The sequence below is a fragment of the Chenopodium album genome, chromosome 25 (genome assembly GCF_948465745.1).
Source record: "Chenopodium album chromosome 25, dcCheAlbu1.1, whole genome shotgun sequence".
Classification (NCBI taxonomy): domain Eukaryota; kingdom Viridiplantae; phylum Streptophyta; class Magnoliopsida; order Caryophyllales; family Amaranthaceae; genus Chenopodium; species Chenopodium album.
This window is the reverse complement of record NC_137858.1, coordinates 18594043-18660943: the sequence shown is the minus strand read 5'-3', so window position 1 is coordinate 18660943 and position 66901 is coordinate 18594043. Positions and strand designations below refer to the sequence as shown.

The 66901-nt window shown below is 36.7% G+C and overlaps 5 protein-coding genes across 6 annotated transcripts in view; 1 reads left to right on the top strand and 4 right to left on the bottom strand.

The window, feature by feature from the left end:
- The first annotated feature begins 16453 nt into the window (after nt 1-16453).
- Nucleotides 16454-22798, top strand: LOC145613385 (deSI-like protein At4g17486). The gene is made up of 4 exons (XM_081668483.1): nt 16454-16748; nt 20097-20354; nt 21812-22099; nt 22197-22798. The coding sequence occupies exons 2-4, from the start codon at nt 20144-20146 to the stop codon at nt 22439-22441; spliced, it is 744 nt and encodes a 247-aa protein (XP_081524609.1). The 5' UTR covers nt 16454-16748; nt 20097-20143; the 3' UTR covers nt 22442-22798.
- A 1189-nt stretch (nt 22799-23987) lies between these two features.
- On the bottom strand, nt 23988-34540 carry LOC145613481 (lysophospholipid acyltransferase LPEAT1-like). Of its 2 annotated transcripts, XM_081668597.1 has the most exons (9): nt 33850-34540; nt 31867-31986; nt 31708-31745; nt 30726-30790; nt 30566-30634; nt 28006-28139; nt 27785-27925; nt 24958-25021; nt 23988-24660 (listed from the first exon to the last, which is right to left on the bottom strand). In XM_081668597.1, exons 1-9 carry the CDS (start codon nt 34399-34401, stop codon nt 24641-24643), a joined length of 1203 nt encoding a protein of 400 aa, XP_081524723.1. In that variant the 5' UTR covers nt 34402-34540; the 3' UTR covers nt 23988-24640. The 2 variants fall into 2 exon arrangements, with proteins under 2 accessions (XP_081524723.1, XP_081524722.1); XM_081668596.1 differs by lacking the exon at nt 23988-24660 and having other exon boundaries at nt 24727-25021.
- A 6114-nt stretch (nt 34541-40654) lies between these two features.
- On the bottom strand, nt 40655-41434 carry LOC145613836 (uncharacterized). The gene has a single exon (XM_081668881.1). The coding sequence runs from the start codon at nt 41432-41434 to the stop codon at nt 40655-40657; it is 780 nt and encodes a 259-aa protein (XP_081525007.1).
- A 16289-nt stretch (nt 41435-57723) lies between these two features.
- On the bottom strand, nt 57724-58791 carry LOC145613835 (uncharacterized). The gene is made up of 2 exons (XM_081668880.1): nt 58491-58791; nt 57724-58385 (listed from the first exon to the last, which is right to left on the bottom strand). The coding sequence occupies exons 1-2, from the start codon at nt 58789-58791 to the stop codon at nt 57724-57726; spliced, it is 963 nt and encodes a 320-aa protein (XP_081525006.1).
- A 6852-nt stretch (nt 58792-65643) lies between these two features.
- The window catches only part of LOC145613410 (proteasome subunit alpha type-1-B-like), a 5347-nt gene continuing 4089 nt past the window's right edge, over nt 65644-66901 (bottom strand). Inside the window, exon 2 of the mRNA XM_081668507.1 lies at nt 65644-66373. Coding sequence (XP_081524633.1) covers nt 65900-66373 — 474 coding nt within the window. The 3' untranslated portion in view covers nt 65644-65899. The remainder of the gene's footprint in view (nt 66374-66901) is intronic.

The following is a 66901-nucleotide window of genomic DNA, read 5'->3' as shown; positions in this document are numbered from 1 at the left end:
TCGGCTGTGAAGTATGAGAGCGCGCCCGCGAATAATTAGAATCAAGTTGAAGCTCTGATGAGGTTCGAATGATGGCAGGGCTGCTCGGATTAATTGATGTTGGTGGCGGAGCAGGGAAGGCAGCGAGCTGCTGTACAATTGGAATTGCGCGGCTGGTTGGTGAGGTGGAGGAACTGCGGGGCTGCTGCTTGGTGTGGGTGGCAGTGAGCTGGCAGAGCAGGGGAGATGCGAGCTGCTGTTAGTGGCTGATTTTGGGTGTTAATTGCGGTTGTTGTTGGAGCAGAAGAAATGCGTGATTGGTGGCTGACTGGAGGTGCGTGATATTGTGGTTATTGTGGCTGTTGGGTGGTGTGAAGGGTTGCTGCAGTGAGGTGCGAAGGGTGGCTGCAGTGAGGTGCGAAGGCGGTGGAGATTGGAGGTAATTGTGCCTGTTGTGTTGTGGGGGTTGATTGGAGTTGCGTGTGGCGGAACAGGGGAATGAAGGGAGTTACGTGAGTTTGTGAGGTTGTTGGTGGGCACGAGCATCACCCTCATAGCAAAGCTAGTGATAAACACTAAAGTGTGCAGTCCCAAAAAACTTCCACAGTGGGTTCAACACTACCCGGCTTGACAGCGCGGCTTTGCGAGTGCAAGGAATTGAACTTGGCACATTCACCTACAAAACTCAATTGAAATCGAGCAGAAAAATGAAGTAAAGTGAACTTAAAACCAACAAACAAAATTAAAAGAAATAAAATGAAAATGAAAAGAATAAAAGAAAGAAATGTTTAAAAAAACTACCCCTAGAACGTGGTCCAATCCCATGATGACACGTGACCCAATAAATGTGTGACACGTGTCACCATAGGAAGATGACACGTACAATGAATAAGAGAGCAGCTGAAATCAGCTATGTCATAAAGGCCTCCTTACATCAGGAGGCCCAAAATACTAGGAATGCCGCTAAACGGCGCCCCTAGAGGACACATGTCCTTCACTGATTGCGCAGCCAATCAATGGCCCTAAATTTTAGGTCACTTACCCTAAGGGGCACAATTCCCCACCCCTATAAATACCCCAATCATTGATGATGGGAGTGGTGGATTGTGACATATCCTTACAAAGAGCACTAAAAGCTCCAACTTCTCTTTACTTTCTCTCTCTACATTTATTCCGTTTCCAGTCACTAACTTGATCGTCGAAGGCGGATCTTCGATCACCGGAGATTTGTGTTTTGTAGGTGTCCGTGTCCCGTTGCCCTAGAAGAACGTGACCAGTATCCCGAGGGATTCCAAAAAAACCCCGAAACATTTGGCGCCGTCTGTAGGGATACTCGTCCATTAATGGCAATGGATGGTCAGACACGAGGTGCCAACCCTGGCCCTGGCCAAGACGGCCATGTAGAAGATATCGCCACAACGATATACTTGAGTGATCCTCTGACCGCTTCGTTCCATGAGGCGGAGGATCCTCCGGTAACTACTGATTCACTCTTGCTCGCTTTGAACAAGATCCAAAAGGAGATGGAGAGTAAACGGCCGTCTTCTTCTAGGCAGCCGCCTAGGAGAGAAGGAGAAGTCCAGAAAAAGAAACCCCAAAGCAAAGCGACTAATGCTGAAGACGCGGGAAACACCCCGTACCGCCGGCATGAGCGTTCGCTGAGGGTGCCAAGGGCAGATTTGACCCGGATCCTTGACAAAATGCAGTCGGTTGGGGGGCAGGCCAGAAGAACTCAGAAAGAGATTACTGAGCCGTCTCAACGTTGGAAGGATTCTTGAGATTACCTTTGGCACAAGCAGCGTGAATGAATAGCCTATTCGAACACGGCCTCTACACCATCAATGCCGAATGATTTCTCAAACCATACCTCTTCAAATCATACCAGCACGGCTAGAACCAGCAAAAGTCAAGCCCATCGGAATCAAACTCCAGTCCCAGTTGCCCCAGTGCAGCCATTTCAATATCAAGTTCCTCAGAATTTTAATTCTTTTCTGCCGACTAACCCTTCTAGCATGCAACGCTTGCGGCTGCTAGCTGCTGCTAGCTATGGTGCGCTAGCACGCACCAGCCAGCCATGCCTGGCTCGGCTTGGTGCGCATGCTAGCCACCTATGCTAGGACATCTTGCCCCTAGCATTCGGATGCTCGGGGCACTCCGATACTAGGGGTATTTTGGGAATATGGTCGATTTATTATTATTTTGCGTGTCTCGTCACTTACTATTTTTAACTCGACTTCCGACGCTCGATTTCGACGCTCTAAGCTCGAATTACCGACGTCTAAATATTTAACACTCGGGCGACGAATTAATTTCTTCCGAATTAATTCGTCGAGTCGGTTCGTTAATTTGCTTGGGTGTGACCCGAAGGGTTCAGTCAAGATTAAGCTGTAATATTAATTACACATTGTAGGGAATATTTCAAGCATTACGATAACCCCAAACTTGAACCCCACTGTGATCATACACTAAAGTACGGTGGCGTTCCAAAGGGAAAGAAAAAGAGCAAAAAGAATCGCCAACAAGTTTTAGGAACTTGTAAACCCAAAAGACAATCCAAAGGACCGTCAACTACTCCATAAGGTCTTGAACCAAACAGGGTCCGGGGATGAGGGTACGAATCCAATCTACAAAAGAAAGGACCCGCCCTATAAAATAGGCCTCTACTTTGTTCTGCTCGTATTCATGTGCGCTTTTCGAATAACATACAAACATTATATTAAACCTACCCTGTTTAATCTATGTTGGTTGAATATTAATGCACAAATAATACTATTATTGGCGATCACTTGAGTTAAAATCACATTAGCCTAAACCAAATTATTAATTATCTTATTAAGCGTGATTTCAAGTACAAATTCCCTTTAACAAGCATAAAAGGTGTGATCAAGCAATAACAATAAATATATCAAGCAACATAATAATAAATCATAAAACAATAATGATAACAGCATGATAAGGCATAAAAAAGCTTGATAATAATAGCAAGATCCTAGGCATGATACTAACAAGATTAACAACAAACCCTAGCATGTCACTAAACAATAAAGATCAAAGCTTTAAACCTAACATGGTACTAACATGATAACATAATATTAGAAATAATAAGAGGCAACCTAAACATGATACTAGAAAGCATTAAATAACATCCTAACATGATACTAGGAATTAATCAATAATAAGCATGCAATCTACATTGTTAATAAAATAGGGAGTAAGCTAATCTACTTACTTTGAAGCCTCGTACCTCTTTCTAATAACAAAATACACAAGTTAGTAAACTTCAATGAAAATAATAAAGAATTATTAAAGAATTAAATTGAAATCAAGTTAAATAAAGTTTAGACTAGTTTTGGACCAAACCCTCAGAAATTATCAACCTTTCACGTCTAGGGCGAAGGCAACTTCGAACTTGGCTAAGAGAATCTAAGTCTTGTGAATGCGGAATATTGTATTTGTAAAAAGGTAGTTTAGAAAGAGAGAGAAAAATAAGAATTAAGTAATTCTTGAGAGGGAATAGAGAGAATTGAGAAAGAGTTGATGATTGTGAATGATCTTTGAAAACAAGAATTCGGACCCTATTTATAAGAAAAATAGTCCGGAAAAACATAGAATTTGATAAGGAATAAAACTACACGCTGTCGCCAGGAATCGACTCTGTCGCGACGCGACAATGTCTGTCGCGAGGCGACAGGGTCTGTCGCGAGGCGACAGGGTCTGTCGCGCGGCGACAGACTTGTCGTTTGGCGACAACCTGTATTAGCGCGTTTTTCTTCACGCGGAATCCGATCTTTAATCAACTTGATCTACGGAATCCGTACAGAAGATAAAATATATATTTAAGATAACAAAACGATATTTTATTCCAAATAAAAAGTCTATTTTAAAATAATTAATTATTAAATCTAATAATATTAGAATCAAAAAGAATCTTCTAGAAACTTCCAGAAAACTATAATTAATCCTAATAATTTTAGGAATAATAATTAATATTGGACCCTCCTCTAGATCATTGGGCCGAATTTAAATAATTAACCAGGCCCAGTTTAGTATTTTGGCCATAACTTCCTCATTATTCATCGGAATTGGGCTTATAATATATCGTTGGAAAGGTCTTTTCAAACCCCATCCAAATACACTATTATTGGACCCTTATCATGGACCAAAATAAACTGAATTGGACGTTTTCATAAAATAGAGTGGGTTTTCGAAAACAGAAAGAAGGATTTAATAAAAACTAACCCGCAACACTTGACTTTTCAACCACTTTCACCTTATTCGATTATGGTTCGACGTGAAAGGTATTCATCACTGGGTTTGGTTTTGGGGAGACACAAATGGGTGTCTACACACATTAATATTACTAATCGGAAGCGGCCTCCACCCAGGCATTCCGATCACTTGACTTTACTGAATATATTAGCTTTCAATCTCCCACTTGTCCTTCTAGACAAGTGAGCATTCAGTATATAGCCCCCTTCCTATGTCTCTTCATGTCTCTTCATGAACTACAGGGTAAGATCATTCGTCATCCCAATTACGTCCAGAAGTATTTCTGGAAATCCGCGTTCGACTGTCAATAAGCAGATGATTTCTAAAATCCATCTGAGCACGGCCATGCATTTTCACATTCTCGCTCTTCAAGAGGCCTTGCAAACAACAAGACATGTTCCTTATTGTTAATAGGGGGACATTCCCAGTCTTGTAATGTAGCTTCTCTTACTAAGAGAACTTAGCCGCCCGATAGTCGTCGTTTTGATCCTCAATTATGGCAGACGTTTGAGCGACATCAAAACAGACTAATTACTCAAACAAGAGACCTCACATTACTCATGGTCGAGGAAAAGAGTTCCGATAGCTATAATGAGAAAAATACTTATGACGATTTTGAATCTCTTAAAGTATTCTCATAGGTCGATCCAATATGGTTCTAAACCAATACCTGTGTAAGTGATTTATATCCTCATAACACAAGAAACGGTGCTATAAATCATACTATACATTAATCTCGTCCATAAAATAAATGACCTTGATTAGGGATAATTCTTGATTAAAATATTCAATGTTCACTTAATAAGTGTTTTTTTATCCAAGACATTGTCTTGATACCCTATTTTGAGTATTCTTTAAAATCGAATGGACTCATTATTTAATTCTAAACCACAATTAAATAGAGACGGAGTGATTTAAATTGCATGAAAATTTAATTACTCCAAAACTGAATGGTTTATCATAGTGCTTTACATTAACATTGTCCAAAATTTAACTAAAACACTAGAATAAGGAAATCAAAGCCAGTCTCCGATGTGCTTGATTCCCATTGCCTCAACGTGTTTGTTGTGCTTCACTTGAGTCAAAGGTTTAGTGAGTGGATCAGCTACATTGTCATCTGTTCCAACCTTACAAATTTTGATTTCACCTTCCGATTTCCATTCTCTAATCATATGAAATCGCCTCTTGACATGTTTGACCTTCTGATGTTCTCGTGGCTCTCTAGCCTGAGCAATAGCCCCGTTGTTGTCACAATAGAGGTCTATTGGACCCTTGATGTAAGGTACAACACCAAGTTCCCCAATGAACTTGCGAATCCAAACTGCCTCCTCAGCTGCCTCAGATGCTGCTAAGTATTCGGCTTCAGTTGTAGAATCAGCAGTTGTGCTTTGCTTAGCACTCTTCCAAATAAACGCTCCTCCATTGAGACAAAATATGTATCCAGATTGTGACTTGGAGTCGTCTCTATCTGTCTAGAAGCTTACATCGGTATATCCCTCAACAACCAATTCATCTTTGCCACCATAGACCAGGAATTTATCCTTGTTCTTTTTCAGGTACTTCAGGAAATTCTTGGCCGCAGTCCAATGCGCCTCTCCTGGGTCTGATTGGTACCGGTTCGTAGCGCTCAAGGCATACGATACATCTGGCCTAGTACATATCATGGCATACATGATCGATCCAATAACCGAAGCATATGGAATCTGACTCATCCATTCCCCCTCATCAGGTGTATTTGGACACTGCTTCTTGCTTAGGGCTATGCCATGTGACATGGGTAGGTGGCCTCTCTTGGATCCTTCCATGTTGAATCGAGCTAGTACCTTATCAATATAAGTACTTTGACTCAATCCTATCATCCTCTTTGATCTATCCCTATAGATCTTGATGCCTAGTATCTACTGAGCCTCTTCCAAGTCGTTCATTGAAAAACATTTCCCTAGCCAAGTCTTTACAGATTCCAACAATGGAATGCTATTTTCAATGAGCAAAATGTCGTTGACATATAAGACTAGGAAGGCGATGTCACTCCCACTGACCTTCTTGTAAGCACAAAACTCATCTGGATTCTTGATAAAACCAAACTTACTAATGTCTTCATCAAATCGCAAATTCCAACTTCTGCTTACTTGCTTTAATCCATAAATGGACTTCTTAAAATTGCATACCTTTCTAGCATTGTTTTGGTCGACAAAACCTTCAGGCTGTGTCATGTACATAGTTTCTTCCAAAATTCCATTAAGGAAGGCGGTTTGACGTCCATCTGCCATATTTCATAATTGTAATATGCAGCAATCGCTAGAAGAATCCGAACGGACTTAAGCATTACAACAAGAGAAAAGGTTTCATCATAATCAACTCCGTGAATTTGCCTGTAACCTTTTGCTACCAGTCTAGCTTTGTAAGTGAATACATCTCCATCTTTGTCGATTTTCATCTTGAAAATCCATTTACATCCGATAGGTGTGTAACCTTCGGGTAAATCAACCAAGTCCTATACTTCATTTTCAAACATGGAGTCCATTTCGGATTTCATGGCCTCTTGCCATTTAGCAGAGTCGGGGCTCGTCATAGCTTGCTTGTAGGTTGTCGGCTCATCTCCATCTACTACTAGGATGTCCTGATCTTCTATTAATACAACACCGAGATATCTGTCAGGTTGAGATCTTGGTCGAGTTGACCTACGTAGGGTAATGGACTGAGCATTTGCGTTGTCGGTTTGACTTTCCATATTTTGACTTTGACCAATATCAACATATGCTTCATGAGCACTTTGATTGTCAATTTGTCCTTGTTGCTCGTCCTCTCGAACTTCATCGAGTTTGATTTTCCTCCCACTTGTCATTTTGAAAAGATGCTACTTCTCCAAAAAGACACCATCACGAGCAACAAACACTTTGTTCTCGGATTTTTTGTAGAAGTAACCCACAAAGAAAACCTTGTCAGATTTTGGATGAAGTTTGTCAGACATGAGTATCTTGACATATGCTTCGCATCCCCAAATCTTGAGAAAAGACAACCTTGGAGGTCTATTCGTCCATAATTCATATGGAGTCTTTTCCACAACTTTTGAGGGAGCACGATTCAGTGTAAGTGCCGCAGTTAAAAGTGCATGTCCCCAGAAAGAGATTGGAAGATCACTAAGACCCATAGTCGATCGTACCATGTCTAACAAGGTTCGATTTCTCCTTTCGGATACTCCGTTCCATTGAGGGGTTCCTGGAGGTGTCAATTCTGAAGATATTCCATGTTCTTTCAGTTGGTCATCGAATTCTTGAGTCAAATATTCGCCACCTCGATCCGATCGAAGCGCTTTGATTTTCTTGCCAAGTTGGTTTTCAACTTCTCTCTGAAATTCTTTGAATTTATCAAATGATTCAGATTTGTGCGACATTAGATAGACATATCCATATCTACTATAGTCGTCCGTGAAGGTTATGAAATACCGATAACCATTCCTTGCGGGTGTACTCATTGGCCCACACACATCGGTGTGTATTAGGCCCAATAAGTAACCGGCCCTTTCTCCTAACGTGGAGAATGGTTGCTTTATCATCTTGCCTAGTAAACATCCTTTGCAATTCTCAAATGTAACCAAATCAAATGAGTCTAGAATGCCTTCTTGTAGAAGCTTCTTGATGCGTTTGATGTTGATGTGGCCAAGGCGACAATGCCACAAGTAGGTTTGACTAGACAGTGTAGTCTTAGCTTTGGTATCAAACATTTTGTCTAAAACACGTTAAAGTGTCACTCCATATATATATATATATATATATATATATATATATATATATATATATATATATATATATATATATATATATATATATGTGTGTGTATATATATATACTAGGTTGGATCCCGTGCCATGCACGGTAATTTTAATATTTATCATTATTTTAATACAATTATTTTACTATAAAAAATAATATCAAATTGCAAAATAGGATGAAAGTTCTGAAATTACAATTTTTTTGAATCGGAAGATATGCATGCACGACTAATAAAAATAACCATGGATTACATTACAAAGTTATAGATAATATTACAATATTGTATTATATGACTTTGTTCCCGTCATAAAATGAATAAATATATAAATCTTTGTTGAGTGTGTAAAAATGAATGTACTTGCCAAATAGAAAAGAAATATTAATTAAAGTAAGTATTAAATTAAATACTTCTCTAAGAACTTGTCAAAAAAAAAAAAAATACTTCTCTAGGAAGCTTTGAAAAAAAAAAAAAAAAAAAAAAAACCTTTTGGAGGGAAAATTTTTAACCAGGTTATGACAAGTGTCATTTCTGGTTTCGCCTTTAGTATAGGTATATTGATATGTGTATATATATATATTCAAGACATCAAAACAAAAGTCTTTGTTCAATGATGAAAACAACGTCCAACGTCGGAAATCAAAGTATGGTGCATAAAACTAAACAAGTTCTATTTCTTTAGACAAAACATGAGATTACAAGTTTTCTTGGATAGATCATCTTCATCTTCCACTTGTGTACTCATTTCCACTTGATACAACACCGCTCACTTGGTTCCTGAAAAGGAGTGTATTGTGAGTCAATTTTCCGGTATCTAATACCTTTTAAAATTGCTTATATTCAAGTGTATAAGATGATACTTGAGGTTGAGGCTACTTTTCCTTTTGCCTCGTCATCCAAATACATGCCGCATTCTCTTTTGTAGTGTCCGAGGTTAATTACCACAATAGAAGCAGCGCACCTTCCTCTTGTCTTTGAACTCCTTCTTCCTAGGTCTAAGGGCAAAATTAGCCTTCTTGCAAGAATAGGTCTTTTGGAGTTCTTGGATGACTTCCTTTAAGGACAGTGTATCCCGATTGACGGTGAGTCGCATTTTAAGCCCCACATATCCCGAGTGAAGAGAGCTAAGAAGCATGTGAGCTGCTTGCTCGTCTTCCACTGGTTTTCCAGTTAGCTCCAGATGGTTGAATAGCCTTGTCATGTTAATTACATGAGCTTGAAGTGGCATTCCGGGCCTAAGTCTCGCATTGTAGACTTTTCCCCACACCTCTTGTCTTTCTTTCGAGAGACAACCATCTTGCGGTGGCTTGATCCTCATTTTGGAAAGTGACCTAGTCACATCCTCCACGAGACCATCATAATTGCCTCTAGCACTCTTGGTGACCCTCAAATTGACTACATCCTCAAGAGCTTTCAGCATCATGTTCGGAAAATAGCTGGAGAAAATCTCCTTCTATTGAACCGGGATGGAGTTTGCCATGAGTTTCGAAACTCTCTTGCAATCCATGCTCCATTCTTCATGAGCTTCATCACTCAAGATCCCTTTCGAGCAAAAACTGGGGATCAGAGTGTCCAAAATATGCTCTAGATAGCAATTTCTGAGTGTCTTTCGGAGATCATCTTCCCATTCCTTAAAGTTCACCAAATTGAGCGAAAATGGCAACTTTTCGGGAAGTTCCGGGTACATAAGGTTGTTGTCATTAGTTGAAGACATGATTCTATAATTAAAAGAATTTGAAATGAAAAACCATTCAAAAAATACTTTAAATAAGATTGAATTTATTTAATGCAATTTCAATACTTGTTTAACGTCTTATTTACACGTAAAATTACCCCATTTTGTGAAAATAAGGCGATTCCAAGATCCAAGCGATCAATGAGTAATTAGGCATGCTTTGGCTTGTCCTAACACTTGTTATCTCAAGGTAAGCATTTCCTTGCTAATGGCTCCAAGCCATTCTTGGTTAGATAATCGTCGCATCTAATGCATCTTGACGATATATCTCTTTTGCAACGGTATGTGAGGACTCCTCACTCATACCGATGAGTTCAACCAACACCTACATGCACAACCGGTGTGCCTTAACTCCTTGGAGAAGCGATGGTACCTCGCTTTGGCGTAGCCCACCATCTCCCTCTTCCGGGTAGTAAGTGTCGTTTTGGAAAGGCAAGTTTTACTTAATATTATTAGGGACCTAGGATTTCTATGTTGGTTGATTTAAGTGAACTTAACTAATCATCACAACATATTGAAAGCCTACACATGCATCTAATCATATCATTCACATATATAAAAGCATAAAATATAAAGCGAAAATATTAGATGCATATTGGCAACTAGCATGACCCCTTGAAATCTTCAAGTCTTCAAAAGGTCTTTACTTGCAATTTCAAGGCTTCGTCTTCCAAGAAACTTCGTCTTCAAGACTTAACCAAACTATGCAAATACTAGTATCTACGATTAGGACTAATCTAAAAATTAAGGTACAAAAATACTAAACGGTGTGTAGACCGTATTTAGATTTACAAAAATACATCACGGTACGTAGTCCGTATTTTCTATCCTAATCGGGTCCCACTAGTTGTCATTTCATAAAACCAGTGAGAGAATATACATTCCATTCATCCATTCACTATTTTTGAATGGCCCATGCATCAAACAAGTAAAATTGCATTAAACAAACACGCGCACTAGTAACTAATCTAGGTGGTTAATCCGATTAACACGCCTAATTAAAACTAGTCAAAGTTGTTTAACCGATTATGTAATTGACGTAATTAATAGTTGAAGCTCCCACTAAATTTCGCATCCATCTTAATTAATCCAATTAATTAAGCCGGTAAAACCTAAACTTGTCAAAATAAATTTTGCCAATGCCGCTCAAAACCGAGGCCTAGCCTCCAAAATTTTAATTAAAATAAACAAAATTAATTTAAATAAATAAAACGGCAAAATTGAAAAAATAATTGCCAAAATACATGTGCTAATTAAGGGGTGGTGCGCATGGCCGTGACACATGCCAAGCGTCACACCCATAGCTTAGAATATAGCATACACTTCGACTCTTCTACGGGGCGAGCTAGGAAGTGTGCCATAGGGCCACACGAGCTTGCTAGCCATGTGCACCATGCCGTATTTACCACGGCTTAGCCCCGGCACATGACAGATGCACCAAGCACCTAAAAACACGATGCACGTGCACCATCAACAGCACCGCAATAGCGCACGCACGCACCAAGCCGTGGCAGCGTGCTGCTGCTACTGTGGCGCTGCTGCTTGCGGCTGTGCGCACAAGCCACGGCAGTGGCTGCACATAGCACCAAGGCAGCACCTTGGCAGCTACATGCGGGCTGCTATGCATCCCGGCTAGCCAAGGGTGCTTCCGCCTTGGTTTTACGTGCCATAGCCTCGGGATTTGATCCCAAATTTTGCGTGACTTTATAATTAATTCTAAATTAATTTTAGAACTAATTTAATGAAAAAAATTGAAAATTTAAACAAGTCTAACTTAAAATAAAATTTTTCTAAGTGCATCTGACCAAAATAATTCTAAGAACCATTCGTAATTAAATTGGTTTAGCTTGGTGCAACAACATAAATATGGCAATTTCTCACTTTTAATTTAATCAATTTAAATTAAACTTGAGATTTTGACAAAGTAAGAGGGAGTTGGAAAAATATGAACTTTAATGTTCAAATGAAAAATCCAACTTCTAACATTTGTGAATCCTTGAAAATTATATCTTCCAATATGAAGATAACCAAATTTCTATCAAAAAGTTTGAAACTTTATGTTTCCAATCAACCAAAATGATTAAAACAACAAAGTTCAACACAAAATTCATGGAATTTAGTGACTTTTAAAATTTCAATCACTTAACATAATTAAAGATTGAATCTTTAGCACTTTGGAAGCCTCAAAAACACAATTTTCACACTAAAATGCAATTAGTTGAAAATAAATCAATCTTTTAAGCATTAAATACTACCAAGTAAGTATGCTTTAAAGAGATTCACAATGCAGATAAATAATGCAAATAATCAAGCACATAATCACCATGTTATGCCATTAATTTCAAGGTAAGAAAAGACTTAAAAATTTTCGTCAAAATGAAAAATCCCTCGAAAAAGGCACTTCTGGTTGGAATTCGGCTAAAATCACAGTCCCGTAGGATGACACTGTTTCCAGAACGCCTTTAAACCCAAAATTCACTATTTTTGAGCGAAAATCTGGGTTCTGGGCCGAAGTTCACATTAAAAACGGGATTAAAATTAATAAAACCGAGCTACTAATCTAATTAGCAACTTAAACCAGAAAAATAAGCCATAAATAACCTTGAAAACATGATAATAAAAATAAACGAGCGGGGCTCCGATACCGCTGTTGGGGTTTGGTGAGTCCGACTCACCGCGGAAACAACCCCGACCCAAGGAACCACTCGCAATTAATAAAACCACAGAGCATAACAAAACCACAAAAGGGTAAAATCGTAATTTACCTTTGAAGCGTGCTTTTCCCTCACACACGGGCTCGTACTTGAAAGCTCTAGCTCCGATAATACGCAAGCCTCCCACGGTAATCCACCCACAAAGGACGAACACCGACTTTTTAGGTCCGCTACCTCGGAGTTAGCGAGGTCCGACCAAAACCCGAGTGTTATTAGAGTTTAAGAGTTTTTGCCAAAATGCAATGCTCCATTGAACTCCCACTCAAGCACTCTTCTCCAAATCCCAAGGTGGGTATCTATAGAGGAGAGTGAGAGTGGGAATTTCTATCCCATCAATGTGGGATCATGAAATTCCACAATTTATTTTAAAGTTAAATTAAAATAAATATGCAAACTAATAATAAATCTACAAGTGGCACTATCATATGTAAAGGGCGGTGAGGACCACATGGAGAGTAGGGGACCATACTTGCTCCCCACTCAATACTCTCCTTGTGCCACATGTCCCTCACACCACTTACTTCCTATATGCTCCCACTTGCTTCCCGTACTACTCGACCCTAAGGCCCAGCCGTAGCGCAGCTGAAAGTCCAGCCCCGCACTTGATGTTGCGGGCTGCTGCTATGGATAGCAAGCCACGCACCCAAGTGCGGGCTGCTGGCCTTGCGTGCGTTGCTAGCTGCTGCTAGCATGCAACGCTTGCGGCTGCTAGCTATGGTATGCTAGCACGCACCAGCCAGCCATGCATGGCTCGGCTTGGTGCGCATGCTAGCCACCTATGCTAGGACATTTTTTCCCCTAGCATTCGGATGCTCGGGGCACTCCGATGCTAGGGGTATTTTGGGAATATGGTCGATTTATTATTATTTTGCGCGTCTCGTCACTTACTATATTTGACTCGACTTCCGACGCTCGGTTTTGACGTTCTAAGCTCGAATTACCGACGTCTAAATATTTAACACTCGGGCGACGAATTAATTTCTTCCGAATTAATTCGTCGAGTCGGTTCGTCAATTTGCTTGGGTGTGACCCGAAGGGTTCAGTCAAGATTAAGCTGTAATATTAATTATACATTAATATTGTTGATCGGAAGCGGCCTCCACCCAGGCATTCCGATCACTTGACCTTACTGAATATATTAGCTTTCTAATAATTCTGAACCCACTATCAGAATAATACACTTGTCCGAAGGATACCATTCCTTTCACAGTGATGATAGATTTCAATCGAAATCCAATGTGATGTTGGAATACAAAGTAGAAATTCCTAAGTTCCTTGCGAAATGGGCAAAGGAAAATTCTTAGTGTATGGAGGTGAATATTATTATAAAATTTAGAAATTGCAAAATTCATGTTTATGAGAATGTCTCATAAACTCTACTTACTAAACCCCTTCCATGACCAAGGTATGAGAGTCATACTAAGGTTCTTGGATTGTAGCAAGTTATGTAAATTAAGTTGTGTATGTTTTGAGAAAACATGTCACATAGGTAATACATTAACTTGCAGAATTATGTTTATCAATTTAAACAAAGTTTTTAATCTTTTTTAATTATGGTTTTTGAAATTAAATAAAATGTCCAAAATAATTATGAATTGATGGGCTCATCAGGTTGATGACCTGGTGAATGAAACCCCACAGGTGAACTAAATTCATACATTATTAAGTTCCTAGTTCAGAATCATTAAACTGGACATAAATGATTTTAATTAATGGACTAGCATGTTAAGATTGATTGGAAAGTGCAGTTTCATGGGCTATAGGAGCGTAGTGATGCTCAGTCAATCACATGGATATGCATAAATGATGCATGATCGAACTATAGACCTACTTTGAAGTTCAAGTATATAGCTTCCGGGTATATTAGTGGATTCCTTTGACATGAGTGGAACATTGATTTCACTGGTTGTGGTGCACTCAAACGTCTACCCGTAACTGGAGATTAAAGGGTGATTTCCGGTTATTTCAAAAGTTGAGTGGGAGCTTTAGTTGCCACAAGATTGGATTGAGTCTACCTATTTAATTAGGAATGTGTCTTGGCCCTTTGAAGAGGGAGAATTCAGAAAATGCATGGCCGTGCTCAAATGGATTACATATATAGTAATCATTTGTTTTATAATTCTAACTCAGATTTCAAGAAAAGATTTGTAGATTAATATGATCACGACATGAGATGCAATCATATCACATCGATACATATTGACTTAAGGAATTTGAATATTGTGCACTTGTTTCAGACAAGTGGGAGATTGAAGGAATTATGTCTTAGATAAGTGCAATTACTAGATATATCAAGGATCACTATTATGGAGATAATAAGTTGGTTCTTTTGGGTCGTCATCATCTGTTGCTAGACTATGAGCGATGATCTTTGGACTAGTCAAATGGTCCAAAGCCTGTTAGAATGGATCCTATGAGGTCACACACAAGGATATTGGATTAAACAAGTTAGAGGCCCATTAATGGGCTTTATGAGCAATTAACTAAGCATGAAATGGATTGGACTAGCATAGTTAGATTAGTATTAGGGTTTGAGCTTTTGACATGGGATCTTATTTAGAGATGAGATATATAAATAAGATCCATTTCTAGGGTTGCATGCAAGCAGTCATAATCAACTTACAGTAGATTGTGAAACAAGGCGACCAATCCCAAAACCCTAATTCCTCTCTCTAGCTCACGGCTCTCTCCCTCTCTCTCCTCCCCTAGACCGTGCGGCCGGCCACCTTGGTGGCACGTGTGGTGGTTAGTGGTTGGTTCGTTGCTCTCTCTTCTCCGTAGAAGGTCAATTGAAGGGTTCAATTGCAACTAACTAGCATTAGTGGAGGTCTTATACTGTGCCCGTGGACTAAGTAGAGGAATCACATTTCAGGTTCTTTATCTCTCATTGTTTTTGCTCGATCGCATGTGGAGTTACGTTTCAAAGGTATAATTACTTGTTCTTTGTGTTATGTATTAGATCTTGGGATTAGGTACTGTATGAATATGATTCATGTTTTTCGACAATTAGTACCTATAAACTCCTACAATGCGCCTCCTCCCAATGACATGAGTTTGTAAATAATATAAAAGGTCATTGTATTTTTTTTTTAAAAAAAAACGGCCAAATGTGACAATTTTTCATTTAATATGAATTAGCATTAAGTTGTTAATTATGATCATTATGGAGTTACAAAATCTCCGGTGAAATATTATGGGCTTAGTTCATATTTTAGATCTAGTCATAATCATTAATCTAATTCATGGTGCCATTACTAGGTTTGGATCAATTTTTCGAATGACACTTTTTCCATCCAAAACTAGTTTGTGGTCCGGGAGAAGCCCAACATTTCGTTTAACTACAAATTAAAAAAAAAAAAAAATAATTACCTTATGTTTGTATAATTTTTTTTTTTTTTCTGAATGAATGTTATAAGTAATAAAATGACATTGTCGTGGAATAAAACAACAAATACAATAGATTAAAAGAAAACTTTGTTTACAGTGAATATTGTCCACTTAATAGGACAATAATGGTAATAAGAGATGGAAATTCCAAAGGATGTAAGGGTTTTAATGTGGTCCAAATAATTATATTGACATGTATTATCCATGTGGCACCTTGTTACATGATGACATAAGAGCAACACATGTCATTAACATGTTGTCCCTTTGAGTTTTAATAATATTATAGATGAGTCATGATTAAGTCGATTCAAACTTAAATTAGTCGTTACCCTCAAAAAAAAAAAAAAAGAAAAAAAAAAAAAAAAAAAAAGAAAAGTCGTATTCTTGTTTTATTTCCTGCTTATTTATAGTTATTTAAACAATTTACAATTCAATCCGAGCTTCATAAATTTCACGTTAAATTTGTTACCGAGTCCATTATATTCAATTACAATTCAAGTTTAAGTCGGGTTAAAATTTAGATCAAATCAGGTCAGGTATGTCAACTAGAGTCATTCATTATTATATCCATTATTATTTCATACAATACTTGCTCCCTCTTGTCCCTCCCTCCGTATTATTAGGCTACAAATCAAAAGACCCACAAACCCAGAAAAGCCTTAATTTTGCAGAGGAAAATAGAGAGAGAAGTAGACCGAGGGGAGGATTACCACACCAACTTCTCGGATTTCGCTTCTTCCTCTGAAATTCCTCAACATTTTTTCTTCATTCTTTGATTGAATTTTCTTCTTAGCTCCAAAAAAATACACCCCACTTCATTTTTTTTTTTGGTTGAAACTTGAGAATATGCAAATGGGTGCTTACTTTCCAGCTTTGTCTTTCTCCTACACACTGTAAGTTTCATTTCTCTTGAATTTCTTTGGTAATTTGTCTGTATTTCCAACTGGGTGCAATTTCAATTGAATTATTTTGAACTATGTTCATTTTTTGTACTATATTAGTAACAGTGCAGTTTATCTTTTGAATCCTGTATTTTATTTGAGGTGGGTAATTTTCAAATTTAGTTTATTCATGCAACTGAGATCTGAACCATCTGTTGCTGATATGAAGCTTGTTGCTTTGATTTCAGCGATTGTTTGACATTTCACTGTTCTTGCATTGTAAATTTGCCTTCAATTTGTGCCTCACGTTGTGATATTTTGTGTGGATGTCAATTATCTTGATTGTTTAGTTGGTTAAAGTCTTGCCAGGGTGGTAACCAAGACCTCGGATCGAATCCTGTCTAAATCATTGCTCTATGTGGCTCCGTTGGCACGGAAAAATATCGTGTCATTTTCATGAAACAGTGGCTTTTAGATTTCAGAACTTCTTATCCTTGGTTGCTTGAAACTGGGGTTTAAGTCAATCGATTAATTTAAGTTTGGAAAAATAGGGTTTTTAATTTTCTTTACTATAAGAGTAATTCTTATTTTTTGTGTTGTTTCATGTTCATTGATTTTGCTACAAAGTATTGCTTGTCCACCCACTTTGTAGGGTCTTTTGATGAACGTGCAGACCATTGTTAGTTGGTGCTGGGATTTTTTTTATTATGAGAGCGGATTTTTCAATTGTTATTTTTTTATATGTTTCTTTGACCTGTCAGAGCCAGTTGGAAATTGCTGAATTTGGTTGAACCTTACTATTTTGAGTTTGACTTATAAAATTGTGTATGTTGTACTATGGTTTTCGTTTTATAGCAAGCTTTAGCCAACTATTTATAACTTATTAAATGAAATAAATATTATATATCTTAATAAAGAAACCTCAGCTAATTATGTATTTTATTGGCTATACTTTTCTTCTTTTAGAAAATGTCAGCATATGGTAAGCCATTTAGATTCTTATGTTGTATAACATCGTTCTATAGAAAAAGAAGGTGTAGTTCTTATTCTAATTGCTGTATTTTGCTGTAATATTGCATGAATGTCATCCGCAATGTCATGTATCCATAGCTAAAGTAAGACATGGTGGCAGCCTCTAAATCGAAAAGACAAGTTTGTTCTGTATGACTACTTGAGGAAATTCAAAACTTGTCATTATCAGCTTAGTGTGTCAGAGTTGCTTGTTCAAATAAAGACTTGGATATGGTCAAACTTGGCCTGTCTTGTCCCAATCGATATCATTGAAACTAGGGTAGTAGATGATTTCTAATAATCTTGGATTGTTGAGATTGGTCGTATATTACAGCTCATGCAACTACAATAATAATCTTGGATTGTTGAGATTGGTTTTATATTACAGCTGATGCAACTACAATATTGTTGGATATCACACTCTGATAACATTGTGGTTTCTTTGATCTATATAGCTTAGACAACTTACTCATGTGAATATTAAGAAAACAGCATAGCTAGTAAGAGTGAAAATAGCCATCTGCATCTTTGGTATCCAAGTTAGGGAACTGTTTTCGGTATAATGTACTGTACTGTATGTGGGTAATTAGTGGTGTGGGATAATTATTTTATTACCCCTTCCCAGTTTTGGTCAAAGCGTGCTTGTCGTCAAACCTGTAAAACTTTTGATTCTGTTTTGACTAAAAAATGTATTGATTTTGCTTTTGCTTATAAATTTTCCATTAAAACTGCATCAAGTTTTCTAACTATGTAGGAAGTATATGTTTAATTAGTTGTTCCATAATGATTGATTAGCACCTTAGTGGCTTAGTTGCAACTTGCAATTCAAGTGGCTGAATCTCTTTCGTTGAGCACCTTGTTTCCTTTTCTTCTCTTAGGCATCATGGTTGAGATTTGTAACAAACCAATCAAGATCGAATCTTTGATCAAACATGCATTCTGCCATTATAACTCTACTTCTTTCCTCTTAGCAGTAGAGCCTGACAACCATACTCTTGTAATCTTGCATCATGTATCATCCCCTCATAACAGTCTTTTATGATTCTTCTTCTCAAGTTCTCATCATCTGATTCAAGCTAGATTATCTTGGTAAATTCAATAAAATTCCGTACGGATATGGAAGTAATTACTTGCAAATATCCCTTTGGCACACTATTTAATGAATAGATTAGGACAAAGGAACAGTTTAATCAGGATGTAGTAAGATATATAATCCCATGTTTCATATATTCTTGGTAAGAGACTGCCTTTGAAACTGGATAAGTAAGATATGCTGGTTTTGGGTGGATGTAGGACAGAAATCTTAGCATAAGGCTTGCTTTTTAGTTAAATTTGTGATTAGGGGTGTGGTTTTTAAAGCAGGATGTGATGGTTTCACTAGCTTCCTTGCTGATTGTGGAAATTCTTCAATTAACCTGTAGTGGGATAGAATGCTTACCCCTTGATTTTTTTTTTTTTTTTTTTTTGTTCTACCCCTATGTCAGAAACTTGTTTAAAGGAAAGTTCTAAATGAGTGTTAGAAAAAAGGTGGATAAAGTAAGAAGGATGGAGTAAAAAAGTGGGTGTGTGAGAAAAAATTGTATATAGTAAAAGTGAATAAGTGGAAAGGGAGTAAATTTTGTGGGGGCATGGAGTTAAGATGGTAGAAGGGCTTGCCAAAAATATGATAAAGTAGAAGCAAGAAGAAAAAAAGGGGTGTGTGTGTGTGTGTGTGTGTTGGGGGGGGGGGGTAGTATGGATACATTTCTCAAAATTGTGCTGGTATCATGATTTCTGGATAAACTCTGTTTCTCTATCAGCCTGATGAAACTTCTCTCATGCACTCATTATGGTTGAGACTGATGCGTGTTAGTAATCTTATTATCAAGAGTGTCTGTTTCTCTGTCACCCTGATGGATCTGTTCTCATGCACATATTATGGATGTGCTAGTATTTCTATTATCAGAGTGCTCCCTGTTACCACCCCCGAGCCTCCCTTATCATCTAGAGTGATAAAATGTTGTAGCATCTAGTACACTAGCAAGTCAGAATTAGCCATTTGATGGGAGCCACATTGTCTTTGTGTTACACTGGTTATTATTTATATGCTGGATCTATTATTGTGTTAAATTATAAAATATGTGGATTTTCATTTTGATGTTGATAGACAACTAGTTGGCTATACCATTGTTTGGCACATTGTGGACGAACATGTAATCATGATTTATGAACTTCCCCCAATATTGTTGAAAAGCTGTTTCTGTTACAAGATGGTAAAAAGAACTGGGAAAACCCCATTAAAAGAAGGTTTCAATTGCCTTTGTCTCTACTGTTCTTTAGATACTGATTTTGATGACTTTATGTATGCAGATCACAACTGTAGGTGGAGAAATTGAGATATCATTGGCATCATAACCATGAAATTAGGAACAAAGAAAGGATGGAAGTCTATAGTGCCTTTACGTTTAAGGGGCAAATCAGCAACAAGATTTTGTTTGTTTTCCAAAGCAAAGTCATCTAGCCCTGATCCAGGAAGTACTCCTGTTTACCTCAATGTTTATGACCTAACTCCCATGAATGGATATCTCTATTGGGCTGGCCTCGGAATTTTTCATTCTGGTGTGGAAGGTATATGCCTACTCTAGTTACATGCATGATTCATATGACTTAAAAAATTATTATTATTATTATTTTGATGGGATGATTCGTATGACTTAAAGCACTCTTATGCCAATGGTAGTTATCATTTCTCATGAACTTTCTAAGGTTGACAAAACGAGTATGCTATAAGAATGATTTTTAGGCCCTTTTTATTCTGTCTGTCTCGTTTTATAGTTCTTTTGTCAAAAAAAAAAAAGAAAAAAAAAAAAATAAACTACGGGTAATTTTTCCATTCTAGAAGACTGCACATTGATTCTTCTATCCACACTCTTTGTCACAGTTTTCATTTGAAACAGTGGTACTTGAAAAAAACAGTAATCGGCAATACCTTTAACTCTTTTTTTAGAAAAAACGTTGATATGGTCTTTTCTATGTAAGTGTCTAAAAAAAAATTCTGGATTAATACTTATATTTAAGAAAATTGCATGGCCAATTCGAACTTGGAATAATTTTATACTTTGCTAACTTGGAAATTGGAATAATTCTAAATTTCATGTTGAATTCTCTATATAATTTCAAGTGCTGTTTCACTCTTTTGAATAGTATTAGAAATTATCCGAAATTATAAATCTCAATCAAAGTTGGGATTACCATAAGATGGTCAAATGTTATGTTTTCCCTTTACAAGGTTAATGCTATTGATTGCACATTTTATTCTCAGTTATTATTTGTTGTTATTATTATTTGTTGTGACTTTTTGTAATTTTCGTGTATCATATGTTATGCTTTGTATTAATTTCTGTCTTGCACACATCTGCTTGTTAACCTTTTCATTTTCCTTTTTTATCTGACATATTTTTTTAAAAAAATATTTGTGCTACTAAAAAAAAGGTTCTCTAGATGATGAATGAGAAATTTTTTTAATGATGTCACATTCTTGTGGAACTGTGGAAGAACTGTTAATTCGTCAACTTACAATGGATGCTTGTAGTTAGGATAGGATACTGCTATAATCAGTTTTTCTATTCTAGCATGGAGACCCTTGAAATCTGTGGTGTGATGCTATTATCTATATACATTATGATAGCAGAGCTGCAGAAAAGCCATATTATCTATATACATAATGATAGCAGAAGTGCAGAAAAGCCTAATATGCAGTAAATATCAGTTGTATCTCTTTGCATGACTAATGTGGGCATATGTTCTACTTGTGTCCCTTTTATGGCCCCTCTATGGGTATGCTTATGTTGCTTATGTATTTTGCATGATTGATTCTCTAGTTTAGCTTTAGTTCCTGGAGTTTGAACAGTTGATTAGATGTATAATAAAAATCTTGCTGGTATGACTTTATATGCTTGTCTATTTCTGATGCATTGCTGGTAGTACTAACTAATTGTTTGTTTTATACGAACTTTGTGTTTTCTCCTGTCCATAACACTTTATAAAAAAAAAAAGAGAATGATTTTACCTTTTCCTCATGACAGTTCATGGTGTAGAATATGCTTTTGGAGCTCATGATTACCCAACTAGTGGTGTTTTCGAAGTTGAACCACGGCAATGCCCTGGTTTTAAGTTTAGAAAATCAATATTAATTGGTACAACGTGCTTAGATGCAAAGGAAGTCAGAGAGTTCATGGAAAGGCATGCTGCAAGCTACAATGGAGACACATACCACTTGATTGTCAAAAACTGTAACCACTTCTGCAAGGATGTGTGCTACAAGTTAACTGGGAAAAAGATCCCCAAATGGGTTAATCGATTAGCCAAGATAGGTATGAATTCCTGGCACACAATGCATACAATGCATGTATTGTAGTGTATATACCCTGCATCTTTCTCACATTTTTCCTTGCGAGATTTTTTCAACAGGTTCAGCGTGTAATTGTGTACTCCCTGAAACACTAAAGATTAATGCTGTCCAAGAAGATGCCAGTTTGGTGACATATGATAGTGATAAGAAAAGACTAAAGAATGCCTTCAGTTGTCTATCATCAATCTCTATGCGTCAAAGGCAATTGTCAGCTTCTTCATTGTTCCTACGTTCACCATTGAAAAGCTGTTTGCCTTCATGTGAACTCAAGAGCTCCAAAAAACGTTCACTAACCGAAAGGTAAAAAGAGCAAGCAAAAAAAAATCCTGTAGGGTTTTCTATAGAGTTCTTCTGAATCATTTAGTTGCATATTTTATGCTAATCTTAGCTCTGTATCTCTGTATCTCTGTAAGATTCTAGGAGAAGATCGTGGGGAAATTCAATGTAAGTTGTTTTGTAATTATGTGATTTTTAAGGTTTCCCCATCTGGTAGTAGTCATCTTTATTTACTGGTTTGTGTTGCATTCCACTACTGTAATCTATTTGCCTGTAACATTACCTCCTGATGGAGTTTTTTATATTGTCTATTCTGGCGGCAACTGTTAGCACCACAAAAAAATTAGTGCTAGCTGCCAGAAGTTTATGGTCTTTTTAATGTCAATCCCCTTGTAGTTAGCTCAATTCTTTTAAATTATAATCTAGATTTCAGTAATCAAGGTAGGTTTTTTACTAGTTGTTACTTAATTAGCAACGTTGGCTACTTTTTGTCATGTTCGATCATATGCATTAGTACTTGATATACACTAGTACTTGATATACATACATTTTGAAAAGGTTCGAAGGTATTCAGTTTAGATGTGTTAATTGTTTGCATGTCAGTTTGATCTTGTTCGTTTTGCAAATTCTAGTTTTTGTTTGCCTTGATTGTTGAAGAGAATGAGATGGTCTGGTTCTCCTACCTCATTTATGATTTACTTTCATAAATATTGGCTGTTCGATAGTTTTATATATTACTTGTATCAGCAACCTCCACCCCCACCCCCAAAGAGCGTAATGACATGACATTCTAAATTTCTAGCAAAAACGTGAAAAATACTACGAGGATACCCTCCAAAAGATCAGTCACAGCCTTAAATCTCTCACCTTGAGGTTACCAATAACTCATGACTCGAGTATTGATGTTAAGACTTGAAATGGAAGGGATGTACCATGCCAAGAACCATTCCAACTCTGGCAGCAACTTGAAAAGCTAAATTAATACTGCAGACTATATGCAGAAGCAATCAACGCTCTTTGAGAGAAGGAAAAGATGAAGACAACAACTTAACACCCTATACTGGGTACTTTTCTAGAAATTTGCTAGACATTTTGCAGTCGTGTAGCCTAGAGACTTGAAACTACTGCGAGAAATGGTATTAACCGTCCATTACCAATATTATACCCTATATTTAGTGACATACCAACATCCTTGGTGCTTAGAACAAGGAGAACCGCAAACTTCTCAGCAATAGACAAGGGCTACCAACATCCTTTATGCTCAGGGTGGAATGAGGCCGTAAAGGATGCATGCAGGTATGAACTTATGACCAATGTGTTAGGGCACAAACGTAACTCAACCGTGTTCACTTCTTCCACACACCTATAACCCAATCAATCACACCTCGTGTGTTAAAGATTGGCTATGGATGAAAACAAATTACCAGCCTCCTACCAAAATGCAGAAAGATTGCTGACAAAGAGGGAAAATAATTGAATTACTGTGAACTTAATTTTACATTCTATATAATATTAGGAGTGAATATGGAAACTCCAAACTAAATCCCAATTACTCAAATCAAATCTTTCTTTCTTACCATCAACTATGAATGACTAATATCGATGAAATATGCATGAGCAAACCTGCAATAATAAATGATGATGGAGGTCTATTTTGCAATTAATTATGACGCCTATTATCTATACATTAAGATTGGTCTGTACGGGTATCAGTATCAGCAACAATGCGAAGTCACTGTAATGTTAGTACAACATATAAGCATGGGAATGCACATGTAGCATATCCCATACCCCCATAATTCCTTGCCAAACAGTTGAATTCTCTCAACATCCAATACCTCGAGTCCATGACGAGGTTACATCACTACCATAGTAGCATCAAATCTTTTGCTACTATGTTAAAACTACCATAACTTCCTGGGTGCTCAGAAAAACCAAAAGCAAAACAACCCTGACAAAAATACAGAGGCTTTTCACTTCATATAGAAGATATGCATCCTGGAATTCCAAACCCTCAGGTGATGGGAGAACTGTGGTTACGAGCGCTGGCTTGCCACCTTTGTTACCAAAGTTGGCAAAGTATAAGCAGAAACCCATGTTTCAGCACTCTCTACTCTTTAGAGGACAAGATGAATGCAATAAGAAGTTAATGTATAATTTTCTCTTTTCCCCCCTATAACTTCTTTAAACAAACACAAGACAATGAACATACAGAGGCGACCCCAAATTATCTTTGACATAAAAAACCTGCAGGAACACGAGAAAGTCGCTTCAGATTTACTGTATTCACAAGTCTTAAGAGGAAAATAAAAATTAAAAACAAGAGTGTCTTTAATAATTTCAATCAAGTTCAGTACATAAATATACACAGCATACACCAGACAGTTTATTAAATTTTTTCGAGTATATATCAAACAGCTGCAATGGCTGTACACTCATAAACATCAATATGTCAGACTAACAGAAGCTAGGAATCAATTGAGGAGGCCATGAGATAGATTCAATCGGTTTTCGGACGGGAAACACTATGCAGGCTATTATTACCATTGAGGGCTGCATGATATATCCGTTTCTCAGGCAATCCAATATCTGATAGTGTCATATTACCCTGCACATGAACATGTAAATATCATAAGAAACCAAAATGATTGGAAAATAAGATACAGAAACTAAACCAGTAAAAGATGCCACAATGCTCACAGATGGTGCTTCAGTTTTAGAAATAATAATATACCATGGTATACAAGATTCAGTTTAAGAATTTTGTTGAATCATATTCACTGATGACATTGTATGTTTGATTTGACCAAAAAAAAAAAAGAAAAAAAAAAAAAACAAAAGAAAAAAAAAACAAAACAAATGAAAACACCATCCAACGCGATGTATCAGAGATAGATAGCTAGAAATACATGTTTAGCGCAAATGAGTTAACCAGAATAACAAATCACTTTGGCAATGTGTAAGGGCCTAGATCAGTTAAGACTTAAGAATTAACTCATCCCACTTGTTGGTAATGAAGGAGCTGAGAAGAAGATCTCTATGAAAATTACAGGTCTGAAAAAAGAAATTTTAGCTACCAGATGGTAAACTAAACAGGTGAAAAAGCTGCCATTTCCTTTATTAATCTTGCTTGGGTGCAGAGCATAACCCAAGACACTACTTCAATTCTGTAATACTCATTAAAGACATTGAGTACTTGCCAGGATATTTTATAATACTTTACAAGAAAGACTAAAATAGCTTTTATAAGAAAACTATTACAGCTGCCTTATATATTCTATATTGGAAAAATTATCCGAAAGGTCCTTTTAAGTGGTCGACTTTGTGAAAAAGGTCTTAATATAAAAATGGTTGTTAAAAAGGTCCTTATACCTATTTATGTTGTAAGAAGGGACCTTTGACCAGATTCCGGCGACTAACTATTTTCTGGCCATTGACCATCACGTGACTTTAAAACCCCCTTTTATTTTGTCATTTTTTCCCTTTTCCTCCAATTCTACCCTAATTCTCTCCCCCTTATTTCTCCTCCCTCTCTCTTCTCTAATCTGATGTGACTTGCAGCAGTCCATTTATGGCAGTGCAATAACTCAATTGGGCAATTTCTGAGCACACATTGAAAAAGAACTGGCGAATTAGACTTTCTTGATTAGGTAAGTCTCTCTCTCTCGCATTGTTTCATTCACTCGATCCTAAAGACGAGGTTGGAATTTGAGGGAAATGGGGGAAAAGGGAGCAAAGACGAAAATAAAGGGATTTTTTTAAAAGCTAAACAAATCAAGAAACTGGATATCATAGAGGTTGAAACTACAGATATAACAGGCCATTTGGAGCAGATGGCTAAAGTAAGTTGCATTATGCCTCAAGCTGAGGTCTGCAACAATTTTGAGCTAACTTGTCACATAGCAGTAATATACTAGTACACAAATTAATGTTGTGAGAGCACTCCGAACAAAACTCTCTTTAAATTAGGCTGACAAAAACATAGGATATTAGAGGTTAATGAGAACCTAAACAGGCTAAACTCAAGAAATTAAAAAGCAACCTAAGTTCATAACAAAAACTCAAAAAGTAATTTCTTACTTTAAATATATTATAATTGTAAGATTTACATAGTTTTAAAAAACCCAAATAGTATACATATTCATTTAAGATATGTCAAATGAAAAGAGTTCCTCAAAAAGTCAAAATGAGAATGCTTTCATGTGTATAATTTTGTAATGCATAGTGCATATGCATATTTTTGAACAAAATGTGCCAAAAAAAAAAAAAAAAAAAAAAAACTCAAATTAGATGTGCAAAAATTTTGAACATTATTTGCAAAATTTTCGCTTTAATTGAAATTTTATCAGCTCAAAAATCAAATTTGCACATTTATTAGAAAAAAAATATGCATATTCAGTGAAACTTTTGCTCATATATCCTTCTCATTTTAAGAACTTTCTCATTGGATTGACATGCAATTTATATACAAAGACTTGTTTTTAAAATATCCCCTTTTACATCCACATCATTTTCTCTACCTTTTAGAAATCGAAATTCTGGAAGAAATGACGAGGCATTGCTAACATGCAGAAGATCATAGTGGAAATATGACAATTGTGGATACAAGATTAATGGAAGATGCATTGTTCTACATCTTGATAACAGGAAGTGGTGGTGGCAACACATGAGAGTGAGTGAGAATGTGGTGGAGCAAAAGTGAGAGATTGAAGATAGGTTGAACAGTCCAAAAAACCCTTTACATTAAAGGGAAATGCTTTACATTATCTTCATTTGGAATCCATGCATAGCATCTTTAGTTATAACTTCATACTCTTTCCTTGTAGCAATAATTACACTGATGTCTGTAGGCCAGTAGCACCATTGACCTTTGTATGGGTTATGGTGGCAGGAGCTTTACACGATATTCAAATGGGGAATCCTAAGAAATTGAGATGATTTGTAATCTCTTCATTAAATTTTGGATATGGTTTTTGAAAAAAACCAGAAAGCAATCTTAAGGAGAAAATTTCTCTTCTGTTTACATCTCAATTATCTTAACTTCCATCACCACAGGTATTCCAAAGGATCGTGTTTAGGCAACCAAAATTTTTCAATTACACGAACATTTTATTGTCAATTTAATCTAATTTGACAATTGCAACCACAACCTAGTTTGGACAGTACTACAATATGCTTATTAGCATAACTAGAAATTAAAATTAAAAAAAAAACTCAGCAAAGGCCAAAAAAAAAATTTCTCATAACTCACATAGACACTAGTAAGTATGGAAAGGTTCAAATCAAGCAGAAACTTAGAATAAATTCCAATTGAGTCATGCCAAATGAACAAAAGTACTAAGCTGCATTAGTAGTCAAAGGGAAACCATACCTCATCACCCATCAACTTCCGTACATTACTGGCATATAATTTGGGATCATCTTTCTCTTCTTTCGAAGGGTAATAGATAGGCAACTTCATCACCTCCATATAGTTCACAAATTGACACAGGAGAAAAACTACATGCCGTACCTGCAGATAAGAGATCCTATTATGAGTTTCATTATATATTTTCAATCAAACAATGAAAAAATGAAAAACATATAACTCACTCCAGATATCGAATCCCAGGCAGGACTAAATCTTTGATATGGATATTTTAGGATCACAGGAAGAACAGGAGCTCCTGCTCTGAAAGCACCAGTTTTGAATGGAAGAAGGAAATTCCCATTTGTAGTTGTCCCCTCTACAAAGAGATAGACCATCAATCAAAAGTATAAGGTACAAAATACAAATAAAAGCAAATGCATCACAAGATACACAGAATGGTGAAGCAGCGCAAATTGGTCATAACAATTGTACTCGTAACATCATAAATTCATGCTAGCCACCATTGAGGATCAGATATGCTTAAGTAACTGTACCATATTCATCAAACCCTGGCCTTGGCCTATCTCATTGGGGATCAGAGTGCAAGAAAAATGGTGTTAAGACTTCACTCAGGTCCTGAGAGAGGACATCCCAAAAATGTTTCACTTACTAATCTCTCCCTTCCCCGAAAATGGAACCAAAAATAAATAAATAAAATTACAAGGCACTAGCCAAAAGTTAACAAGCATTGCAATCTGCAAGTCTTGATGATTATTGATAACACAGAATAATAGAATTAGCTAGGTTTTGGATAAATTTTTGTTATGAAAAATTGAAAACTAATATAGTCCAAATTCAATAAGAAGCAAGATTAAAGGTGAGACCAGCCTTAAAGGAAGAAGAGTTTTCATAATAACAAGTGGAACCTCCACCTTCAGCCTATGACTGGAGGATATAGAGGCACTTGTTATGTGCTATACCTATTTAGATAAGGATGATAACCCAGTATCCAGCTAGTACCTAGAGGTCAATTCTACAGAAAGATGGCCCTTGGGAACCTATGAAAAAGCATGAATAAAATCTATGATCAATCAACGATTTGGACCAGATAAATGGACATCTTAAGATCAAAACCTTCTCTAGAGAAACTTGTCGTGGACAATCCATAAGGGAAAATCTTTTCATAAGAAAGCTGTCTGATACCACATCTATATCGTCACAATAGTTTCCGTCTCCTCCCATCTATATATTCTTTCCTCTTGCAGTTGCATTTCAAGGTTCTCTCTCCTCTTTTTTCTAATGCTCCCCCATATACTTCTTCTAACTTGCTTTGTGGCTAGCTGCTCCTTAATTGTTTTTCCTTCTTTCCCAAAGCGTCCTTGATCATGGTTGATTTCATGGTTCATGACTGCACAGTCTAGCATGCTGATGCTGGCGTTCAACGATAGTGACTTCAAAGCTTTTCCTTTGAAGTTTGGACCAATGATATTGGGAATAATAGTATGATTGGTCAAAATTGGGTTGTCTGAATCTCTCTTCTCTAGATAGGTATAATGAACTGTCTTGGGGGAGGGGTATTACGGGTAGTTTAGTATGTTAGTAGTCATCAAGTGTAGTACATAATAAGGGATAATAGGAAATAAACCAAGAGATGCCATCTGTGCACATGAGACAAATAAACTCAGTCTAGAATCACCCTAGGGATGGAGAATGTATATATAAAAAGGGAAGAGAGGCAGAAATTTGTATTGAAGGGAAACCTTAGAGAGTTATGGCCTAAAGCCATTGTCAGAGAGTGATAGCCTCAAGCTTATTGTGAGAGTAATAGCCTAAAGCAATTAACCTATGATTGTAACCCCTTTTGCCATTTTCAATCAATATTCAAGCTTCCATCTTTATTATTTCTTCTTATTCAAACAATTTACCAAAAATAAAAATAAAAATAAAAATAAAAATAAAAAATAAAATTGTAACCCCTTTTGCCATTTTCAATCAATATTCAAGCTTCCATCTTTATTATTTCTTCTTATTCAAACAATTTACCAAAAAAAAATAAAAATAAAAATAAAAATAAAAAATAAAATAATAATAATAATAATGATAATAATAATAATAATAATAATAATAATAATAAAAATAATAATTAAAAAAAAAAAAAAAAAACAGAGTATCTAGTTTGACCAAAGAATCAATCTTTTTTCTCTCTATTTTCCTGTTATGCGCGTAAGTAAGTTAGCAGTAATACCAGTCTATTACAATAGGTACATGGATGATGTAACTAACGTCAATGACGAAGGTGTGTGATAGATGGTGGTGACAGTAGTACTGCTGTGAGAGATACGGTGAGTAACTGCAAGTGATAGGTAGACTTTTTTCTGTTTGCACCGTGCCATCATGCAATATAAATAATGGTGCCAATAAAGAGAGGATGGTAACAAATTAAGGTAAACATATACCTTCAAGTAATGATAACAGGAATACCAAATTACTATCAAACATAAGAAAACAAAAATTATGTCCAAAAGGCATCTCAGCACATGCAATGATTAATAACATAAATAAGATAGGCATTCGTCAATGTTCTAAAAAAATTTAAATTATATCTATATTATCCTACAAAGTAATCAAAAGGAAGATGAATGAAATATCAAAATTAGTTTACTTTGTATATTTTAATAAGCATGTAGTCAAATAGTATTGTGACTGACAATGATTACTAAAAAGTAACGCTTCAAAAAGCATAATAAGTCTCAATTAAACAGTAAATAACACAACTATTGCTATAGGGAAACATGTAATAACCTGGAAATATCAACATCAATGGAGCATCACTATTTTCATGTGCTTCTTTGATTCTTTCTGTGACAACACCTGAATCAATAAAAAGCCTTAGGCTATTAAAGATAACCATGAATAAAAAATCTACAAAGGAACATCTTTAAGTTTTCGATAACACGCTTACCAGAAACACCTTTGAAGTCTGATGATCTATCTTCCCGTTGCACATAAACACAACCAAGACACTTGCTGTGGAGGATGGAAAAACTCTAATTAATATAATGTAATGGTGTAAGGTTAGTAATAAATAGATAAATAAAAGCAGCTAGCAGAGCTATAAGATAATAGAGGACAACCAACTTAATTTTAGAGCCAGAATATGCCCTGTAGACAGGGATCAATGCAAAAATATAAAACTAGTCCAAACATGGCTTAGAGCCTTGGATAATCGAGTAAGAGAGAGACAGAACACCAAATACCCAGAAAAATTAATCACATAGGTTGAGTTCAAGTTTTTGTAAACCCATAACATAGTACAAGCTCAAGCTATCCAAAACCCATTATGACTAAATGACTAATCAGCCTTGACTACAGTTAAATGTTTGATGACTCTATGCAGCTGATGTACATGTAATCATGCCCAAAAGTTGATATCCACAAGGCACATAATCAATCACACTTGCAAGTATTTAGAAATATACAACCAATCATCTGACTCTCTGAGTACTCCCCTAAAGTAGCCTTTAGATTAGACAGCGGACAGCAGGAAATAGGAAGACATTCAAAGACCATTTTGGCCTAGTTAGGAAAATTTAAATGGTAATGGCAGATAATTGAGACAAATCTAGAAAATAGAGCAATGATTCAATGAAATCCTAAATTGATCTCAAGCAGCAACCAAAGCACATAAACAACAGAGTAAAACAAAAGATCCTCATTTCAAGGTTTTTTTGGATCAAATTCACAGCATCTTAGACGCTCAATAATTAAGTACATACTCTACAGCCTTTAAGTAGCACTCAACAATTTTTTCCATAAATAAAACTGCACTTATTGTACAAGATTAGGAAAGACAGAAGCGGGAATTGACAGTTGAAACAACACATGCAGAAGACAATTTACTCAAAAGCTTTCATATACAGTAATGGAAAAGATATTTAGCTAACCTGATGAGGCCAACAAGAGGAAGTTTGCCAACTGATCTCTTCAGCGGAGAAGTTTTATAAGTCATATAAGTTACAGTCATATGTCAGTGAAATGCTTTAAGGTAATGAAAACTTAAAGGATAAACATCCAGAATCAATCAAGAAAGTAAATCAACCAACCTTGGCAACAAAACTTGGAAATGAAGATGACATGTGGTACAAGATATCCAGATATGAGACATGGTTTGATATGACTACTCCCGGCCTTTCGGAGCTTTCTAATTGATCTTTGCTGGCATTCTGGTAAATGAAAAAGAACAGACGTTAGAGATCAACTATTTTCTGGATTAACAAACTAGAATCTATGTAACTACAAAAAATACAGGTATAAGCATAACTCACTTAGAGCAGCAAAATTTTAAATCCACAAGCACTTGATTATTTCATTGATAATATATGCCTCCCATACATCTTTTCTCACCAGGTATAAGGCAGGAAGCAGATATCACAGCATATTAAAACAATAATTTAATCCAATCAAATATATAGGGTCTTTTGAGGTTATGTGCAGATAAATTTATAAGCTGTAGCATACTAGCGTTGATATTAATAACAATAAAAGATAGCTAGATATTATAGACTGACAAGTACTACAAGTTCACATCTATACTTCTATACTTATATATTAAAAAGCGTTCCTAAAAATGTCAATGTGCCACGTGTATCTCATTCTTGCACCAGCATTATGCCACATCATCATTCAATATGCCACGTGTACCTCTAGCATATTTTTGTTTCATGTCATGGTTAACCAAAAATGCATAGAATAAGGTTTGAACACAAGACCTCATTGAATAAAGACCAACTTATTACCATCCAAGCTATAAGCTTATGATATTCTCTCTACATACATAAATATATAAATACATATTAGAAATAAAAGCAAAATTATTCAAAACTATTTATTATTGTTATTGTAATACGAGTATTATAATTTTCAACATTAAAAAAATTCTTTCAACCTCTTTGATGATAAATATGATAAAAATACTCAAAGTAACACCCGGAGCAACGGCCGGGCTGAACACTAGTTGATATTTTAAAGATCGCTTATACAAAATGATAAATATAGCTGCCTGAAAGCAGGGGCATGCTGGAGTAAAGGGAGAGCTAGAATCAACATTTCTCAGCATAGTCTAGTTGTAACAATGTGCTACACTAAATGTATTACTTTAATTGGGGTATATAATAGTTACAGCATTGGATTCATACTTGGGAAGATTAATTTTTAACGTTTTTCTATATTTTTAGCATTAAATCATTATTATAAAGGGTAATAGTTGGGCAGTAATGGTTACTCAGGTGTGTTACTTTAATTGGGGTATATAATAGTTACAGCATTGGATTCATACTTGGAAAGATTGATTTTAACTTTTTTTTCTATATTTTTTATCATTAAATCATTATTATAAAGCCTTTTGTCATATATCGTTTTTATGAGGTTCTATATAAGGATTTATCAGTTTCAAATTGTTGTGGACTTAAGGAATGCCACAATATTGGGATAAATGGATTATTCTACTGTATCATTGCTTTCCAAAGTTCAATCATAGGGTTGTATGGATTAATTTCGAGGCACAGTAAACTATGATGTTGGGAATATATTAGATTAATGATCAAATGAATTTTTTAAGGGAAAAAAAAATAAAAGTTAAAATCAATCTTCCCATGTACGAATCCAATGCACAATAACTATAATAATATTATATTAAGTACAACCTATAAATCAAAATGAGGAAATTAATTTAGGGTGAGGAATGAAGATTAATGTCAATAATTTCATGGAAAATGGAAAATTAACATTTCCTCTTCTAATAAATATAAATATTTTTTAGGTAATTTATAAAGATTCTAAGCCGCGCTTAGGTAATTCATCGAAGCAAAAAGGGATGAGCAAACATAATCTGATGCATTGTTTATGTGAATTTCCAACAGAAATTTAACTAGAATATGAGACAGTTAAATTTAGAATAATATACAATCAAATAAAAATTTCTTCAAAAAAGCAACTGAAGTCAATTTCACAAGCCTCAAAACTCCTACTCAAAATCCCACAAAATTACAAACAAATTGCTTTAAAAATTAAAACAAAACAAAACTTACCCCATCACTGAATTTCTCTTGATCATAAATCCTGGAAGAATTAGAAATCCAATAAAACCCTAATGTAAACAACATAGCCCTAGACAAAAACCTCCCACATCGAACAATAACTTCTCTCCTCCACCCACCAAGATGACCATAATCCTCCATCTGCTGCTGCTGCTGCTGCTGATCCTCCCCTTCCTCGGGCCGATGCGGCATCGAAAAAAGAGTACAAATTCTACAAACCAAGTAGTAAATCACAAGCACAGTCATACCCACAACCACCCGAAGAGGCAGCAGCGTAACCATCGCAACACCCAGCAAAACCTTCTCCTTCACCGGAAGCTCGCCGCAACCCATTGGCCCATACACGTCGCGCCGAACATACGCGGCGAACTTCTTCTCCATTGCCTCTAACTCTGCTGCCGTCACCTGCTTTTCTGGGGTTTTGTTGGTGCTTTGATTAGATGAATTTGAATCGGATTTGAGAAGGGGTTGTTCGCCATTATCGATTTGTTGATGTTCTTCATGAGAATGATTTTGGTTGAGGTTTTTGAGTTCGGTATCCATTTTTTTTGAGGTTTTTTTGGGGAAAAAAATTGGTTATAAATGTTGGAAGGAAGGATCTTTGGATGTTGAGGGTTGCTGTTCATTAGTATTCGGGATTTTGGGGTGTCCCTACGCAAGAGAGTCGGAGATTGGAAAAGAATTTGATTCGGATGGAAGTTTGTAGGGTATTATTAATGTATAGCCTATTACTCACGTGTCGTCTTTAGAAAAATCGCTCCAAAAAAAAAAAAAAAAAGTTGGTGTTGTTATGAAATATCGCGTGGATGACCATTATACTCCTTATATCATTTCTCGTATAATTCTGAATCTTCCGTAGCGCAACTCTGGAGGTTGCGCTGGGTGGCGCGCGCAACTGAATTAGTTGCGCCCGGCAACCTAGCGCTTGAGATGCGCTCGGCTTTTTCTGCGGCAGCACTAGTTAGTAACCTAGGCGCTCCTAAATCCGTCATTATTGGATTTTAAGCACGGGCTTAAGCCTAATTATGATCGGGTTTAGTTAATTGGACCTTGTTTGGCTTTATTCTTTGATTCGGGCTAGTCTTTTGTGTTTTGTGGTTTAACCAGTTATCCATAAGTATTCTTCACTTCAATCCAACATGAAGATGGTTTTATTTATCGTCATTGTACTTCCTGTTGTGACAGGAGGCGAAAAGTAGATGTCTATAGTTAGCCCCCACTTTGATCGAGTCTAAAATAGACGATGATCAAAGTAGTCAAGGAAATAAATCCGAGACTCATTTTGCGAAGTTCTCTAAGGATAGAGAATCTTTCAGTAATGTTTAAGGATGTCGAAACAAGCCTTGGTTCGTTAAGTGTTTGAAACAAGTAGCTATTAAGGCTAGAAAAAGTTTTTCCTAGTCTTAACGCGCTAAATAACCTAGATTGATCCTTTTGCATTTGTAGAACGCTTTTACTTTTTTTTTGTGAAGCCGAGGGGCAAGCCCCAAAAGAAGGAAAAACCTTAACAAAAACTAGAAAACAAAAGAACAAAATAAAAACTACTAACTACTCAAAAGAAACTACTCATTATTAGCCCGAACCAATCTTGGAAGAGCCACTCCACGCAAGTCCTCCTATAAAATGGTTCGAAGATCCACTGGGATCGCCTCAAACATAACCAATTTTTGCTCCGAGAGAACACCAAAATTTGCCAACCAATCGACTGCTCTATTAGCTTCTCTGAAACAGTGCTCGATAGTGATAATCCAACCATCACGCTTGATTAAGGATTTACACTTTCGAATGAGATGAATGAAAGGGGAGTTGGAGGGAGTAGCATCCTCCAACAAACGAACCACAACCTGCGAATCAACCTTCAATTTTATCTTCCTATGACCTCCATTCCAAGCAATAGCCAGACCCCGAAGCACCGCAAGTAACTCAGCCCTAGTACAAGTACAAGCACCACACTTCATAGCAAAGGCTTCAAAGATCTCTCCACTCGGTAATACCTCCTGCAACTGCTGGGCCTGGGTTGCCCTTAGCAGCCCCATCTGTATGTAGACAAACCCACCCCAAAGGAGGGGCTTCCCATCGAATGAAAAGCTCAGTTTTTCTCTTCTTGCTCGATCTGTGGCTTAGAGCCTTCACATAAGCCCTTCTAATCTCACCAACTCTTGTCAACACAAAGGCCGCTTAATCTATAGGAATGTCACAATTTTGATTGAAACTTCTCTCGTTCGTCCACCTCCAAAGCCACCAACATGTTACTGAAAAAATCAAAGGCCAGTCTTCGCAATTTCGCTCTCTTCTTTCATCGAGGTTATAGAGTATCCAATTTTGCAAATTTAATTACTGCTGACCCTCGAACTTACCTCCTAGCATTCGCCAAACCGTCTTCGCAGCTGGACAAAATCGAAGGATATGCTCAATGTTTTCTTCCACATTACCACACATTAAGCATCTAGGGTCCGGAGTAAGGTGTCTCAAGAACCTTGTAGCATTAGTCATCAGCTTTTCTTGATATGCTAACCAAAAAAAGAAGTGAATGCGTTGAGGAGCTTCCAATTTCCATATATCCCTCCATTGCTTTTGGTTACCTTCAGCATCATCAACTCCTCGAATAAATTTCATGGCCGATTTCATACTAAAACCACCGTTCGGGCTCCCCTTCCAATGAATACTATCAATAGCATCATCATCCTCTACGAGTTCATAGGCTTGAATATGTTCTAGTATCTCACCCGGAAGATAGTCAGCAAAGACTTCTATTTTCCAACCACGATTGGTGTCCCACATGTCACAAACTTTGTACTCTAGTTAGGATGCAGGAGGTTCCATTAAGGTCTGTTCTATGAGGGGAGTCGAACAAGCCCAAGTGTGTTGCCAAAATAAAGTCGATTTCCCGTTTCCTACCGCAACTCCTATACTTTTCTTGAGAACATCTATATTCTCTACAATGCCTTTCCAAACGTTCGACGAGTCCACCTTTGGCTTGAACATATCAATGTCACAACGTCCTTCACAATACTTATGCCTCAATATTCTTGACCATAGAGTCTCAGGTTCGGTTAAGATTCTCCACCCAATTTTTGACATAAATGCTGCGTTCGATTGCCGCATCGAACGAATCCCCAATCCCCCTTCACTCTTGGGCCTAGCCACTTTGTTCCAAGAGACCAAGTGAGCTCTGCGTTTTTCATCTGTGATGCCCCATAAAAACTTCTTTTCTTTTTATCTAGTTCATCACAAGTCCCTTTAGGAAGTCTTGTCGACTGCATAGTGTAGCATGGGATTGAAGACAAAACCGATTGGGCTAGGGTCGTTCTTCCAGCCAAAGAGAGTGTCCTAGCTTGCCACCCATTCAATTTTTTATCAATCTTTTCTATCAAATACTGATAACTAGCTTTGGTAACTCTCCCATTGATCGTTGGTACTCCAAGATATGTACCAAAATCAGTAGTACTTTCCATACCCAAAATTCCACAAATATCATCCCGAATATCAAAATTTGTATTCGGGGAGAAGTACACTCTCGATTTGTCAATGCTGACTTTGCTTCCTGACGCTTGGCAGAATCTGTTCAAGCATTCTATCATCAACTGAGCTTGTTCGATAGTAGCCTCTCCAAATAATATAAGGTCGTCAGCGAAAGCCAAGTTTGTAACCGGAGGACCTCCATGGCTCGCCCTTATAGGTTTCCACGCCCCTAACCGAAGCTCTCTATCAATTGAATGAGCTAGTCTTTCCATACAAATCACATAAATGTATGGCGATAAAGGAGCGCCTTGACGAATACCTCGTGAAGGTTGGAATTTCTCAGTTGGTTCACCATTCCAAAGGACGCTTAATTTGGCCGAATTAATGCACAACATCACAAGATCGATTATATGTTGTGGAAGTCTCAATTCAAGCAGTGATTCTCGAATAAATCTCCACCTTAATCCATCATACGCTTTCTCAAAGTCGATATTTATGGCCATGTAACCCATTCTTCCTTGTTTTCTCCTCATTGTATGCAACATTTCTTGAACAATAATTATATTGTCCGTTATTTGTCTTCTTGGCACAAAACTACATTAAGTTGGTGAAATCAACGTAGGGAGAAGAGGCTTGAGACGATTCACAGTAACTTTTGTGACTACCTTGTAAGTTATGTTGCACAATCCAATCGGCCTAAATTGATTAGCTCTTTGCAGAACATCTACCTTTGGAATAAGAACTAGGAAAGCATCATTGAACCCTTCCGGAAAGTATATACCCTCAAGAACATCCATGACCATTCTCACCATGCTTGGACTAACTAGATCCCAATATCTTTGATAAAAGAATGGTTGGAACCCGTCTGGACCCGGAGCTTTAAAAGGGTCCATACTATTCAAAGCAGCCATAATTTCGCACTGAGCATACAGCCTTGTTATTAACTCCCAGCTGTCTTAATCTATTTGAGGAAAATAATCCAGCAATAGACCAGTTCCGAGGTGAGTAGCATCTTCCTCTGAAAATAAATTTTCCCAATAATTCATAACCAACTGCTTCACTAATTCGGGATCAGTGACCCAGGTATCATCCACCCCTTTCAAAGTCTCGATCCTATTCCTCTTTCGCCTAATAATTGTGGATAAATGGAAGTACTTCGTGTTCCTGTCTCCATCACAAATGGCATCGGCCCTTGATTTTTGAAACCAAAAGGTTTCTTCTTCATCTAGCACCTCGTTCATCTCGATCTTCAATTTTTCCTCTAGCTTTATAAGGTGTCTAGGACCTTTAGTAGACAACGACTTCTGTATTCCTTCCAATCGAGCCATGAGCTCTGCTTTTTTTCGGAATATATTTCGAAAAACCTCCTTATTCCAACCATTTAATTGATCAGCAAAATTCGGAAGGAAAGAGATCAAGGGAACATCGTTCTTTCGGTTCGAGCAAACAAATTTGTCAAATTGGTCATAATGGATCCATGCAGCTTGGAACCTAAAAGGTTTCAACGCTCTTGGAATAGGTGCAAAACCACAATTAGTAATAAGAATTGGACAATGGTCCGAGGTGAAACGAGGGACGTTACGCACAGCACCTTCAGGGAACTTAAGACGCCAATCTTCATTATCTAGGCCTATGTCTAGTCTCGCAGACTTAAAAGTAGCTGGTGAGAGACCCCTGCTCCAAGTGTGTTCAGGACCTGAATATCCCAAGTGAATCAATTCCATATCATCTACCCATTTACTAAACTCGCAGCATCTCCTAATCATCTCTGAACCACCTACACCCGACCTCTCCAACATATGTAGAGTGTCATTAAAATCACCTCCTAGAAGCCACGGTCCATTGACTGAGTTCTTCAAGCTTTCTAACTCCCTCCAAAGGTCTTTAAGAAGTGTTGAATCCGGACTTGCATAAATAGCTAAGAAAACCCACGGTTCTTCACCCCTTTTTGCAATCTCCACTGTGATATGTTGAGAATGATTTTCTAGAACTGTAACCTCAATCTCATCATCTTTCCAGAATAACCAAATACCACCATTGAACCCCTGTGCATCTACTCTAGTTTGTCCCGAAAAACCAATTCTATCACAAACTTTTTGCGCTTGATCTCCACTAAGATGAGTTTCCACTAAAGCCAACATTGTGGGGTCATTAATTCTAATTAGCTCTTTAATAGCAGCTAATTTACTACCCGCTCCCTGAACGTTCCAAATCATAATTTTTATCGACATATTAAACATATGGAATTTTGGGAACCGGTCATAAGGGTTCGAAGGAACCCTAGTTAGAAGGGCTAGAAACGCGTCCCTCAACGCGTACATAGGGCCCTTCGTTCTCAATGGAATATCTATGGTTGCCATCATCTCTGGAGGATTGTGCCTCGGTGGCAGGAACAAACTCACTTGGAGTTCCGCTTTGTTCGCTACTGGATGAATTTTGACGCAAGTTGGACCCTCCATCTGGTAGTCGATAAACGTTGTGTACGCTGGGGGAGCTAGAGTCTCCAGCGTAATTGGAACTTGGGGTTAATTCATGACTTTGACTGTTGTTCTGGTGTTTCAATGCTGAGGGAGTTCTTGAAGCTACTTCAACATTGAAAATATTATTGGAAAAGGGGCTCGAAATAGGACTTCCTCTGTCAATATTTTGCGGGTCAAGAGGATCAATATTTTCCTTATCACGAAGGAAATTCAATTGGTAATTTGAGATAGCTTTTGGGGTAGGAATCTCTCGAAAAGATTTTCCTTCAAAAACATTATCCTTTGGGTTTACTGCAAGTTCCTTATTTTTGTTAATTTTATCTCCATCCTTCCTTAAAGATAGGCCCAAATCTACAATTGCTTGATTATCAAAATCAATTTCCATCTCAGCTTGAGATTTACCAAATTGACAGCTTCCTAATTTGCCAAGAGAATCTTCTCCACCCAAATTAATTGCATTTTCCAAAATATTGGCACTACCCAAGGAATTCGTTTCCTCATCAATATCCTCTACCATAATATTGTTATTCTGTTGCTGCACTAAATCCGCACTTACCATATCTTGATCGACATCCAGAACATTGAATCTAGACCCAATAACCACATTCTGACCCTGGTTCGATTCGTCTCTAGTTTTGGCTTGGTTCGAACCCTGTTTCACTCTGTAAACAGCCCCAGAACTACCCTTAGTTACTTGCTTTGAGTCTTGATTCAAAGTTTGAGCAGCTAGCTTAACTTGATCACGACTTCTAGCCTGATCAGCCTGCTTAGGTCCTTCATTAGCCTTAGCATTGTACTTTCTGGTAGTTCTTTGGACCAACATCCAAGAACCATACTGATCTTGTTCCTCTGGTCTAGGCCTCTGGTAGTTCCATGTCTTTTTTCTTGATCAATCTCTGACCCCCTTCTTCATCATACACTATCTCAAGATCACAATCTTGTTCCTTATGCCCCAATTTGCCACAACGGAAGCATATTAGCTTTAATCCTTCATATTGCACCTTCCACACTTTTCCATTCAATCGAAATCTTGATAACAATGGCTTCGATAAGTCCACCTCGATGCTGAAACGGACATACTGTCCTCTACTCATTGCTTTAGTATTTCGATCTATGCTAATTACTCTTCCAATACTTGATCCAATTCTATGTAGAAATTTCTTATCGAAATACTCAACTGACAATTGAGGAATTCTCACCCATGCTGTTAAGAATCGAATTGGAGTTTCATCCGCGACAAAGTTTGGCACCCATTTCCGAATTGTGAGATAACTATCTCCAATAATCCATGGTCCTTGCGTGAGAACAAAGTTGTAGTCCTCCATGCTTGTGAAGCGCACTATGTAATAGGCACATCCTACATCAGTGAGGGTAATATCCCCTTTCAAACTCCACTTAATTCTAAGCCTCTTCATGAGCACTTCATAACTAAATTTCTTATCAAACAGTTTAATGATAAGAGCATTCCTCCAAGGTTTTCTTAACCTTTTCTTCTCCTCCTTAGTGAGAAGGAAATTAGGGCAAGTTTCATCATCAGATTCACAATCTAATTGTTCATCATCTTCTGAAAAATCATCCTCATCCTGAGGTTCAATCGAATGGAAATTAGTACTTCCATCCGCCCCTTTAGCCATACTGCTATATGATTTTTTGTTCTGTTTTCCCCCATTTCTGGTTGATTTTCCATAGCCGCATTTTCCATTTCAATATCATCATTTCGATGCAATTGATCCTGGTTTAACCCAGGTGAATTCCCTGGAGTCCTCTTGAATTTCTTATTCGATCTTTGCGTCAAATCTTCTTCTTCAGACGAAAGTTGTTTTTCCCTTCGCTAGAACGCTTTTACAAGTAAAGGTGTTCTGGGTGATGTCAAGTCATGGGAAGAGATCAGTTTTAAAAGGATAAAAGGGGATGATTTCCTCTTAATCATGTTATCCTTGGTGTAAAGTCCCTTGATATGTCATTGAAACTTTAGCCTGACTTTAACAAAGTAAAAAAAGATGAAAAGGGGTTTTCGGTATTCGAGCCGAAAGGTCCGGTATTCGAGCCGGGTCCGGTATTTGAGCCGGATGTCCACAAGATAGAAATACATGTCTCAAGACTGGAGGCATATATCCAAATCCAATGTGAGGGAAGAAAGTCAGCAGCTCTCTCAGCAGTTTTGTCCACAAGATGAGTACACGTGTCTCAGGACTGGGGGCATGTGACTACATAGGCGCGACATCGTCTTGTCGCTTCTTAATACAGGGGATGATTCGACACCCTAACTATCCGGCAAGTTAGTAAGCTCACTAACTACCGTATTTGCTTCCATTCAAGAAGTGCTTGTTCCTGATGGTTCGGCGTGCCTGTCGACTCGTGAACTAACGCCTACAGTAATTCTCTACCTTTTAGTTCCGAGAGGTTGATCTCGCAAAGCTTAGGCTGAAGTGAAATTTTACGCAACACCTACGCCGTACAATTTTGCGCCGTACGATACGCCATTTGCATTTTTACGTTGCATGAAAACGCCTTCCTTTTTGCTTCGGACGTGAAAAAAGAAGAAAAACCGGACATTTGTAACGTCAGTACAGTAAAATGACAAACTTGTCTATGGGTATTTTTACATAAAGCGCCACCACGGAACGTCTTAAGGCACTCTTACGAAAAACGTTCAAAACGTATGCTTAGGGAAGGCACAAAGCATACGGGTCAAAATGATGCAAAAAACTAACAAAGAAGAAAATAAACTACAGAATGCAAAGCAATTTAAAATTTTTTGATAATTTGCGCGTTATTACGTCTAACAACGAGCAAAACCCGTTGAAAAATGATTAAACGGGTCAAAATCTGGATACCAGTCATTTTAGTGACCGATATCCGCGCGCAACTTTGTAGGTCGCGCTAGCCAGGCGCGCGCATCTTTCTGGGTTGTGCTGGTCGGTCACGCGCAATTGATTCAGTTGCGCGCGACACTTAGTTCAGCAAAAAGAAAATCGCAAAACGCGATTTTTCATTTCGTTCTCTCTTTCCTTCCTTCACGATTTTCGCTTCTTTCTCTCTATAAAGAGCTCGGATTTTCTTGTTTTTCGAAGCTAAAGGAAGTAGATCTCGTCCCTTATTTTTGCCATAATCCAATATAAGTTTTTTGCTAAAATTCGTTCTCTTTTGGCCGAATTTTGGGCGATTTTCGAACCATTAAACCCCAAATTTCGAATTTAGTGTTTTTTTTTTATTCGGCTTGTTTCCATGAATTTGTTTGTTTGTCGTTGTGACATGTTTAAGCAATATATTGCAACAAATTTCATGTGAAGTGATAGAGTATTGATCCTGTTTGAGCATGTTAAGCATATATGTTTTTTTTTTGTTTTAATTTTGACTTTGTGCTTGAGCTTTATTCCTCTTTTTTGCTCACATAAACTATACTTGTTAATTTTAATGTAAATTGAAGTGTTTAGAACAACAATTATGCATTAAAATTATAAATGAAATTTTGAACTTTTATAATAGCATGAATTTGTTCTTGCGACTGATGTTTATATTTTTCATGCGTAAGTTTCTAAATTGGATGGTTTTATCAATGATAAAAATAACCGGTGGTTATTATTATTCACTTATAAAACTGTGATCTCAAGATTTGCGCAAAACTAGTTAATTTAGGAAATTCTTGAAGACATCATCAAATTAGAGTAGTTTGGCTATACTTCGGGCTCTTGAGCCCCCATTTTATGTTTTTGAATATTGTAGCCCCCAATGTTGGGTGACTTCGATGACTTTTTTGTTTTTAAATAATTAGACCCTTTCATGTTGCTTGAAATGGGTCTAGAAATCCTGTGTTTCAACTAGGATCTTGGAAACGATTAAACTAGTGTGTTTAAATCGTTTTTTAACCATTCATAGTTTTAACATTTGCTAAGTCTAGTAATATTGGTCATTCATTAAAACAAGTAAGAGGAAAAATGAAATGTTGTTCAAATTTTTTTCGTCTATTCTTGCTACTTTTGAATTCTTTCTTTTGAGTTCAAATTTTGTCACCGTTTTGAAGCTCGAGGAAGTAGATGTCATCCTCCTTGCGAAATTCCAGTGTGTGCAACAATGGAGAATGATTTAAAATGAAGACTCCTTAATTTAGAACTTAGGAGTCTTTTGTTTACATGCTAACTCATGAAATTGTTTGTCTTATGTTAATGATGTGTCTTGATACAATTTTCATGATGAATGATTGAGTACTAAACTTTCATATGAGCAAGTATGATTTTGTTTCTTTTGCTCTATACTAGTCATATTCTCTAATCTCTAGAGTAAATTGAAGTATTGAAACAACAATTATGCACTAAGATTAGTTTTTGAAGTTGAACTTGAAAATGGCTCGAGTATATAACCTGTTTAATGGCCAAGTTCAGTTGCAAACTTAGTTTTCAAAGGAACTACATGATTATTATATCATTGTGATATATTTGAAAATTGTAAGGCTCCAGATCTACGTAAACCATTTGTAGTTTAGAAGATTCTCAAAAGTAGCTCGAATGACATGAATATCTCGTTTTTTGTTGATATTGGAGCCCCCATGTTTCGGGTTATGTACATTCTTGCTATTTCACAAGTCTTGGAGCCCCCACTTTGGGGTAATTCTAATGACTTGCTATTGTTTAGGCCATCCATATAATCATGATATTGGGATGGACATATGTATATATCCTATTTTTGTTTTTGAGATATATAGGACAATGAATTGGCTTTTGCATTGTAGTTAAAGTCATGTTCAAGAAAGCAAGTTAGTTCTTTGCTTGTTTACAAACCAAAAACAATTGTGTTCAAGGTTTAGTGATCTTACCTAATGTCTAAATGTTTGTAAAGATCATTGTGGTGATTTTATTCTCAAAGTTGATTTTAAACATCAAATATTTTCTTTGTTGTTATCAATCTTTGATTTTGGTCTTGTAGGTGGTTCGTTTACCATCCTTTAGCCAATATTCATGGGAGAACTAAGCGAGAACAAGTTCAAGTCAAGAAGAAGTCGAATCTTAATTCATTCCTTTTGGAAATATTTATGTATATACATGTATTATCCAAACGGTTATTGAGAATCTGAAAATTTATTTATTTGAGAAAACAAAAATTCAGAAAGGAAATATTGAATACTATTTTAATTAGAAACATGTTCGTTGTTTCGAATTAGAATTCAAAATTTGAAAAGAGTCCAATAATGAAAGTTTGTTTTGAAAAGCAACTTTTCCTAGTAAGCAAATATCATAATCGTATTATTTTCAAAAATGGACCCAAAATGGAAAGAAAAGTCTAGCTCGTAATTGAGTGTGACTTTTTTGTCCAAGATTGATGAAGGTAAGTTGTAATTTGCAACTTATTTCAACAAAGATATGAAAATGTGAGCAAACTTTTGTAAATCTAATTTTGTCGTCTTTTTCTTTTTAGTGTTTGTCATCATTATCATACTTCGATAATTGAAAGTGAAGTTCTTCCAATTAAAAAATGCCGCAGTTTGAAAATGAATATTTACCAAACTTGGGTTTGATGGAGTGTTAGAATAATTTATAAAATCATTCTAATCACTTTCCGAAATATGGTCTCATTTCAAAATGAAAGTTAAGGTGAGACTTATATTTTTAATTTGAAGCCCACAAGCGTAGACTTAGGAGGCTCTTGGAATTCATGTATATATATGCTAGGGATATTTCTCATGTTTATTTGAAGCCCCTAAGTTTGTATTTTCAATTTGCGGAATAATGCATATGTTTATCATGAATTGTTTGATCAAGTAACAAAATTAATTATCTTGGTCAAATAATAGGAAGTGGTATTCATCCCTTCGTCATTTAAAGTTATTAAGATGGTTCATAATAAGCTTTGCATGACATTAATTTCGCAGCATAAATAGCATGTTCAAATCTGTAAATAGAGAGAAGTGGGGATGTCCTGGCTTTTAGCCCCCAGTTTGATGCAAAGAGCGAAAAAAAATAATACTATCTTTTTTAGAATTTTAGTTGCCAAATGGGAGGGATCATCCCGACTTACCCCCTAAAAAAGAAATGAACAAAAAGACGGATTTGTATAAAAAGGAAGGGGAATCCAACTTTCCCATAGAAGAATAAAGAAAGAGAATTAGACATGTTTTCGAAAAGTAAGGATTATTGAATTAATATTTGAATCATCGTTGACTTGGCAATGAGGTGTACGTTAATACGTGTGATAGCGATGACGATCCTTTTTTCATGTAGCGATCATGTTCAATCAATGTTCCTTGCTTAGAGAAGATGGAGATATCCTACGCAGGCGTACATATAAGTGAGAAGACCAATACTCAAGAGTTGTAAAAGACATCTGACGATATATCAAATCAATTTATTGTATTAAATCTCTTTCTTTCTAGGCAATGTATATAGAACTTGAATTACCTTGGTAATAAATAGCCCTATTATTAAAAGAAAATAAGATGATTGTATTGTTTTAGAGTGATAGTCATCTCATTTTTCTTTGGCAAAAATATGGAAAACATCGAATTCAATTTGATTCGATTGCTTTACTAAAATGGTGTCATCAAGCAAATGGCTATCAAATCATCCAAATCATTTGATTTTGTAATCATAACTCAACACTTCATGCATTTTATATATGGGCACGACTACTCAATAATAGGTCTATATGTGCAAAAGGCCTAAGATTGGCCATATTTTCTTGGAATGATGATTTTGGTACATGGTTATGGTATACCTCAAGGAGAGCCTTTCCAAGGTTGTAACGTGGCTAAGCTTGGGGTTATGAAGAATGGACAGGCTCAAGTATACTCCCAAAATCCCTTACTTTTGGTGCTTCTCAGATTAAAACCTTTTCTGCTTTATTTGGCAACTTCCTACATTAGGTGCCTTTTCCTTGTCGACTCTCTCGCTTTTTTCTCTCTTTTTTTTTGACGAGTTTTGTTTCGAGTTTAGAACGATTGTTTTCTTTCTTTTGCATTGGATCATTCCTTTTGGGCTTAGACTAACTTTGTGTCCCCCTCTTATATTTCGTTCCCCCAATTTTCCACTTATATCTCTTTGCACCATTCCCATCCCAAGGTATGGAATAATATAGGTTGAATAACTAAGGCTTAACTGGCGAGGCTCAAAAAGGCTGCCAAGAAGATGAATTATTTTTTTAGGAAAATTTGTAATTATTAATCCCAACTTTCGCCCATTTTGTTTCATTAATCCCAACTTTCACTTATTATTGATTAATCCCAACTTTGGTACCCATTTTTTTTAATCCGGTCAATATGACTGGTGACCGATTTAAGAAGTCAACATATTGCTTTGTTGACTAAGGAAGGTGATTTCCTTCCCAAATTAAATGCTAAGTCACCTCCTTCAACTACCCCTCTGTTCCTAATTTACTCCCCGCCATAACTCATCCCCTCTAAGCTACTGAAACAAGGTTCTGAAAAAAAAAATTTCTCAACAACCCACACTAAAGGCGATTGCGATTGTTCATCCACTTACCTCTTTGGGTAAAAGCGCGGATTTTTAAGCAAGGCTCTACTGATCTTCCATTTCAGGTAAAACCCTGAATTCGTGCTTGTTTTGATGCTTGCATGTTGTGTGTTTCCAATTGTTTATGGAAAAGTTGTTAAATTTAGGGCTTTTTGTAGCTTAGTTTGATGATTGTATATAGTTTTTGTAGCTTAATTTGGTGGTTGAGTGATTAATATGGTTGGTAATTGTTAATGCATGTTTGCGATTTTTTGGATTTCTGGGTACAATTGTTGCGTATTTGTCTAGGGTTTGGTTAAATTGATTGTTTGGTGTTTAATGTTGATACAAATTGTTATGTAGACATGGTTGGCACCTTTACTCTAAATATATGGTATGGGGGGAGTTTAAGCTAGTTAGTAATGGCAAATTAGTGTATCGGGGAGGGTCTTATTGGACAAAGCAAATAGATCCTGATGTTTTATCGTATTCTGGACTAATTGAACTGGTTAAGGGGATTTGAGGAAAGAATTATGGAGGTCTGTGTTATTTAGTCCTAGAAGTGAGTTTAACCAGTGGGTTGAGGAGGTTGATCAATGATGATGATGTTTGGGAGGTTTCATATTTTGGTGACAAACATAGAGTTGTGGAGGTATATGTACAGCCTATTCAAGAGGCACCTGTATATGATTTAAGTGAATCCCCACGTGTTGAAACACACTTCCAACCCCTAACCCAAGCCTCTCAATCTAAAGAAGCTACTTCAAAATCCAAAAAACTAACCCCAAAAAAGGGCCCACCACAAACTAAAGTTGCTTTGACTCCAGTACTTAGGTCTAGTCCTAGAAGAAAATAGCCCACTGCCCCACATTTATTATCAAAAGATAATAAGACAACAAAAAAACCACTCCCTTGGAAGAATCTGCCACCACACCTTCAGAAAAGGATACCCCCATCTCACACATGCATATTGCATTTAAACAAAAAGCAGATCTAGGACTCCCTTCAGGTTGTAAAGAACCAACTGCATCCACCAAAACCTCTTCTACCAAAAAAAAGAAGAAAACCACTTCACCGGCAAAACCACCAGTTGAACACCAAACTAAACCAAGTGCAGATGTTGATGACTTTGAGTGGTATAATGATAGGCCTGACAGTCCTCTTAATTTGAATGTATTGATTGGAGATTACAGTGAAGAGACTAATAGTGAAGATCCAACATATGTGCCTCAGTTTGGGACAGATGAAGGGAAAGGTGTAGGTTTGACAGAGAGCAGTAAGGGGAAGGGAGTAGGTTTGGGAGAGAGCAGTAAGGGGAAGGGAGTAGATTTGGGAGAGAGTAGTAAGGGGAAGGGAAAAGCTGTAGCTGAAGTGTACAGTGATGTGTATACTGATGATGATTCTGGGTTTGAGCTTGATGGAGATGCAGGCTTAGAGCTTTTAGATCTACAGGTTGAGGATGAGTTTGAGGAAGAGGTGTTAGAGGAGCAGCAACAATTTGATTCAGATGTGAGTGATGATGAGTACAACACTGCTAAGGAGAAAGTGAATGCTTGGAACAAGAGGATAGTAGAGCTAGCTCAGAATTTGCAAAGGGAAGCAGCTGCAAGGAAGCTTAGTTCACAAGCTGAGGTAACAGAAGAACAAGGTACTGTCACTGGTGGTAATGCAGATTTGACTGATGAAGACAGTGAGGAAGATGAAGATACCCCACCACCTTTAGAAGATGAAAATGATGATGTAGGTAGAAGAAGGAGATCTAGTCTGTTAGTAGGCCCTAACACTAATTTTAGTCAATTTAAGTGGAAAGTAGGGTTGAGATTTGCTAGCAGAGAGGATTTTAGGGAGGCAGCAGCAAAATATGCCATTTTGCAAGGGAGAGTTTGTTTATAGCTGATAGTAACAAAAAAAGAGGGCAAAGGGTAGGGGTGAAGTGCAGTGAGGGTTGTCCATTTTATTTCTATACCTCATGGCATTCTAGAAAAGCAGCTTTGATGGTGAAGAGGGTTGTAGGTCAGCACACTTGCCAAAGAAACATGCAGATGAATAGACAAATGAAGGCTACATGGGTAGCAAAGCAATTTATTGAGGTGTTCAAAACCAGGCCTCACTGGCCTGCAAAAGAAATAATTGAGTGCATAAGGAGAGCATACAAGGTGGTAGTTAAAAGGGAGTTTGCTTATAGGGTCAAGTATGCAGCTCACAAGTTGTTACATGGTTCTATGCATGAGCACTACCAGAAAGTGGGTGGGTACTTAGCTGAATTGGAGAAATGTAGCCCTGGTTCTATTTCTGAGTTAGTGATAGTGATGTAGAAGCAACCACCACCAGTGTTCCAGAGGCTTTTTATGTGTTTTAAAGGGTTAATGAAAGGATGGAGACAAGGTTGCAGGAAGGTGATAGCTGTAGATGCATGTTTTTTGAAGACTTTCCTTGGTGGGCAGCTCTTATGTGCTGCAGGTAGGGATGCAAATGACCAAATGTATCCCATAGCTTGGGCTGCAGCTGAGGGGGAGAACAATCTGAGTTGGGAGCGGTTTTTCATACATTTGCAAGCATGCTTGGACCTTGGTGAAGGTCAAGGCTTGTCTATAATCTCTGATGAGCATCAGGTAAGACTTACTCTCATGTTGAATCAGTTTTGTTTTATTTCAATGAATTTGGATGTTTGCTCACTTTCTGCTTTCTTGTTTGTGCTTGTTTACTTTGCAATTAAATAGGCAATCTTGAATGCTGTTGCTTCAGTTCTGCCCAAGGCAGAACACAAGCATTGTGCAAGGCACATTTTTGCCTTGTGGCACAAGACTTACAGAGGTGATGAGTACAAATTGCAATTTTGGAAAATTGCAAAGTCATACAATGAGGCATTATAAGTATGCAATGACTGAGGTTGAAGTGATGAACCCTGAAGCAGCTGAAGCATTCAAAAATTACAATCCCAAGCTATTCTACAGAGCATACTTAAGCACTGAAGTGAAGACTGATGCAATAACAAGCAACATTGCATAAACATTCAATGGATTCATCATATATGCAAGAACAAAGCATCTCCTATTCATGCTTGAGGAGATTAGAAGTCAACTGATGCAGAGAATGGTGAAGAAGAGACAAGACATGGAAAAGTCAACTACCTATTTGTGTCCTAGAATACAGTCCAAGTTTGACAAAGAGAAAAATAAGGCAGCCTACTGTGAAGTACTCCCCTCAAGTGACACTCAATTCAATGTGTCTTACAACCCTGATCAGGTTGTTGTAGACCTTGAGGCAAAGACCTGCACTTGCAGGAAATGGGACAATGCTAGGCATTCCCTGTTGCCATGTTGTAGCATGTGTATTCTTTGCCAACAAGGAAGCTGAGCAATTTGTTCATCCATGTTACAAGAGGGAGGTGTACTTGTTAACATATGCAGGTAACATGGTGACTTTAGTTAGTTGTTATGTATGTTTGGTGTTGTTGCTAACTGATGATGTTGTGGTACATGATCAATTTCACCCCTTGCTGGAGAGAGATACTGGCCTAAAGTGGCTCTTGCATTGGACACACCCCCTATTAAAATAGGACCAGGAAGGCCTAGGAAGAATAGGATCAAAGATCCTTTTGAGAATCCAAAGAAACCTGGCGCTTTGACAAAAACTGGTGTTGAAATGACTTGCATAATTTGCAAAGTGAATGGGCATAATAAGAGGAGGTGTCCAAATAGGGACACAGCTGTCCAATCTGAAAAATGGAGAGCAACCATCTGAGCCTCAAGTGAATACAGCTCCACCAACACAGCACCATACTGTCACAACACAGCCTACACAGTTGGGGAGAGGGGGCAGAGCTATCAGAGGAGGAAGAGGCTCAAGGGGAGTCCATCCAAATACTGGAACTAGGCCATCTTCTACTACACCTGCACCAACTAGTGGCTCAGGGAGGGGAAGGGGTAGAAGTGGTAGAGCTAGAGGTAGGGGAAGGGGTCAATTGCCTAGAGGCCGGAATTGGTGTGTTATTTGGCAGTGATGGGTTTGTAATCACTGAGGTTAGTCTTTGTTACTAAATAAGTTCTAATTTGTGTTCTTTGAAAGCTTATTTATTTGTAAATGACTAAGTTCTATTCCATGTCTCAGTCAAAGAATGCAAGATCAACTGGAAGACCAAACACCAGATCAGTGAGCCAGCTAGGGAAGTCAAGCCAGCAATCCACCCTTCACCAAGGAACTCAGCCTTAATGTTGTCTGATTACTATTTGAGGTAGTTACAGTTATCTTTTGGGACATGTTTGTACAAACTATATGCTTAAGTAGTGTATGTTGGGAGTGGCAGCATTTTGCTTTGGTTAAGCTGCCTAAATTTGTCTAATTTTGACAACAAGTGTGCTGTTTAACTTGAACATTTGGATTTGGATGTTATGTTGTGCTGACTTATGTAATTGATGCATATATTTTGCTTTAATTAAGATTTGCTTTAATATTTTCTTTAATATTTGGATTTGCAATGTACTTATATACTTTGCAAGCATGTTTATATGACTATTATGGTGACAAGATTGCAAAATGTATGTCAAAACTTAGAGCTGCATTTTATTTATTATTGTCACTGATACAAGACCCACCATAATTTTGGAACATTACATTACCCCTACTTCAAGTACACAACAACTATGCCAAACAACAACCATGAGAAAAACAGAGCCATTATCAAATGGGTCTCAGTCCTTGATGCCCTTAAAAGCTGCATCCTTAGTTGAGAGAGTTCTTTTTTCATCTCTTTCACCAAATCTTCCAATTTCAGCTTCTTTCCCTCCAGTTTCTTTACTCTCTCTTCAAATGAACTCATTTGGAGCTCCATCTCGGCAATAGTTGTGTCCTTCTCAAATGTTTGAAAGCGAAGATCTTCCTCCACAGGATTGCAATCCACCCACTTCACAAAATTACAATTAGTGTCCTGCACATCCAAACAAAACAATTTAGGCATAAATTCCAAGTTCAACCCTAATTCACTCCTAATTCAAACAAACAAAAATTCAAAGGAAATTCAAATATACAACAATGAAATTAACTACACATACTGGCCACTTCGGACATCCATAGAACTTAGCCCCAACATTATGCCCCTTTTTTACTGTTCGAACCACAGCATCAATTCCGCATGAACACCTTGTTCTTGGATATGACCCACCCCTTGTGTTTGAAAAAGATCCAGTAGAGCCGCCAGCCATTGAAGATTAATTTAAAGGAGAAATTACCAAAGCTGCCAAATTTTTTAAGGGGAAATTTGAAGAAGAAGACTAGGTGAAACAAGGGCTTCAACGGGCAGATTCGTGGGAAATAAATAGGAAAGGGAATCCTATTTTGACCGTTTAAAAAAAAAGGTAAAAGAAATTAAATTTGCAACAGCTAATGCCACGTAGGATTAAAACCGGGAACAGTAGGTTTGGTAACCTGTTGGACCGAATTAAAAAAAATGGGTACCAAAGTTGGGATTAATCAATAATAAGTGAAAGTTGGGATTAATGAAACAAAATGGGCAAAAGTTGGGATTAATAATTACAAATTTTCCTTTTTTTTTAAGGTTAAGAACATGGGATTATCTTTGTGGAGTTTCAAGTTGCCTCCTGTATTGGTGAAATCATCATATCCTTTCTTTGTGGGCCAAAGATGGGCCTCTTTTCATTCAATAAATCTAGTGAGCTTGAACTCATCAAGATTCTTAAAGTGTTGAGTATGTATGCCTTTTGATATTGCTTGTTTATATGTATACGTTTTATTGAATGTGAGCCAATAACAATAGAAATTGAAAAGAGAATAAGATAGACGTACTTGAAAATATATTTTTTTTATTCATGAGAGTACAAAATAAGTAGATTCGACAGAATGAATCTCTTAGTCTATCATAAAAAATAAAGGAAAGAAACAAAACAAGACCTAAGGTGCTACATCTTGAATTGTTGACAACTTCTTGAGATTGCATCTTCGAGCTTTGTCCGTTCCCGACGTAGGAGAAATCCTCTCTAAAAATCTAGTCCATCTATATGATTCATGGTTTCATTTATCAAGTCCCTTTCAATTATTGTTCCCACAGTATAGACCTTTTAAAATGTGTTTAAACCAAGGTATTGTAAATAGCACTTGTATGGTGGAGACATATTGTCTATGAACTTTGGGACAAGTTCATGATCCGGAGGTCTTTGTGAAAAAAGATCAACCTTTGATCGCCACCTGGAAAAGAGGCCAATGAAGCCTTCTTCTCCCCATTGCCTAAGCAATTCAAGATCGCTCAAGGTATTTGTGAGCTCGATGTTATCTCCAAGTGGAAGTTTGTTTTGCATCGAGGATATAAAACCATGATCTAGCAGTTGGGTCCAATGAAAGAGGAAAAGTACATGTATATAGACTTTGCTCAACCCCTTTCAATACTATGCTTACAATAAAGCTCATTAAGTGAGAACTAGGATTGTCCATAATCTTAAAGGTTGGTAAATCCGTAGTCAAGAACTTTTTTGGAAGAGTCTTGCCACTAGGTTGTGGTGCAAGCTCATAATTGAAGTACTTAGTCCCTGAGCTAGCTCGAAGGATAAGTTTCTCCAAGGCTTCTAGTCTTTCGGCTCTTGCTTTTTCTTTTTTTGTTTTTACAAAATGTTTTCTTTTTCTTTCTCTTCTTTTATTTTAGCATTTTCTGCTTTTTTATGAGCCTTTAATTGGGCTTCTTCTTCTCGTAGGGCCTTTAGGTTTTGGAGTTCTTGTCTAAGTTTCTCCAATGCTGCTTTGTCACCCATGATTAGACTAGAACGCGAATGTGGAATATGACCTAGTAATGCGTGTCACGAGAAATTGAGCGCATTCACTTAAACCTTTTCTGCCAAGCATTCAAACAATGAACCAAAGTCAAAATGATTGTTTTACTTCTCTTTTTTTATCCTTGTAATACGAATTCACTTTAAGCAAGTTTGTTGATGAAGAATGTTAAAAAATTCACGAACAATCATTAATGGAATGTCATGATTTGTGTTGACTTCAACAAGGTAATCATCTAAGGATTTTACTTTAAATGAATTGTTTTTGAAAAAGGTAGAAGATAAAGAGAAGAAAGTTGGATTGAAAATGCGCATCAAATTTTTAGGAATATTAATCGTCCCGAACATACTCCTTAAAATGATCAAACATACTATAGTATTTTTTTATCATTTAGATTACAATAGAGATCAATATCGTTTTTTTAATTATGATTTTCATATTGCTTATCTTTAAAGGATAATATATTACTATTTGCTTAAAAAGAATGATGGCCTCCAAATGTAAAATCAAAGAAATAATTAAATCATTTTCTCGGTTTTATCATTCATTATTTTCTCTTTCATTTTTTTTTTGTTTTTGTGTCATACTCTCTCTTTCTCTTTTTTTTTTTCCTTTTCAGAACGATGTTTCTTTTTTTTCGTTCTATTTCTCTACTTTTGTGTGAGGCAATCATCCCAAGTAAAGTTCTTGGGATTTTCTTTTTAAACCCTAGAAGAGGTAAATAAATTATACTCTTAAATCAAGGTTGACCAATTGCAACTAAAAAATGATGAACTCGAAAATAGACACGTTTAAGAATAAACATATTGATGACGTCCTATTAAGGGATGTGAACTTCTAATAACGAACCACATAAGAAGTAATATCATTAGTTCGATTATAAAGTTCGTAAACGAATCATCATAATTAAAAATAGTATCGCGCGCAATTTTCCGTCTTGCGCTAAGGTGGAAAGTGCAACTTTTAGAGTAGCATCTGCCATATGCGTTTTTTTTTTTTTTTTTTTTTTTTTGTGCAGAAAAATGAATGGTCAGAATGCTAATCCCAACTATAAGATTGCTTATAGGGGAAAATGATTTTCTAGAGCAGTTCATGATGATGATGACATAAGCACAAGTAATAGTGATGTGTAGAACACTATTACAATTGAACAATATCAACAAATCATGGAAGTTTTGAGCAAAAATTCACAAGTTCGTGTGAACAATGGTAATCTGAACAATCTTACAGCTCAAGATCGGGATAAAGTAAGCTTTTATGGCAGATAAACTTTGCTTATTATCTTTAAGAGATTCACAAGTTGTCAGTGGCGGTTCCAGTATGGGTTCAGTGGGTTCAGCTGAACCAATCAACTTGCTTGTCCATAAACTTCTTGCTAGATCGATGCACGAAGATGAGAAGATAAAAATCTGCAACATTGAGGGTGCGTGAAGTGATTAGAGAAATCACAAAAGAAGAGAGAGTTTGTAGGAGGAGAGAGAAAATGAATTCATGAGAGAGAGTGATAATGGAAACAGGACTATTTAGAGTAGTCATTCTGTTAGTATTCGATATATTTACCATATTGTCATTACTCAAGTAAAAAAGGCGGACAACATCCCAGCCGTCGGATAAAAGGAATCAATGGCTTAGATGAGTTCCTACTTCCTATTATAGGACTTAGTTATCACATGATCTTGATTATATATGTACATACACACATACACACACACACACACACACACACACTATATATATATATGTATATGTATATATGTATATATGTATATGTATATGTATATGTATATATTTATATGTATATATTAATAATTTAATTGATTAAAAAAAGTGTCTTGAGATTATTATAATTATGTCCCTAATAGCAAAGAATAAATTTATTCATTTAAATATTTGGAACATTAGTCAAATAACACCTTTTATAACCCTTTTGTTGGGAAAAAACACCTTATAAATTTTTTTTTGTTAAAACACACCTAAAACAAGATTTTTTTTGCGAGAACACACCTTACCCCGATTTTCAGGCCATTGACTTGGTTTATCGGCGTTGACCCCCTCACGTGAGGGTCACATGCTCAGAATAATCCCTTTCTTTCTCCTCAAAGCCACCACAACCACAACCTACCCAGCCCTAGCCGCAAACACCACCACCTGGCCGCCGACACCACCACCCATCAACCCAGCTGCCGTCACCGCCCACCCAAATCACTCTAAACCTACTGCAAAATCCCCTCCCTTTCTTCATTCTTAACAACCATCCTCTTCATCTTGAGCTCCTCCTACGCGGCGCAATAGTCCACGGCAAAGGGTGACCACCCCAACCATCAAGAACAAGATTAAAGTCAGCAAAATAAGGCTTTCCTTCTATTGTAACATTAGATCGGTTGTCTCAGAACCATCGAGTTACGTTCGAAGAGTTAACAACGTAGCAATTTTCGATGAAGATCCGACAATAACACCAACCTTCGATCTCTTACCAAGCTTTGCAAATGAGTGTGACTGAGTTAATTAAGGTCGGAGTGAGACTCAATGAAGGCTTTGATGTGGGTTTTTGCTGGTGATTATTGGTCCAATGTTGAGAAAAAGTTTCAGAAGATTGAAGATATAAAGGAATGAGTGAAAATGGAGGAGACAGAAAGATGTGATTTTTCGGGTGGATTTTTATTATTTGGGTGGGCAGTGAAGGCGGCTAGGTTGATTGGTGGTGGTGTCGGCGGTTGAGAGGTGGTTCTAGTGGCGGCTAGGCAGTGGTGTTGTGGATGGCTAGCTTAGGCTTGTGGTTGTGGTAGCTTTGAAGAGAGAGAAAGGGGATATTCTGGGCACGTGAGTCTCACGTGACGAGTCAACATTGATAAGCCAAGTCAATGGCCTGAAAACCGGAGTAAGGTGTGTTCTTGCACACAAAAAAAAAAAAAAAAAAAAAAAAAAAAAAAAAAAAAACTTGATTTTAGGTGTGTTTTAACAAAAAAATTACAAGGTGTTTTTTCACAACAAAAGGGTTATAAAAGATTTTATTTGACAACTTTTTCTAAATATTTTTAAATTTGCAGTCTCATTCGTTGATTATTAGAGGTGGCACTATTTTTTTAATTACAAAATAAACTATAATTCTCTTTTATAAGTTGACGGATATTTAGTTAAAACTCCTAATATCAATAGATAATTTTTTTGTTGGCTTTTACTTATGTGCCATTTGATTTTCAAGTCTGGAATCTCATTTTTTTTACATTTATTATTAGCATGTCAATCGAATGAATCTAATATATAAGAGCATGAATATTGGAGAGGATGGTTTTATCCTCTCTTTCATTCTCTCTCCTTACCCTATTTTGACACCTCATACTCTCTTTCATCCACCTCATTTTCCACTACCTCTTTCCTCTCTTCCATCCTCTTCCATTTATTTTTCCCACATCAAAGGGTATCCTCTTAATATATTTTATATATAAATATGGTCCCACCTTATTATTATTAATTATTTGTTATTGATTTCTTTAATAATAAAATCTAATAATAATAATAATAACATTAATAATAATAATAATAATTAGTATTCCATAATTAGCATACATAATAAAAATTACCATACTTTACCAACATTTTGATACAATAACACATGGAGTTAGGAATAAAAACACTAATTGATACACTAAAGTACAACAAATACAAGAAATTAAAGACAAATAACTAAATATCCTCATTTTTCCTTACCGATTACTAATATGCCCAAATCTTGCCCACAAATGTTCTACCAAATCTTGTTTAAGTGACATATGAGTTTGTTTATCGTGGAGATTTTCTGGTGTAGCCATTAATGTGGTTAGATTAGGATTTTGGTAGCGCGGGGTTACGGTGAAAGTCGTTCCTCTTCGGTTTGAAGTTCCTGCTAAATACTCGGGTTGTTCAGTAGCAAACTCATTAGGATCCCAATAATTAAGATAACTTTCGCGCTCATCTTCCACGATCATATTGTGCATGATAATACACGCCATAACAATTTTCCACAACATTTCGACACTCCATGCCAAAGCAGGACGTCTTATAATGGCAAATCGAGCTTGCAACACTCCAAATGCACGCTCTACATCTTTTCTAATACTCTCTTGTTTGGTAGTAAACAATCTTTGTTTAGGGGTTTGTGGTGCAGTTATTGCATCTATAAATGTTGCCCATTTTGGGTAGATCCCATCTGTGAGATAATACCCCTGATTGTAAGTATTTCCATTCACGGTAAACTGAATTTGTGGAGCACGACCATTTAAAATGTCGTCGAAGACGGGTGAACGTTGAAGGACATTTATATCGTTGCAGGATCCAGGTGTTCCAAAAAAGGCATGCCATATCCACAAATCACAAGATGCAACAACTTCTAAGATAACCGTCGCCGTTTTTTATCTCCCTTGATACATCCCTTTCCACCCCGCTGGACAATTTTTCCACTCCCAATGCATGCAATCGATACTTCCCAACATACCAGGAAAACCTCTTTCCTCTCCTTCTCTTAGAAGGCGATTCATATCTTCAGGGGTTGGTTTCCTCAAGTACTCTGCTGAGAATTCACGAATCACTCCGTCAACGAAGTGCGTGATACAATGTCTAGTCGTAGTTGCCCCAAGCTTGAGATACTCGTCAACTTGATCAGCTGCACAGCCATATGCTAACATCCTTATAGCCGCTGTGCACTTCTGTATTGGAGAAGCACCCAAACGCATACTGGCATCTGGATGTTGTTGGAAGAATCGATCAGTTTCACTCAGTTGGTTCACTATCTTCATAAATAGAGGTTTCCGCATGCGAAACCTACGTCGAATTTATCATCACCATACAATGGTTGTTCGCTGAAATAGTCAGCAACCAACTGATCATGTGCTGCTTCACGATTACGTGGTATAACTTCCCTTCGTTTTCTTTGACGTGGAACATCTTCTTGTTGTTGTTGCATGGTGGTGTTAACCACATATCTCAATGCATCTTCTATGATTTGTTGTTGCCGATTTTCCTCAATAAAATCAAGCAACATGTAGTCATAGATTTCATCACTAGAAGTGGAAGAATTTGAATTACTACTCATTTTAAAATTATTAATATGTAGTTGTAGTTGTGATAGTAGAAGTGTTGTAAGTGAAATAGGTCAATTTATAGGCAATTGAGATAAAAGTTACAAAAAATAATTTGCAATCTGGTAAGATATGATTTTTACCATAAGATATGATTTTCTAGCTGAAGATAAGATTTTTTAAACAGTGGATAAAATTTTTTAGAAGATAAAATGAGATTTTTTAACAGAGGATAAGATTTTTAGCAGAGGGATAAGATTTTTGGTAGATAAGGTCAGATTTTGTGGCAGATAAGTTTTCATATTTTGGCAGATAAAATGAGATTTTCTTACAGAGGATAAGATTTTTAGCAGAGGGATAAGATTTTTGGTAGATAAGATAGAAAATTACATGGTTTTTTTTAAATAGAAACATAATGTTATTACTCCAACACATAAGATTACAACATCTAATATCAAATAAAAATACAAACGATTAAAATTACTACTACGTACGATTACGTCTTAAGTACTACAACAAATCTTAAACATAATGTTGTTAGATGAAAGATAAACTCTTGATACAGAAACTAAAAGATTAAATACTTAATACATAAAAAATAACTAGTACTTAACTAATATCTCTAAAAAAACCTGTTACTAAACTCCTCTCTAAGCTTCTTGTACATTTCGACTTCAAATTCATCGAGGACGGGTTTTGCCATCAACGAACGTAACATGCTAAATTTCATCTCCTCCTCCTTTAGCTTTTTCCTATCTTCGCTCCTTTTACTTATCAAGTCGATCATTCGTTCTCCTTGATCAAGCCGCTTATCACTAGTTTCGTCAAGAGTTGTGTTGAAAGTTTCAAGGTTTATCGATGTAGAAGAATTACTACCTTCTGCAGCTAAACTCTTTGATTTTTTTACACCCATAGGCCGCTTTTTAACAGCACCCACACTTGGTGATTCTGGTTCGGATCGTTTCCCACTTCCCTCGCTCTCCAAAGGAAGCTGTTGGACCATATGTGGGTCCCATTTAGGAAAATTTTGCATTGTTTCAAAACAATGCATCAAAGTAAAGTGTTTTCCATGATTGAGTTTTGCATAATACTCATGGGCACGTTGGACAGCGTCTCCGCCTGAGTTTCCACTTTTAGGGTGTCGTAGGATATAACTGTACGCCATAACCCATTTTGAAACCCATTTGTTGATAAAATCCCAACGTTGTTGCATGGACTTAATGGTCCGTTCTTTTATCTCTTCAAGGTTCTCTACCCGTGCCTCTTCGTATAACTTCCCAATTGCAGCCCATAAACCGGCTTTAGTTCGTTTCGTATTTATGGTAACATTCCCACCGGCATTGATGTAGCCTGAAACAAGCGCCTTATCCTCAGCTATACTCCATGCACTAGCTTTTTTATCATTAAGGTCTTCTCCGGTAATGTCAACAACATCATCATCGAGATCTTCTAGATGTTGTGCTTCCCGTACATCTTCTGTTGGAGAAGCAGTGCTACTAACATTTACTCCTGGAGATTGATCCATGGGTTGGGTAAAATGTTGGGACATGGGAAATAATGGGACATTTTGTGAAGATGAACCCCCATGAAATTGGTGAGGAATTTGGGATGTATAATTCGGGTTTATAGGTCTTTGGTGGCTACCAAACCATTGCAAAGCAGCTTGAAATTGTGGATTATTAAATATATTTGGATCAAAAGGGGGAGTATTTGCATTGTATTCAGTTGGGAAATTCATATTTCTTCCATAATTAGGATTATTTGGATCCATTATAGAAGAACATTTTAAAATTAGAGGAAAGAGAGGAAAAATATGAAAAATTGAAGTGCATAAAAAATGGCCAAAATTAGGTTCATTTTATAGAGGAAAAAAAATAAAGCTGTTGGTGAAATCAGTTTTTTAAAATAAGTTACCGTTTGTTATTTATTACCGTTATAAGATTTTTGTGCTAGTAAAATCATGTAACAAATATAACAAATCAGTGGCTGCCACTTGTCAAGCAATGGAAGGTTGGTTAAAATATATTGTCGTTGCTTGTCTTCGTCACTTTGTTGTTATGCCAGAAGATTAATGTTTTTCCTTTTTTTGAATTTAACAAAACGTCACCGTTTGCATTGTATTTTTGCTTGAAACGCTGTATTTAGTCATCCTCTTGGCACGGTAGACGAGGTTCACTTTCCTTCAACAGAAGAGGATTCATGAGCATCCTCCTCCCCTCAAGGATCCTCAATAATTCCCAGCATCAAAGAGGATATGTCCACCTAAGCAAAAAACCACCTTCAAGAGGATAGATATCCTCTCCAATATTCATGCTCTAAGGAGAAGAGCCCTACCGGGCCAGAACTTCTCATAAGTCCTCCCAACCCGGGTTAGCGGGCTAGACACTTTAAAAGTTGGGGGGGGGGGGGGGGGGAGGGGATCCCCACCCCCAAAGTGCCTCTAGTGGGGATTGAACCCCCAACCTTGAGGTTGGAAGGTAAACTCCTTATATGTGTGTCAGTGTGTGTGTGTGTACACATATATACATATATATATACATATATATATACATATACATATATATATATATATATATATATATATATATATATATATATATATACACACATATGTATATACATATGTACATATACATATACATATGTATATATGTATATACAGAGCCGGCTAAGGCCCTGTGCATCCTGGTCCTCAGCACAGGGCCCCCGGATTTTGAGGGCCTCATAAGTATGGAGCCCAATTACCAAAGGATAAAAAAATATCATGCGTATTTAACTATGTTTTGATTCTGTCAACATTGTATTAACTACCCTAGGAATCAATGCAAGAGTTTAAATGCTTTTTTGTCTTTCCAATTTATATACCCCGTAATTCAAAAGTAATTTAACTATGTAACCTCTTGAATTCCATTCAACTTGTTTTCTTATTTTATCATACCATAGTATACTGTAATTTCTTGTTAAAAACGATTGTATGAATTATTAGCAAGGATGAAAATTTAATTTTTTTTTCTTATTCCTTTAATAAATTTTACTTCAATCTACTTTTAAGAATCCTTGAATTACCAACAACCGAAGAGATTCTCAATTATCTGTTTTAGAGGGAATTAAAATCTGCTTTATATCATCATACATATCATTCTTGATTCATTATACCTATTTTACAATTCTCCAATAATTTTTTTTATTAACCTTCTACTTTTGGGAAAAGGAAAGCCACCCCTGAGTCCACTATACGTGCGAAAATTCAGATTGTATTTTATGTCAATCTTTTCAAGGTTAAGATTAATTGCAGATTTTGCAGGGCATTATCATGTTATTTGATTTTTATTTTTTTTTACAAAAGTAAATTCCAAGAAAAAGTTATTTAAGTTATTAATTAGAGCTTAATTTGGTAAGACAAGTATGTATTTTTAAAATTTAGGGCCTCATCTAGAAGAATAGAACAGGGCCTCCAAAATGTATAAGACGGCCTTGTGTGTGTGTGTGTGTGTGTGTGTGTGTGTATATATATATATATATATATATATATATATATAATATAATATAAAGTAGGCATTTTTTGTGAGTATTCGGCGCACCACATAAGGAAAGGTATTATTTCGACCAATTAAAAATTAAATGTTGTATTTTAATTTAGAATTAAAAATTCACTCGCCTCCTAATAAAAAGTGACGAATAAAAAAAAAATTATATTGACACCTAGGTTTAAGTAACGTATTATATTTGATATCTAAAATTTAAATGCCACGTAGATTAAAAACCACAAGTAAAATTATCTTATAATTTATCATATAATCTAATGAAAAAAAAAAATAAGTGCACAAATTTATAAAATAACATCTGTGTTTATGATTTAAAAAAAAATATTATTCCTTAATCATGATTTAATTAAAATTAAAATTTAACTAAATTTTTGGTAAAAAAATATAAAATTAAAATATGTGATACCTACTATTATAAATTGACGCATCATATGACACCAGAAATTTTTTGTATCAATACAAATCCACATGAAGTAAATTTTGTGTTAGTTTTAGATCATAACGATTGTATGTTTATGTTTTGTTTATTGATTTTGTTTTCACATGCAATCTATATATCAAATTTTGTTCGAGCAAAAATAATTAGAAATCAACGCAAATTTCAAGCCTTTTTGACGTACTAAACTTCCGCAAACAAGATAACTTAATAAGTTTGGGTACGGTCTAAACTTCCGCAAACAAGATAATAAGTTTGGCCATATGGTCTTATTGAAACAAGGAGGTATTGTTATGCCTAAATTATCACTACAGGTTCAAGTGTCTGCAGGTTGCTAGGTTGCAAGTTATAGGTTGCTATGAAGTCAATGACCTGCTTACCAAAAGTCAAGGGAAGTTAAATGAAGATTTTTCCAAAGAATATTCTAAGAGAATCCAAGTTTGAATGACTCAAAAGGTGTGCCATAAGAATAGGAACCATAAACTACAACAAACTGTTGGCAAAAGAACAAGTCAAACCATAGTGGATAAGAGCATGAAGAATGTGGCATGAATCTCAGAGCTGAACCTGCCCCGATTTTCAAGGAATCAACAAAGGAGCTGTTGCAAGGTTTCAAAAGGCTGTTCTATTACAAATAGGATGAAAAGCTATTGTAAAAACACATGATACGAGCCCTAAGCTTTACTTTCCATAGCAATTAGCAATTAGCAACCAAATTACAAATTCTTTCTTGATCAAACTACAACCTACAACCTACACTGTATTTGTACTTAATTCTCAAATTAGTAGATTGGTGAACTCAATGCCACCCACAGTTTTTACCCTTATTCTTGGGTTTTCTGCGTCATCATATCGTCGCTCTCTCTCCCTTTCCCCTTTGTTCTTTACCTTTTAGTCATTTATCTTTGTTCCTTAAACTTGTATCAACATTTGCATATTTATTAATCTAGTTGTTGTCCTACTGAACCTGGTCTAATCTGGTTTACATTGATTAATTTTTTTCAAAAACCTCTTTTTTTTATTATTATTTTATTTTATGAAAAAAAAAACTAAATTTGTGATTTAGGTGGATTAATCAAGTTACTTATCAAAATTTTTATTAGGGGAAACAGAATCCAAATCAAGCTTCCGATAAAAACGAATTTTTGACTATAAAGATGTATGAAAAACAATGTTTTTGGGTGATATACCTATCATGATATTTGACAGATGAGATGTCATATTTGTGATTTATTTAATAATTATAAATACAATTTTCACATAACTACTACGAATGAATGAAAAAAATACTATCCTTTTCTAACCAGCAAATCAATCAAAATGTTATATGGTCTAACTAAAAATATTATCTTTTCATGAGATTTAAGTACTCCGTAATCACAAACTTTCATATGTATGTGGCCAGCCACATTTTATTTTTATTAAAAAAAATCGAATAATCTGGACTAATGGAGGAAGAGCGAATTCAACCCCAAAATTCCCAGAAATTCAACAACAATACCCAAAAATTCGACCAGCAAAACCGAAGAAATCCAACCATCACCTTCGCTGTCGTCTTCGTCTTTGCCGGTGAAATCAACCTAGACCTTCGTCGTCGTCGTAGTCATCTTTGTCTTCGCCTTCTTTGTCGCAGAAATCAGACAAATCGACCCTCACCTACGCCGTCGTCTTCATCTTCTTTATGGTGAATTGCAAATTTGAAGGAGAGGAATCGATTGCGATCAAATTTTGAAGCTCCAAACCCTAACATTTCCCCCAAATTTCAAGAGATACAAGTATAAATTCATTGATTCAATAAGTTTTAGCGGCTGAACTGTGACCTCCGCCGCCGTCACCTTCGTCTTCTTTATAGTGAATTTCTATGTAGGTGAGATGTGTGAGATAGGAGGTTATTGCGGCGGTCAGGTGGCCTTGATGCGGGTTGTGAGGAAGGTAAGGTGGTCAGGTGCAGGGAGGAGTAGTGGTCGGGTGGCCTTAGATTGATGTGAGTTGTGAGCAAAGTGAGGTGGGAAGATGAGGTGGTTAGGTGCAGTGGCGGAAGAGCGATGGTCAGGTGCGAATTGTGGCGTCTACTACAACTAATTTTGTTTTGGGTTACTAGGTCGGGTAGGGGTTACTAGGTCGGGGGTTACTTTAATTTAGGGGTTACTATGACCGGTTAGGGGTTACTTGGTACGGTCAGGGGTTACTTGGGGAATTAGTAGAGGAGTTACTTGAGGGGTTACTTAAGTGAGGTTACTTAGGGGGTTACTTGAGGGGTTACTTAAGGGGTTATTTGGAGGGTTACTTTAGAGGTTACTAATAAGGCACCCTGCCGCACCGTGTGGCCAGCCACACCAGAAACGCACTGCTCCGTAATAATTATAAAAATTTAAAAAAACCGTACATTGTACGGACTTCCATCTAATTTATTAAAATAGAAACTACAATATTCTTTTCTTAATTAGCTTAAAATATGGTGATTTCCTTTGCCCATATAGTTTAGGACATGAACAATCAAAATTCCAAAGTGATTTTCATGGTAAGACCAACAATCCTTAAAACAACATATATACCCACTAAGCCAAATGACGGACTAATCAAAACCAGTTAACAAATGTGGCAATCCTCCAAATTTCAACCATTGACATCCCAAGACACATCATACTTCCAAGTTCAAGAATAGGGGTTACCACTTAAGACATTGGCATTGATGAAATGAAGCTAAAAGGTGCATAAGAAAAAAGAATATCCAGCAAAGATAGAAAATAGTTAATTAATACTCATCACATTTAACATCCTACTGGTTCTCTTTATCAGTCCATCGCCAAAAAGGCTCATTAAAACCCTAGAGATAGACGCAATCTCATTCTTCCATGGGAGCAGCACCGACATCAGATGCACCCTGGTCAGCAGCTGCAGCAGCCCCCTCCTCTGGAACAGCAGCTGCTTCTTCAGTTGCAGGGCCTTCTTCCTCAGCTGTCTGAAATGAGTTAATCAAATCTTGGACCATCTGCTGATCTAACACTTGGAATGGCTCATCAACTCCCACCACAGCAACTGTGCATATGGAGCTTGTGAGCTTATCTCCCTGTAAAGTTTCTTTTATTGCAAAGAGTGCATGTTTGATCAGCTCTTCTCGTGAAGCACCATCAAACGTTTCAAATTTGCGTTCCAAGTACGTTTTTGCAGCCTGTGAGCGCGACCCAATAGCAAAAGCCTGATACTCAAAGTAATTTCCACTGGGACAGTTGTAGTAGAGATGGGCTCCAGATTCATCCAAACCACCAACCAACAGTCCAACACCGTAAGGCCGCTTCCATGAACGTTGTGTGCAGACCTGTCAAAAAGAAATTGAATTGGAGAGTTGTAAACACTACTGCAAGGCATTATAAGATTTAATCAGTGTATCTTTGCACAATTATGATACAGCCAAAAAGCACAAAAGTACAAAAAAGGTAGGTTACTACAGTTTATTAAAAAAAAGAAAAAAGGATAAATCATCAGCTTCCTCTGCAATGGAGCAACAGGATACTTCAACAAGGAAAAAGCCTGCTTAACTCTTGCTGTTAGAATGGTTGTCAGTAATTTTTTCAATACCATATTAGATTAGTAGCCTTGTTTATTTACCAATCAATCTGACAATGTTATATTTCAATTCTGATCAAAATTAGCTGGCTTGGCTGCTACTATATAGTGATTTTAGGATGTCCATGATGTACTTACTGCTAAGTATGCTAATTAGGCAGTATTTGTACTTGATACATGTAACAAATTTGTTTTATCTTCTCCTGCGCCAGTCCCTATTACCAGATTTTCTACTACAAAAATGTCAATTAACAATATGGTTAGAAATAGCCATTAACAA

Excerpts from the sequence above, each read along its gene's own strand:
- LOC145613385 (XM_081668483.1), top strand. The coding sequence starts at position 20,144 with ATGAAATTAGGAACAAAGAAAGGATGGAAGTCTATAGTGCCTTTACGT. Across the intron at positions 20,355-21,811 it reads TTTTCATTCTGGTGTGGAAG|TTCATGGTGTAGAATATGCT; the intron begins GTATATGCCTAC and ends TCCTCATGACAG. Across the intron at positions 22,100-22,196 it reads TAATCGATTAGCCAAGATAG|GTTCAGCGTGTAATTGTGTA; the intron begins GTATGAATTCCT and ends TTTTTTCAACAG.
- LOC145613481 (XM_081668596.1), bottom strand. The coding sequence starts at position 34,401 with ATGGATACCGAACTCAAAAACCTCAACCAAAATCATTCTCATGAAGAA. Across the intron at positions 31,746-31,866 it reads TTCCAAGTTTTGTTGCCAAG|AGATCAGTTGGCAAACTTCC; the intron begins GTTGGTTGATTT and ends TCTCCGCTGAAG. Across the intron at positions 25,022-27,784 it reads GGAAGTTGATGGGTGATGAG|GGTAATATGACACTATCAGA; the intron begins GTATGGTTTCCC and ends GTTCATGTGCAG.
- LOC145613836 (XM_081668881.1), bottom strand. The coding sequence starts at position 41,434 with ATGGCTAAAGGGGCGGATGGAAGTACTAATTTCCATTCGATTGAACCT.
- LOC145613835 (XM_081668880.1), bottom strand. The coding sequence starts at position 58,791 with ATGAAGATAGTGAACCAACTGAGTGAAACTGATCGATTCTTCCAACAA. Across the intron at positions 58,386-58,490 it reads AGAGGAAAGAGGTTTTCCTG|AAGTTGTTGCATCTTGTGAT; the intron begins GTATGTTGGGAA and ends CGGTTATCTTAG.